The sequence below is a fragment of the Mizuhopecten yessoensis genome, unplaced genomic scaffold (genome assembly GCF_002113885.1).
Source record: "Mizuhopecten yessoensis strain PY_sf001 unplaced genomic scaffold, ASM211388v2 scaffold10591, whole genome shotgun sequence".
Lineage (NCBI taxonomy): Eukaryota > Metazoa > Mollusca > Bivalvia > Pectinida > Pectinidae > Mizuhopecten > Mizuhopecten yessoensis.
In genome coordinates, this window is record NW_018408623.1 from 1,577,882 (window position 1) to 1,638,829 (window position 60,948).

The following is a 60,948-nucleotide window of genomic DNA, read 5'->3' on the forward strand; positions in this document are numbered from 1 at the left end:
TACAAAGCTAGCACTAAAATACATTTTACACGTTGAGTAAATAATGACTTGTCATTTGTGTTTTTGTGAACGTTACAAATATCCTGGGCTGGCCTAGTTCAATATTGTTTAGTTCAGTCAAATTTGTATTATCCTTTGGTCTCTTTAGTCTGTTACAACACTACCGACTGTACCGGGTATACTGTACAGGATTTGAACCCCAATCTGTACATGTATTCAGAATATCTTAGATGAGTTTGACACTCGATATACGCAGTTTCTTTTTAAGCAAGTTAATGACCTTATTAAAGCTTCTTTCGTCTGTAGAGCATTTTATATCAAAACACATTTACCGCTGAAAAATCTAATACTCAATTTATTTTGTCCTGTTTTTTATAACTTAAGTAAGATACTGCCCTTTTAAAATGTTACTGTCTCTCCCAAGCATTTCAGATTTACATCCAATTTACTAAAATGTGCTTTATCCTTTTGAAATTAATGAATACATAATTAATTTATCAGATCATTTATTCTAGTATCAACAACATATTACATATACACTTTTGTATACACAACAATCAGTTACACAGCCTTTTCTGTTTAAACAAAAGTAACTTTGGAAATTCTATTCCTCCAAAAGTACCAGTAACCTTTAAATTATTGGAAATACCTCCTGTAGACCATGGAAATAAAATCATGGAAATGAAATGGTCAAAATTACAAATACTGTCCATGTAAAAAATTATGCATGACAAAGCACACCTCACAAGCAATGTGGGATAAGTTCTGGGATAAAGGACAGCACAATATCTCCTATGTTACCGGTAGTTACCTGGGTAATTGACAATTAATATACACAAATCCTTACCTCCCTGTGCATTTACTGTATCTTTGCTAGTAGCTACAGTAAATTTTTCAGGTTCATAAAAAGATGTACCTGCTGCAACAACACAAGGTAGATTCATACTTATAAACTACATAAAAATATTCAATAAAACACAAAAAAGTACTGTTTAATCAAAGACAAAAATCTTAACATTAGTAAATTAATTGGAGAGGTAAAGAGTTAACCCTTTCAACACTGTATACCATAATGGACTCATCCATATCAATGCATGGTGGAGTCTACTAAATTTACATAGGGGTGAAAGGGTTAAAGGCTGTACATGTTTATCCGATCTAATAAGTAAAGGTGGTTAACATATTTATGTAAAGGAATCCGATCCTACTCTATACTGTATCACAATTAAACACGGCCACATTCTGTCAACATTATCACAAGGGTCAACACACATCTATGTCACTTTGACAATGGAATGAGAACACGATAACCTAATAAAATGTAATATTATACAAAATTACAAATCTTTGCAAACTTCAACAGGACTTATACCAATTATCATTTTCAATTAAAATCATTCTTATTTATAGCATATTTATGTCAGCACAGGTAAAGTCTACAAATACCCGAAGTATATCACTATAAACTAAATCTAAGCCACTGACCATATTGTTCTTTTCTAAACTACTGTTAATTATTTATTTTTACAAAAGAGATTCATTTTCAGAATAATTTGTGAGGAGATGTATTCATGAATGTAAATCTACAGCAAATTTTAATTCCTTAGATGATTTTAAATACTATTAACAAATCATTCTCTCAAGCATGAATTAAATTATTTGCAAACTAAATCTAAAGGAATAGTTTGCCAAAAAAATGCTATTATTTTTTGCCAGGTCAAATATAACATATACATGTTATAAAAAAGTTAAAGATCTCACACAACTGACAATGACAATGCCCATATTCCAACCATATAATCTGCATTGAATTGCTTTCAGTTAGCAATCACAGTCACTGCATCACAACATTGACTTAATGAAGTACAAATGTAAGTCTAGATTTCAAAACAGAAACATATAATCAGATAACAAAATATGCATGCGTTTCATCAGTCAAACCCGCCTCCTTGTACATTGTTTACTGCTCTTAATTTACATATACTGGGTCTTGTTGCTGCATTAAATATCATATACGTTATTTATTGTATCAAAAGTCTCTACAACAGTATCGTATGAGAAATTATTTCGTTGATCTTAGGAAAATGACTAAATACTAGTCGCTCTTGAAATCAAGAGAATAGGGCTACATTCGCGTATCCCTGTTGAAACGGTACATGTGGCGCAAAAATTTCCCACGATAAACAAATGCACTTGGACCGTTCTATAAGCAGAGCTAAAAATGCACAGTTTCGGAGAATAAAAAAACAACGTATCAACAATAATATGCGCTTCTTTCATCCGCATTTTATTTTCGGTCAGGTACGTCTGGACCCCTCAATCTACACATACCAAATTTTCCTGAGGTCAGCCTCGGTCCAGATCTGTACCTGTCGTTTTCTTTACAGGTTCAACCTGTTCAACCATTTCAACCGGATACTTGAATGTACCCTAGCATTTTGATCAAGGGAGGTAATGTGGACCCCCCCCTCCCCCTCCCTAACTCCCATTCATTTTCGACATAAATTATAAAATATCACATTCAAAACAGTTTGGAGGCACAAACAGATCTATCTTCTAGCTACAAAATGTGGCCACATCTAATGAAGAAATGCGTGTAGGACTAATGCCTAATATAGGAAAATAATTTATGTATACACTTTATATTGGCAAGTCTCTGTATCAAATATTAGTACATGTAGCAATCCATCTTATTTCACGAAATTACTCTTAGACACTTTATATTCAACACAATAAGTTTGGCAGCAGTGTTACTAAAGCTTGTTTTAGCATATCATCCCCTTTTGTACCTCGATATGTGTGCGGAAATGAACAAAACTTCTACGAGAATCAGTTTTACTGGCAAGTTTTAGCAAATTTCAGGAGATAAAACCGACAAAATTATAAGGATTTGGTTTTTAGTTAATGCTATGCATATTTGGATAATCACAACAATTTAGTTGTAAGTTGATACCGTACAAATGTACACTAATCAGTATTTTACATTGGCTAGTTAAATGTAAATCAAGCTATTCGTTATTTGGAGTTACTAATTTGTTTTATCCATGACTATAAACAAGAGGATACAAAATTAGAAAAAAACATTAGAGACGTAATGTAGCTTTTGAGCAGTAACCACAGTATGTAAAAGTTATCTGAGGTAGAAAGACAAAGGTAGATAAAAGAGAATATTCTATGTCAAACACTCATGGAAAGATTGTTTCAATTGAAAATGATGACTATTTTGGTATAAAGTGAATAATATGTAAAAATTATTCTTATAGGGTATGAAAGGAATATATATAAGGTTTCAAATCACTATGAAATGCTACATATCATTCATAATTAATTATTATTAAATCTTTCTACCATAGTCAGCCGACATGTTGCTGGATATAGCTTAGTAAAACATTTAACAGGGTGGTACTTCACTGTTTCTAATGTTACAGGGTAAACTGTTAAATGACACGGAAATGTCACAGACCCATACATGTGGCTATCTCATCATCTCTAATAGTACTGCTGGCAGCATAATGTGATGAAGCCACTCTCACAGGATTTCGTGTGGTCAATATCACTGCTCTGACGGAGGAAGTGCTGTCACGGAAGAGATGGAGAGCTGACGCATCATGGGTGGCTTGGGTTTGACATTTCGAGACTTCATGTAGGACAGGAACTGGTCTGGAATTTCTTCCAGCACTTCCTTGGCTAGTCTGGCCTGTATTGCAGCAGGGTTGTCTCCGGAACGCCCCAGGAAATTACGCAAAGGTACAAACTGAAAATGAGGGAATTTCATTAAAACAGACAACACTCTAGAGTCACTCAACCTCCAGGAGGGTAAGCTACTTTTGTTTTGTAAAAATTATATAGATCCTAAGATGCTTATAATGCTACCACAACAATCACAATTAGGTTGAATTGAGAGGAGATGTTTTATTCAATGCAAAACTAGTCAATATCACTTTTGACTTGGCCCTTCATGGGCTAAGGATGTTACAGAAGGAATGGTGTTTAGAATTGTACCAAGAAAGATTAACAGAGCTGAGAAGATAGGTGTAAAACTGTATCCAATCAATAAAGTATAGACAAAGAATCAAGCACCATCAGAATAGTCAAACTGGACATCTATAGACAAAGAATCGAGCACCATCAGAATGGTCAAACTGGACATCTATAGACAAAGAATCGAGGACCATCAGAATGGTCAAACTGGACATCTATAGACAAAGAATCGAGGACCATCAGAATGGTCAAACTGGACATCTATAGACAAAGAATCCCGGACCATCAGAATGGTCAAACTGGACATCTATAGACAAAGAATCGAGCACCATCAGAATGGTCAAACTGGACATCTATAGGCAAAGAATCGAGCACCATCAGAGTGGTCAAACTGGACATCTATGTACAAAGAATAAAGTACCATCAGAATGGTCAAACTGGACATCTATAGACAAAGAATCGAGTACCATCAGAGTGGTCAAACTGGACATCTATAGACAAAGAATAAAGCACCATCAGAATGGTCAAACTGGACCTCTATAAACAAAGAATCGAGCACCATCAGAGTGGTCAAACTGGACATCTATAGACAAAGAATAAAGCACCATCAGAATGGTCAAACTTGACCTCAATAGACAAAGAATCGAGCACCATCAGAGTGGTCAAACTGGACAATTATAGACAAAGAATCGAGCACCATCATAGTGGTCAAACTGGACACCTACAGACAAAGAATCGAGCACCATCAGAATGGTCAAACTGGACATCTATAGACAAAGATTCGAGCACCATCAGAGTGGTCAAACTGGACAATTATAGATAAAGAATCGAGCACCATCATAGTGGTCAAACTGGACACCTACAGACAAAGAATCGAGCACCATCAGAATGGTCAAACTGGACATCTATAGACAAAGAATCGAGCGCCATCAGAATGGTCAAACTGGACATCTATAGACAAAAAATCGAGCACCATCTGAGTGGTCAAACTGGACATATATAGATAAAGAATCGAGCACCATCAGAGTGGTCAAACTGGACATCTATGGACAAAGAATCGAGCACCATCAGAGTGGTCAAACTGGACATCTATAGATAAAGAATCAATCACCATCAGAATGGCCAAACTGGACATCGGGATCTCACTGTTACTATTGGATTAATAACTTGTAGGTTATAATATCTGGAGGAATACAGATCATGTTAATTCTACACAGGGATATATCTGTGAGTGTTTTCAAACCACCTTCATTTACTCCTCATTTTACATGACTGCCTTCCTGATACTATTCCTCCCTGTGGTGTAATAGTTACCTGTACGATATCTCTCTCCGCTGCCTTTCCCCGCGACGTCAGCCTGACATCATCACCATCCAATACTTCCATAGCTACACAACAAACAATTAGGCATAACTAAGGATTAGTAACACACAACATTAGATGATGTTGTTTATAATCATGAAGAGGTTAGTATTTGCGACATTGACTCTGTGTTTCTATTTTTAGAAACTTCAGGCCAATATTCACATTGTGACTTTACTGTAATGTATCCTATTCCATAACTAACGAAGCAGTAGAATGGGGTTAAGTGTAAACCTGTGACAACATGTTTAGTCTTTTTGTTTATATTTGTTCCTGTAAAACTCTAGCACTGACATAAAGATCCATACAACTACCTTACAACAGCAGATTAGGAAAACACTTTTTACAGATATTAATGTTCCAAATGTTTTGCAGATTAATAGAATCTTATATGGGTCTGTTCCGTGGACAGGGATATCTCAACCTGAGTGTAAGAGTTTGGCTGGTCAGCCAAACTCTTACACGAGTTTTGGCTGTGATTATTTTTCTCACATACATACAACTAAACAAATTCCAGTTGAAATAAACATCAATCTTATTCTTCTGGCGAACCCCAAAGCCCTAGGGTTGAGACGGATGATTCCCCATTCACAACAATTGTATGACATCACGGAAACAATAAAATGACGTCACATCGACAATCCATTATTATGACGTCAAAGAGTGTGTCGGCTTTCTTTCCCAACCCTGTGTAAGATAGAGTTGTCTTTTCCCTAGCAAAAACGGGATCACCCTGTGAGGTAAGTGAGAAAAAGCTGTCTTTAATAGACTTACCTTCAAAATCTGCATCTCCCACCCCTATAATGATGATGGACATCGGAAGACTGGCTGCCTAAAAGATGTAAAACAGACAATAATTAAATACTGATACTTACTAAAACATGGCACAATTGAACTTAAAGAGTGAAATTAAATTTCTATCCTGACTTGAGTGTGCTATAGAGCTCCTACCTCAAATTGACAGTGTAATGGAAATTCTGCTGGTGAAATTAAACTGATTTGAGTTGATTTAGTCTGGCCTCATTGAGACTACCTGTAAAGTGATGGCCTCACTGAGACTACCTGTAAAGGGATGGCCACACTGAGACTACCTGTAAGTGATGGCTACACTGAGACTACCTGTAAAGTGATGGCCTCACTGAGATTACCTGTAAAGTGATGTTCTCACTGAGACTACCTGTAAAGTGATCGCCTCACTGAGACTACCTGTAAGTGATGGCCACACTGAGACTACCTGTAAGTGATGGCTACACTGAGACTACCTGTAAGTGATAGCCACACTGAGACTACCTGTAAGTGATGGCCACACTGAGACTACCTGTAAATGATGGCTACACTGAGACTACCTGTAAAGTGATGGCTACACTGAGACTACCTGTAAAGTGATGGCCTCACTGAGACTACCTGTAAAGGGATCGCCTCACTGAGACTACCTGTAAAGTGACGGCCTCACTGAGACTCCCTGTAAAGTGATGGCTACACTGAGACTACCTGTAAAGTGATGGCCACACTGAGACTACCTGTAAAGTGATGGCCTCACTGAGACTACATGTAAAGTGATGGCTACACTGAGACTACCTGTAAAGTGATGGTCTCACTGAGACTACCTGTAAAGTGATGGCCTCACTGAGACTGCTGGTAAAGTGATGGCCTCACTGAGACTACCTGTAAAGTGATGGCCTCTTGAGACTACCGGTAAAGTGATGGCCTCACTGAGACTACCTGTAAATGATGGCCTCACTGAGACTACCTGTAAAGTGAGTGTCTCTTGAGACTACCGGTAAAGTGATGGCCTCACTGAGACTCCCTGTAAAGTGATGGTCTCTTGAGACTACCGGCAAAGTGATGGCCTCACTGAGACTACCTGTAAATGATGGCCTCACTGAGACTACCTGTAAAGTGAGTGTCTCTTGAGACTACCGGTAAAGTGATGGCCTCACTGAGATTACCTGTAAAGTGATGTTCTCACTGAGACTACCTGTAAAGTGATCGCCTCACTGAGACTACCTGTAAGTGATGGCCACACTGAGACTACCTGTAAGTGATGGCCACACTGAGACTACCTGTAAGTGATGGCCACACTGAGACTACCTGTAAAGTGACGGCCTCACTGAGACTACCTGTAAAGTGATGGTCTCTTGAGACTACCGGTAAAGTGATGGCCTCACTGAGATTACCTGTAAAGAGATTGCCTCACTCAGACTACCTGTAAAGTGATGGCCTAACTGAGACTCCCTGTAAATGATGGCCTCACTGAGACTACCTGTAAAGTGATGGTCTCTTGAGACTACCGGTAAAGTGATGGCCTCACTGAGATTACCTGTAAAGTGATTGCCTCACTGAGACTACCTGTAAAGGGATGGCCTCACTGAGACTACCTGTAAAGTGATGGTCTCTTGAGACTACCGGTAAAGTGATGGCCTCACTGAGATTACCTGTAAAGTGATGGCCTCCTTGACAATATCTGTAAAAAGATGGCCTCACTGAGATTACCTGTTAAGTGAGTTACTTACACTGACAATGGCCTCACATGTCTGAGGCATGTCCGTGATGATCCCATCTGTGATGATGAGCAGGATAAAGTAGTCATTCCCGTCACGCTTGGCCATGGCAAACCTATGATATTAAATAACTTATGGTTAGGTTATCAGCAACTTTATACTCTGTTCAGCTCAGTGCACATCCTAGGACCATATTTAAAATTCATCGTTAAAAAAGAAAAGAGGACGCTGATCTATTGAGTTACTGTTCTCGTCATAGTATTAAAACTTCAGTTTATTGGGAGTTAAGAAAGAAAATTAGTTGAAAAGTATGTTCATTGTATACTACATTGGCAAAAATATGATCTTACCAAAGCAGTTAATTTATGACTACGAGTAGGGGTCATACTTTAGTATTTTTAATATTAGATTTTTTTTATCTACTTACTTTGACACATGGTTAACAACGGGAGCAAAATTTGTTGGACCATAGAGTTGAACAGAGTACAGAGCTTTGTTGTAGGAATCCAGTACACCATCTATACCCTGACAGTAGGGGTTCGTGGGGTTACCGTTCTGAAGTAATGACAATTTATAAACATAGAAATAAGTAACAGTGACCTTAACTTTGGCCTTAGAAACTTTTTAAGTCACTACTGCACATCTACATATCACATTGAATCAGTCAAATTCCAAAGAGACTAAACATTTGGATTCCGAGATAAGATATTATGTTCCAATTAGTATTTATTAAAACATAGATTAGTTTAGGTATTTCAATCAGTAAATAGATTAATCAAGGAAATATACCAATGAATAGTTTAGATGCCTCGTGACCGTCTGATGTCTTACCTGCCCTCCGATACCTAATAAGTCTACCTAGCACATTAACAGACATCATGACAGTGCTCTGTGGCTATGTGCCAAGTAGATAAAAGTTGGGGTGTTTTTTGTGTCTTCAATACACATAGGACTGTTACAGGGTTGGTCGTACAATCAGGTATTGTAGGAAAGCATTCTATTCTAATTAAATTTCGCAGGTGGAAAACGCTAAATACTTTATTCAATCAAGCATGGAAATTGAAATTGTGTTTTTAAAGAATACCAAATGTACTTACCAATGCAAATTCATGAGAAACAACGCCATCTGGAGGAAGTCGAGCACCAAATCCAAGGGCCGGGAACAGTTTGTCCCTGTAAATACATCCATACTCATGTCTTGTTAATTCTGTAAACACTTATGTAGTTGTCTCAACATTAGTGTGTTAGGAGACCAACCTTCCCTTTCTTATTTCAAGTATCCCCATAGTTCAGACTTTATTTGAGGATAAAGATTGATAAGGCTTGAGTGACATATAGAAACCACACACACCTATATAAAATTTCCCAGTCCAATTAATAATGAAATTTATTGAAGCAGAATATAAAAACTTTTTTGTGATATGATGAATTTAATGGAACATAATTATAGAGATTTAACGAGACTAACTATAATATGGTTTAACATAGTTAGACATTTACCATTTTCCTTACTTAGTCTGAAGGAAAAGTTTAAAAAATAATCAACCAGTCCTAGGTTGTTTTACTTGTCCTGCCCTCAGTAAATGCGGAGAGCTCCGTATTTATCACATTCATACTCATTATATATGTATAACTTTTACTTTAGTGCATCAGTGAAAAGAAAAGGAAGAAAGGCTCTAAATATCTGAATTCAGGGACCGTAAGTATTTGGTAGTACAGTAAAACCCCGTCAGTATCAAAAACAGAGATCTAGAGGGTGTGAAAAAACACACTAGTCCAAATGACTAACAGGTATCGCACAGTTACGAAGTCCTTTGGAGCCCACAGATCTCAGGAGAGTGGCACAGGGGTTAAGTTTGTAGAGTGATCAATACAATATTCAATTTATTTGTCGTGCTCCTGCATAAAAGTGTCCACAGATAAGTTTGTGTAGAGATTTGTACAACTTACGTGTCATAGTCCTGCATAATGGTGTCCACAGATCTCAGGGTTAAGTTTGTAAATAGATTTGTACAACTTACATGTCATAGTCCTGCATAATAGTGTCCACAGATCTCAGGGTTAAGTTTGTAGAGAGATTTGTACAACTTACATGTCATAGTCCTGTATGATAGTGTCCACAGATCTCAGGGTTAAGTTTGTAGAGAGATTTGTACAACTTACATGTCATAGTCCTGTATGATAGTGTCCACAGATCTCAGGGTTAAGTTTGTAGAGAGATTTGTACAACTTACGTGTCATAGTCCTGCATAATGGTGTCCACAGATCTAAGGGTTAAGTTTGTATATAGATTTGTACAACTTACATGTCATAGTCCTGCATAATGATGTCCACAGATCTCAGGGTTAAGTTTGTATATAGATTTGTACAACTTACATGTCATAGTCCTGTATGATGGTGTCCACAGATCTCAGGGTTAAGTTTGTATATAGATTTGTACAACTTCCATGTCATAGTCCTGCATAATGGTGTCCACAGATCTCAGGGTTAAGTTTGTATATAGATTTGTACAACTTACGTGTCATAGTCCTGTATGATGGTGTCCACAGATCTCAGGGTTAAGTTTGTAGAGAGATTTGTACAACTCCCATGTCATAGTCCTGCATAATGGTGTCCACAGATCTCAGGGTTAAGTTTGTATAGAGATTTGTACAACTCCCATGTCATAGTCCTGCATAATGGTGTCCACAGATCTCAGGGTTAAGTTTGTATATAGATTTGTACAACTTACATGTCATAGTCCTGTATGATGGTGTCCACAGATCTCAGGGACAGGTTTGTAGAGAGATTTGTACATCTTACGTGTCATAGTCCTGTATGATAGTGCCCACAGATCTCAGGGACAGGTTTGTAGAGAGATTAGACAACTTACGTGTCATAGTCCTGTATGATATTGCCCACAGATCTCAGGGACAGGTTTGTAGGGAGATTTGTACATTTTACGTGTCATAGTCCTGTATGATATTGCCCACAGATCTCAGGAACAGGTTTGTAGAGAGATTTGTACAACTTACGTGTCATAGTCCTGTATGATATTGCCCACAGACCGTAGGGCGGTGGCGTAGGGGTTTGGTTTATATGGGTTCATGTAGTGTAGGGAGGAGGGTGTTTTCGGATCTCCATTTGATGCTGTAAAGTCTACGGCAAAGGTACAGTGTAACTGGGTTCTGAAAAAAAGTACTGACCATTATTATAAGCTCTATTATATTACATAAATTTTCTTATGAATTTAATTATTATGAAACATTCATAAATGAGTTTTTGTAAACACAACGATTTTGAAGTCTGCAAGAAGAGTAATTTTCTAAAACTTATTATCTCACATTTTTTTTCATTCTGATGATTTAATCCTATTGCAATATGTTTCTATTTTTTTTCGATTTGAAAATATTAAAATACCGTACAACTAAAATATTTGGTACTCTCACTTCTGAGATGATATATCTTGAAACTAATGGTACCATTGGTATAGTGTTACAACTGAATAAATCAAAATCAATACTGAATATCATTTTTATCAAAATAAAATGATTATGATCAGGTGCAAACCCTGTAGGGCCGGAGCCGTATCCACACATCTACTGACAAAGACAAGTTACCAACTCAATGTCTACTTACCCTCCACGAACATAATCCAGAAATGTGTAGATTTTTTCTATTTTACAGCTCATCAGCTCAACCTGTACAAAAAAACATAAAGATGCGCATATCATGACATTATACTTTTTCTGGTTTCTTTCAGAACTTCAAAATTGTTAGTAATGTTCCAATTTTATTTGTGTACTCTATCATGATTTTTAATGTTCTAAATTTAGTAATAAAACTTATACCTAATATCTGTTAAAAATATTCAGAATGAGATTCATCCGTAAATGCTAAGTTTTTTTTAACTCAAACAGTACCTTGTAATTGAAAAAATATATATAATTGAAAAGCTTTCGAAAATGTCTGTTCATGTCAAGCAAAGACTGTTTATTTTGCTCTTTGCTTGACAAAGGAAACAGTCATTTTCGAAGGCTCGCAAAACAAGTTTTCAATTACCTTTTGTGTTCAAGACAAACTTAGCATTAATTAAATTGACTTATACATTATCAATTTAAATTGTAAAGAGAAATCCATTATTTGTTTTATTTGGATTGGTTCGATTTCATTGTTTTTAACGCCCTATGAACAGTTAAGGATATAAGGATGTGCCTCCATTTATTTTCTGTATGTGTGCTTGTGTGTAGGTGTGCTTGTGTGTATGTGTGCTTGTGTGTACGTGTGCTTGTGTGTATGTGTGCTTGTGTGTATGTGTGCTTGTGTGTAGGTGTGCTTGTGTGTATGTGTGCTTGAGGCAGGGTATGTCAATGTATTTGCCTCCTTGGGTTAGCGTGGATCTGATTATTGTGCACAGTCATTGAATGTGTTGCGGATATTAATATGAGTAAAACTTTCTGAGAGAAATCACAGACATGGAGGCTCTACCTAATTTACTAGAATCAAATTACAGTAAAACCTTGATATAATGCCCCTCATTTAAATTGCCATCGCACTTACTGCCAACCTATTTCAAGGTCGCTTTTTTCTCTTTTCTTGTTAAGAATTCTTTTATACATTTCCCTCAATTTATCGCCAAACCCCCTGATAATGCCAACATTTCTCCTGACAAATGGTGGCGGTATAACAGGGTTTTACTGTACTACCAAATACTTACTGTCCCTGAATTCTGATATTTGGAGCCTTTTTTCTTCCTTTTCTTTTCACTGATGCACTAAAATAAATAAGTTATAAACATATAATGAGTTTGAATGTGATAAATATAGAGACATTTAAGTACAATGAATTTTTTTTGTATATGACAGATTAGTATAAAATTTTGTTAATGATAAACTGATCATAATTGGAAAATACTTTTCCTGAACACTCAAAAAGTGAATCAATTATCTATGATGGCAGATACAACCAAACCCTGTTGTATTATACAGTTAACATCTTAACCCATTCACCACTGGAAACCATAATGGACTTATCCAGATCAATGCATGGTAGAGTTTATTAAAGCTGCATAGGGGTGAAGGGTTAAACAAAAGGCTTAAGTGCTTATGGACAAATGAAAAGAAACTGTATATTTACCTCAAACACATTCCTTTCATTTGGACCTCGACTCAATTCTCTAAGTGTTGTTGTGAATTCACCAATGAAGTCATGGCTGTAAACATAGACATTGTAAAGTATAAAAATCAATGAAGTCATTTCTATTTATCAAATAGATTCATTCCATACACCAATGAAGTCGTGGCTGTAAACATAGACATTGTAAAGTATAAAAATCAATGAAGTCATTTATATTTATCAAATAGATTCATTGCATATACCAATGAAATCATGGCTGGTAAGTTATACTTTACATTATGTCCAAGTACTATTAGGCCCATATATAGCCAGGTAAAACGCTGCACAGCATATTTCTCTTAATGTCATGAGTCATTGCCATAATTAAATGTGACATTAAGAGAAACATGATATTAACCAATGTGACATTAAATGGTATCCAGTGTACTGTACAATATGTAACATTTACAGTGAAACATATTCAAACACAGGGGCCATAATAATTCTCTAGTTATACAGACTGTATTTGAAGCATCTGGTACCTACCCTCCGTCTGCATCCCAATCATGACATTGTATCTTTATACTCCTGTAAAATCAAGCAGTGGAGTTTCAATGCAAACTACAAAGTACATATATATTGCTCAAGGCAGATAAACTTGCAGTGATACACATGTACAAGAACTTCCTTAGGTGCTAAAACATATCACAATATCTTATTGAAGTTTGACAGCTGTATCACCACTATGTCAGCTCACAATGAGAGAATTTGGAATTCAAAGACGACATGAAAAGACAACTAAAAGACCTTGAGACCAAAATGAGAGGTAAGACATCAAGAAACCATATATATCTACAAAACCAGGTGATCAGGTTACTGTTTTAACCAGGTGATCAAGTTACTGTTTTAGCCAGGTGATCAGGTTACTGTTATAACCAGGTGATCAGGTTATTGTTTTAACCATGTGATCATGTTACTGTTTTAACCAGTTGATCAGGTTACTGTTTTGACCAGGTGATCAGGTTATTGTTTTAACCATGTGATCATGTTACTGTTTTAACCAGTTGATCAGGTTACTGTTTAAACCAGGTGATCAGGTTAAAACAGTAACCTTATCTCCTGGTTAAAACAGTAACCTTATCACCTGGGTAAAACAGTAACCTGATCAGCTGGTTAAAACAGTAACATGATCACATGGTTAAAACAATAACCTGATCACCTGGTGATAAGGTTACTGTTTTAACCAGGTAATCAGGTTACTGTTTTAAACAGGAGATCAGGTTACTGTTTTAGCCAGGTGATCAGGTTACGGTTTTAACCAGGTGATCGGGTTACTGTTTTAACCAGCTGATCAGGTTACTGTTTAAACCAGGTGATCAGGTTACTGTTTAAACCAGGTGATCAGGTTACTGTTTTAACCAGGTGATCAGGTTACTGTTTTAACCAGGTGATAAGGTTACTGTTTTAACCAGGTGATCAGGTTACTGTTTTCTATATCACATACATGACACACATCATGACATCTCCAATCAAATCCTTAGCAATCAGACATCTCAGTTGGATATCAGTCATAACTGTGATTTTTTTTACTATTTCTGGTTATCATCGATACTGTTATCATATCATAGTACATGAATTTCCATGGAAACAAGCTCACCTGTCATAGTCTCCATTACACAGTAACCTTACAGATAATATAAATGGCCGCCAGGTGGGGTTGAGGGTTTTCTTTATTACCTCTGTTCTGTGTACAACTGTGTATCTGTAACAGAAATGAAGAGTATAATTACTGCTTTTTTTTTATCTACCTGACACATTGCAGAATAAAGGATTATTTGGGTAGTCGCTGGGTACAATCATTATTATACTATCTCCCTTTCCATGTCCCCCACAGACTCAAAACTAGTCATTTTCAGATTTCATAGCTTCAAAATATATTATGGACAGTGTTTTTGCCCCCAAAAGCTGATAATGTAGATGATATTATATATATATCAGGTCAATAGGTAATATTTCTGAAAAAATAAATTTGAGAAAGTTGATTAACATTGGAGTAAGTGTAACTTTTAGGGTATATGTGTACCAAAATATGCATATGGATATATCAACCTACTTCAGAAACCATATCAGATTATCAATTGGATAATTTATGTAAAAGAAATCATTCATGATAATAAATACTTTTGGAAAACTTTGTTAAGCACATAACTTTCAAATCTACATGGACTGTAAGCTTAAGTATAAAGACATCCCATGTATACAGTTGTGTTGTCTTTGTGTAAACTCTACTTACGTGGCATCCTCATTGGCTCTCATGAATGTGAGAAATGGGTCGGACTTTCCAAAAAAGTCCTTTTTGTCCAACTTGTGGGCACGGAATTGAAAATGTGCTTGTTCCTGAAACATGTCAAATCTATCAATGTAGATTTTATATAAGAGTAATCATTGAATCTATATACAGGGAATGTACCGATTGATGTGCTTGTTCCTGAAACATGTCAAATCTATTAATGCAGATTTTATATATAGGAGTAATAATTTAATCTATATACAGAAAATATACTGATAAAAATTCATAACTGGTACTACATACATGAATTTTGTTTGTATAATAGTCTAACCAATGCAGTATGAGGTGGACCTTATATAGGATAGCCAAGCACTGAAGTATTTATTATCAATGTATCATCTTCTCCCCCTCTGTTACTATTGCAACATGTCCATCCTTGTATGTACAAGTATCATTGTCTCTTTTTCTATTTCTGTAAAACTTAGGTATGTATATCATTGACATGACAGTTGACTAGCAATGCATGCCTTTTTTTCATCTTTGATACTCCAGGGGTTATGCTCACTTAGGCTCTCTGCACGACTGGAATATGTCATGACAAAATCAAAGGCTCAGTGTGCGCCTCCTTGTTGATGAGACAAGAAGACTAGTTAAGATAAGTTAATGTACATCAAAAGAATCTCGCAGTCGCGTAACAGTAAAATTTGGCTGGCTTTTAAGTCGGCTGTTGCTCTTCTAGATCTGTAATCTTCAAAGGACAGGTATCAGCCTAGCGATTGGTCAGGTTTTTTCACCCGAGACCAGTCAAACAGCTATCTTTGTGCCTTCCAGTTTGCTATGACATGTTCCAGGGGTGCAGAGAGCGTGTGTGAGCATAATCCCTGGAGTATCGAGGATGGCCTTTTGTGGACATTCTGGTTTAATTTACAGGTACACACATACACACAGGTATAATCTTACATACATCGATCTAAGGTGAAATACAGTGATTTTCCTGTGGACTTTTCATTCCCAACTGAAATGACTTCAATTTTATGCCTAATTTCAAAAATTTGCAGTTTACTCCTGAAACTACCAGTAGCACTGCTTCCTACCTACCTTACAACTACTCTGTTCTTCTGCACCAACTAGAAACAAAGCAGGTCAAAACAGTTATTACACCAACATTTTTATTCAATTCAAGAATAACTTTTGGGTCTTATGATAAAAATGTAACAGATCTCTTCATGAAGTCTTTATTTTAAAGTGTGAGAATGATGACTGCAGGGAACCCAGTGAACGCTTTAATTAGTCCATTAAAGTAGTCCGCAGTTGTTACACTTAAATACTCCATATTTCATCACATTTATAGTGCTCATTAATATTTTTTACACTTAATGGATTATGGAAAAGAGGAGTCCAAATCTGTTATATTTAGTAAAGAAGTTCACATTTGACACACTAACTATTATCAACAACTGTTAAACTTACCGATTATATTGCCGCTGTCTTTTTTCGGGCCTCTGTAATATAAAACACTGTCATTAGCTCAAAAACAGAATCAATCAACGTCAGTATATAACTTTGATCTGCATCCACATGTACAGCGGCCAGAACTTCCCTACTGGTCTTGATGAAAACCTTTCCAGGAAATAGATGATGATCCACTAATTATTATGACAAAAAATGTGACACAAACTGTAGGTAAATCACATACAGATGTAGCTTATTTCTTACCCTTTCATATGTATTTGTTAAAAGATAGTTTATATAAACCGAGTTAACCAACGGACATACAGAGTACACCTAGCATCAAATTCACACACAATGTATACCCAATGACAAACCAGAAATATATAAGCTGTAAGTATTTTACAACAATAATGAAATAAGTTTTTCCAATTTTTATTAATCATTCTTGTTGGCCCAGGTGGAAGCGCATAGAGGGTCTTAATGTGGGAGGAAACCAGAGTACCCGGAGGTAAACCCATGGAAGGAGGTACAGAAAATTGTATGTTTTGTTGTAACCAAAAGCATTCTAAATTTTTCTTTTATCTCCTATGTTATGTGAACTACCTTCCTAGTAAAACATGTATTTAATATTTAATAACAATCCAAAGTAATAGATCACAAGTGACCAATCCATGTAGTTACCACAACAAATATATATACACAGATTATAAACAATGCAAATGTTATTTAAAAGACTTCATCCTCATCTGGCAAATATGTTTCAAGCAGACAGGTGAGAAAATCAAACTTACTTGAGTCGTCTGCTCATCTTGGTGCCAGCTGACACAATCTCGCCGAGCGTGCACTCCATTGCACCAAGGAAGTCCTGAAGAACAAATTCATTTATTATTTATACAATGTTATGATGATGCATGTAGACTAAACTTACAGATTTTCAATCTACACATAGTAAGTTGTTAATACACAAGAGATCCCAGAGGGATCTTGGCGCCCACCTTTGTACCATCTTCATTAGTTCTTTGTCAGTTCGATCTTTTCCCTTCTTGCCTCTAATCTGTTTGATCGAGTCATGTTAACAGTAAATGCGCCTTGAGGTAACTTTTGATCTTAACTTAATACTGATGTGTATGAAATCCAACCTTCAAAGTGAGTTTGTCATTTCACATATTTACTAGTACAGTACTTAATGTGAAAGAAATAGAATCGATCATTGCAATAAGAGAAAGATCTGTTTAGTTCTTCTTTTATTCCATTTTGTTTTTATGATCAGTCTCAAAATATAACATGCACAACGAGGGATCAAGGGGAACCTACATTTAAAATTTGAGAAAGATCCCTCCCGTACTTCTCGAGAAATAGCGATAACAAACTTTCACTATCAAAATCCAAGATGGCTGCCTGTCGGCCATGTTGTTTATCCGATCAGTCTCAAGAGTTACCCTGCACAGCTAAGGACCAAGGGAAACCTACATGTAAAATTTGAGAAAGATCCCTCTGGTACTTCTTGAGAAATAGCGATAACAAACTTTCCCTATCAAAATTCAAGATGACTGCCTGTCGGCCATGTTGTTTATCCGATCTGTCTCAAAAGTTGCCCTAGGCCTACACAGCTTAGGACCAAGGGTAACCTACATATAAAATTTGAGAAAGATCCCTTTGATACTTCCAGAGAAATAGCGATAACAAACTTTCAATATCAAAATCAAAGATGGCTGCCTGTCGGCCATGTTGTTTATCCGATCAGTCTCAAAAGTTGCCCTAGGCCTACACAGCTTAGGACCAAGGGGAACCTACATATAAAATTTGAGAAAGATCCCTCTTGTACTTCTTGAGAAATAGCGATAACAAGAATTGTTTAAGGACGGACGACGGATGGTGGACGGACGACGGACCACGGACGCAGGGGGATTTGAATAGCCCACCATCAGATGATGGTGGGCTAAAAATAATTAAGAAATTCAAAGATGTCATTAATTATACATGTTTGTTACATGACACAAGGTCTAGACATGACATAACTAGGGATGAAGTTCAATCAAAATAATATCAATGTGCAGCTATTAATGGTATTGCATAAAAAAGCATTATATTACCTTAAAAGTTTGACCTTTTCTATTAAGTCTCATCAAGACGTGTTCAGCAGTTCAAAATAAATGCTTGGGAAATCATTAGCATGATTTGACTTTTGACCCTTACTGTAACCTTGACCTTCAGTGCATGAACCTGAAAGTGGTATGCGACACTCTCTAGTCATTTATAAAGTTTGAAAAATAAACAAAATTAACCCTTCAGCAGCTTGTTGTTCAGACAAGCATAAAAAGTAAATGACCTTTGACACATATAATGACACTAATTTCTGGAATACAGACTAGAGGTAATATGTATGTGAACAACATGGCGTCAAAATATATGTACCCAACCACAATTTAAGGTCTGAGCACAAATTACATGACAATAACAGTCAGATGAGCGTTGAATCCTCATTGTGATGTTGACATGAAGGTGGTAACACACTGTCTAGAGGTATGACATATGTTTGTATGACAATGTGTGTATGACATATGTTTGTATGACAATGTTTGAATGACAATGTTTGTATGACATATGTTTGTATGACAAATGTTTGTATGACAATATTTGTATGACATATGTTTGTATGACATGTTTGTATGACATGTTTGTATGACAATGTTTGTATGACATGTTTGTATGACAGTGTTTGTATGACATGTTTGTATGACAGTGTTTGTATGACAATGTTTGTATGACAATGTTTGTATGACATATGTTTGTATGACAATGTTTGTATGACATGTTTGTATGACAATGTTTGTATGACATATGTTTGTATGACATATGTTTGTATGACAATGTTTGTATGACATATGTTTGTATGATATATGTTTGTATGACATGTTTGTATGACAATATTTGTATGACATATGTTTGTATGACAATGTTTGTATGACATATGTTTGTATGACAATGTTTGACAATGTTTGTATGACAATGTTTGTATGACAATGTTTGCAAAGTACTGGTAACATTTGGCAATCTAAAGTAGGTATGTTTTGAACACAATGTCGATGGCCTGAGAGACAGAACAGACAAAGTGCTAAACTACTAGCCCCCAGTTTAATTATAACAGTACTAACAATGCTACTCAGTGCTGAGTCGTATAATAGACATGTTATGTACTTACATGTTTTGTCAAATCAGCACTTTTAGAGTCCACATCATATCTGAAATAAAATAAAAAATTTCTATAATCATAGAATTATTTTAAGATACAAAATTTTGAAAAAATAATTAAATATTAAATGCCACCATACAACGAAAGAAAAGTTGGACATTTTTAATAAGTAAATTTCTGACTTTTAGACTTAAAAAACAACATTACACTGCACTGTACATGCTGTTATATTTTTTAATGTACTTTGATTATCACATCAATATTTTTTGTTCTTTATCAGTAACAGTCCAAACTTTCAAGCAAATCTTGATTTATAAAGCCCATTGTAACATAATCTGATAACCAACCAAACCTAACGCTTTGATCAACAAACATTCTTCTAATAGTAGATCTTCACCATAAAAATACAACCATCCCATCAAATCACCATCATGTATTTATTTTTATTAAAATTTTATCACTTTGTATTTCAAATGTCTACTTTCGGTTTTGTTCAAAGGAAACAATTTTTAACTATTTGCACTTTTGATAACCTGACAATTATATACACCTATATATTATTAAATGTTTACTTTTGCAATGTTCAAAGTAAATCATTTTTCAGTTAGAAAAATGGTGTGTATGCATTTTCTGTATGGTGTACTTGTTGTATTTTCTATCAACTTACACTTCAAATTTCAGCTTTTGGCTTTGTTCAAAGTAATAATGCATTACAAACTTCTTCACAAAATCGGGGTTTAAGTTGTTCCATATGATTTCTGATCTTCCGAACTGAAATATAATTGAAAAATTCATGAATACATGCTTTTTAAACAGACTTGGTGTCTAAATAAACAGAATAAACAAAGTAGGAGCTGACAAAGGTATACTAGAGAGTAACATGATATGTGCCACACTTAGCCCCACAGACAGGTGTGTATGATACCATGAATCTTGACAGACACCTTACAAGCTTCACAAAGCAAAGGCTACAGCTGGAACAGATACTGCAGTGATTTGATCTTTTAACCCTTGCTGTGACCTTTACCTTTGGGGTACAGACTTCAGTGTGGTATCATATTTATCCACAAATAAGCCCCTAGTGAAAAAAGATTGACCAAAAGTAGGGAGCGGGCTTGATTGCAAGCATCCCCTGTTCATATAGATGGTCGCCATTTTGGATATATGGTATGCTGATTTGTCTTACTACTGATATTTAGTATGTTTCATCAAACAATATAATGTGGTTCAGTAGTTATTAGTTTACACACATGTTTTGACCTTGACCTTGAAAGGTTTTTTTGGTGGTACATTATACACTGTCTTTCTTTTATGAAGTTTCATCAAATAATATTATTTTTTTCAGTAGATACAGTCTAGACAATCGTTGCCGTTATTTAACCTTTCACCCCTGACTCTTGCTATGACCTTTACGTTCAGGATATGGAATTGTGGGTAATATGTGACACAATGTCTTACAGCAAACAAACTTAAACAAGGTTTCACCACTTATATAATGTTTGGGAGCTCAAAATTAATGGTCGGAAATGTACAAGGTATGAATGGACGGACAATTAGTATTGTATTTATTCTTCTTAAATGACGATGAGAATAAACACAAATATCATCAGTAACATAGCCATCATCATCAGTAACATAGCCATCATCATTAGTAACATAGCCATCATCAGTAACATAGCCATCATCATCAGTAACATAGTCATCATCATCAGTAACATAGCCATCACCATCAGTAACATAGCCATCATCAGTAACATAGCCATCACCTTCAGTAACATAGCCATCATCATCAGTAACATAGCCATCATAATCAGTAACATAGCCATCATCAGTAACATAGCCATCATCATCAGTAACCTAGCCATCATCAGTAACCTAGCAATCATCAGTAACATAGTCATCATCATCAGTAACATAGCCATCATCAGTTACATAGCCATCATCATCAGTAACATAGACATCATCAGTAACATAGCCATCATCAGTAACATAGCCATAATAATCAGTAACATAGCCATCATCAGTAACATAGTCATCATCATCAGTAACCAAGCCATCATCAGTAACATAGCCATCATGATCAGTAACATAGCCATCATCAGTAACATAGCCACCATCATCAGTAACATAGTCATCATCATCAGTAGCATAGCCATCATCATCAGTAACATAGCCATAATCAGTAACATAGCCATCATCAGTAACAGAGGCATCATAATCAGTAACATAGCCATCATCATCAGTAACCTAGCCATCATCAGTACCCTAACAATCATCAGTAACATAGTCATCATCATCAGGAACATAGCCATCATCATCAGTAACCTAGCCATCATCAGTACCCTAACAATCATCAGTAACATAGTCATCATCATCAGGAACATAGCCATCATCATCAGTAACCTAGCCATCATCAGTAACATAGCCATCATCATCAGTACCCTAGCCATCATCAGTAACCTAGCAATCATCAGCAACAAAGTCATCATCATCAGTAACATAGCCATCATCAGCAGTAACATAGTCATCATCAGTAACATAGCCATCATCAGTAACAGAGGCATCATAATCAGTAACATAGCCATCATCATCAGTAACATAGACATCATCAGTAACATAGCCATCATCAGTAGCATCGCCATCATCATCAGTAACATAGCCATCATAATCAGTAACATAGTCATCATCATCAGTAACCAAGCCATCATCAGTAACATAGCCATCATGATCAGTAACATAGCCATCATCAGTAACATAGCCACCATCATCAGTAACATAGTCATCATCATCAGTAACATAGCCATCATCAGTTACATATCCATCATCATCAGTAACATAGCCATCATCGGTAACATAGCCATCATCATTAGTAACATAGCCATCATCAGTAACATAGCCACCATCATCAGTAACATAGTCATCATCATCAGTAACACAGCCATCATCAGTAACATAGCCATCATCAGTCAGTAACATAGCCATCATCATCAGTAACATAGCCATAATCAGTAACATAGCCATCATCAGTAACAGAGCCATCATCATCAGTAACATAGCCATCATCGGTAACATAGCCATCATCATCAGTAACATAGTCATCATCAGTGACATAGCCATCACCTTCAGTAACATAGCCATCATCAGTAACATAGTCATCATAATCAGTAACATAGCCATCATCATCAGTAACATAGACATCATCAGTAACATAGCCATCATCAGTAACCTAGCAATCATCAGTAACATAGCCATCATCAGTAACATAGCCATCATCATTAGTAACATAGCCTTTATCATCAGTAACATAGCCATCATCATCAGTAACATAGCCATCATCAGTAACATAGCCATCATCAGTAACATAGCCATCATCATCAGTAACATAGCCATCATCATCAGTAACATAGCCATCATCATCAGTAACATAGCCATCATCATCAGTAACATAGCCATCATCATCAGTAACATAGCCATCATCATCAGTAACATAGCCATCATCATCAGTAACATAGCCATCATCATCAGTAACATAGCCATCATCATCAGTAACATAGCCATCATCATCAGTAACATAGCCATCATCATCAGTAACATAGCCATCATCATCAGTAACATAGCCATCATCATCAGTAACATAGCCATCATCATCAGTAACATAGCCATCATCATCAGTAACATAGCCATCATCATCAGTAACATAGCCATCATCATCAGTAACATAGCCATCATCATCAGTAACATAGCCATCATCATCAGTAACATAGCCATCATCATCAGTAACATAGCCATCATCATCAGTAACATAGCCATCATCATCAGTAACATAGCCATCATCATCAGTAACATAGCCATCATCATCAGTAACATAGCCATCATCATCAGTAACATAGCCATCATCATCAGTAACATAGCCATCATCATCAGTAACATAGCCATCATCATCAGTAACATAGCCATCATCATCAGTAACATAGCCATCATCATCAGTAACATAGCCATCATCATCAGTAACATAGCCATCATCATCAGTAACATAGCCATCATCATCAGTAACATAGCCATCATCATCAGTAACATAGCCATCATCATCAGTAACATAGCCATCATCATCAGTAACATAGCCATCATCATCAGTAACATAGCCATCATCATCAGTAACATAGCCATCATCATCAGTAACATAGCCATCATCATCAGTAACATAGCCATCATCATCAGTAACATAGCCATCATCATCAGTAACATAGCCATCATCATCAGTAACATAGCCATCATCATCAGTAACATAGCCATCATCATCAGTAACATAGCCATCATCATCAGTAACATAGCCATCATCATCAGTAACATAGCCATCATCATCAGTAACATAGCCATCATCATCAGTAACATAGCCATCATCATCAGTAACATAGCCATCATCATCAGTAACATAGCCATCATCATCAGTAACATAGCCATCATCATCAGTAACATAGCCATCATCATCAGTAACATAGCCATCATCATCAGTAACATAGCCATCATCATCAGTAACATAGCCATCATCATCAGTAACATAGCCATCATCATCAGTAACATAGCCATCATCATCAGTAACATAGCCATCATCATCAGTAACATAGCCATCATCATCAGTAACATAGCCATCATCATCAGTAACATAGCCATCATCATCAGTAACATAGCCATCATCATCAGTAACATAGCCATCATCATCAGTAACATAGCCATCATCATCAGTAACATAGCCATCATCATCAGTAACATAGCCATCATCATCAGTAACATAGCCATCATCATCAGTAACATAGCCATCATCATCAGTAACATAGCCATCATCATCAGTAACATAGCCATCATCATCAGTAACATAGCCATCATCATCAGTAACATAGCCATCATCATCAGTAACATAGCCATCATCATCAGTAACATAGCCATCATCATCAGTAACATAGCCATCATCATCAGTAACATAGCCATCATCATCAGTAACATAGCCATCATCATCAGTAACATAGCCATCATCATCAGTAACATAGCCATCATCATCAGTAACATAGCCATCATCATCAGTAACATAGCCATCATCATCAGTAACATAGCCATCATCATCAGTAACATAGCCATCATCATCAGTAACATAGCCATCATCATCAGTAACATAGCCATCATCATCAGTAACATAGCCATCATCATCAGTAACATAGCCATCATCATCAGTAACATAGCCATCATCATCAGTAACATAGCCATCATCATCAGTAACATAGCCATCATCATCAGTAACATAGCCATCATCATCAGTAACATAGCCATCATCATCAGTAACATAGCCATCATCATCAGTAACATAGCCATCATCATCAGTAACATAGCCATCATCATCAGTAACATAGCCATCATCATCAGTAACATAGCCATCATCATCAGTAACATAGCCATCATCATCAGTAACATAGCCATCATCATCAGTAACATAGCCATCATCATCAGTAACATAGCCATCATCATCAGTAACATAGCCATCATCATCAGTAACATAGCCATCATCATCAGTAACATAGCCATCATCATCAGTAACATAGCCATCATCATCAGTAACATAGCCATCATCATCAGTAACATAGCCATCATCATCAGTAACATAGCCATCATCATCAGTAACATAGCCATCATCATCAGTAACATAGCCATCATCATCAGTAACATAGCCATCATCATCAGTAACATAGCCATCATCATCAGTAACATAGCCATCATCATCAGTAACATAGCCATCATCATCAGTAACATAGCCATCATCATCAGTAACATAGCCATCATCATCAGTAACATAGCCATCATCATCAGTAACATAGCCATCATCATCAGTAACATAGCCATCATCAGTAACATAGCCATCATCATCAGTAATCATCATCAGTAACATAGCCATCATCATCAGTAACATAACCATCATCAGTAACATAGCCATCATCATCAGTAACCATCATCAGTAACATAGCCATCATCATCAGTAACATAGTCATCATCAGTAACATAGCCATCATCATCAGTAACATAGCCATCATCAGTAACATAGCCATCATCATCAGTAACCATCATCAGTAACATAGCCATCATCATCAGTAACATAGCCATCATCAGTAACATAGCCATCATCATCAGTAACATAGCCATCACCATCAGTAACATAGTCATCATCATCAGTAACCTAGCCATCATCAGTAACATAGCCATCATCATCAGTAACATAGCCATCATCAGTAACATAGCCATGAGCAGTAACATAGCTACAATGTTCTTTCAATTGGTACTATGTTAACCTTTTACTTCACAGTGATATTACCCTAGTCTAGATTTGTGTGATGTTATCTTTACATCCAAAGTAAACCACTTTAAGGTAAACAAACAGGTACAGATAATACAGGCTGGTGTCACGCGTGTAGCTAACATCCTAGTACTTAGAACAAGAGGCCTTATGGGTCTGCATTGGTCACCTGTTAGTGAATGGTGTTGTTAAAAACGTATCATATATGTGACCTTTAAACTGGATAAAGTTCAAATGATTTAAACCTGACAGCGAGCATACCACATGCCAAATATCATTATATTACATATTATAGATCTTTGTGAGGAGATTTAAATATATTTAACTAATGCGAGTCAATGCCATTTCTTTGTACAAACTTATTAACCTGTATATCATTCTAGCAAGCTTATGGTACAAGCAAAATATCACTACTCTTACTGCATGTCCTATGAAATTGTAATATTTGAAAGAGTTCTTAAATTTTATTTTTTACATATCCCATTGACAAATCCAAGCAATGCAGTAAATAAGCATTTCATTCCAATAGGCTACAAGGCAAATATTCCAGACCTTACAGTGCTTATATTAGAAGTGGAAACTTTTGCAGTAGAATTGAATCCTGTGACCTAGAAAGTTGGTTACAGAGTTTTTGTTACCTAAGTTTTACAGCCTGTTCCTTTACAAATTGGGAAAATCTAGCTTGATTTGTATTGAAATTGGGAATATATTCCTCAGTTTTTGGTCATTTTGGGAAAATAAAGCACTTTTTAGATAGCTAAGGGAAACTGTTTGATAGTAAAACTTAGCAAAACAAATTGCTGGGTCAAGGTAATTTATTCAAACAAATTTGATTGAACTTCATCTCAACAAGCTATAAGTTTAATATCATTATTCTTGCCATTATCATTACAGATATTTAGAAGACGCTGTTTGAATTTTTAACATGATTGATGTGTGACCTTAAATACTAAAGGCTAAATATCATAGTTCTTCATGAATCTTAAGAAGTCTAAAGAAAATCTTGATGCCAGATAAACGATGGACATCATCACAGTCACATATGCTCACAGACATTTCATACCAAGTGAACTAAAATGGAGGGAATGTAGAGTTACATAAGGGATTAAATGTAGCAACTGATAGCATGTACATGTACTTTTAGACCAGTTGACATTTTGTATAACACAGTAAGTATGTGTAATACCATGTTAGTTTTTTTCACAGCTGTCCTGGGTCTTTGGTTACATACCTTATTACAACATGTTCCTTTATATATAACATTTAGGTCAAATAAAGACATATACATTCAGGCAATTAAAAATCACAGTGACCGGGAAAATATATAGGAGTCGAGGCCTGATATGTAAATGTCGATTGATATTATATGTATCAGACTGGTATTTATCGTGCTAGACCTGTTGCACTTTAAACAAGTTGATGCAGCTGATTTCACTTAGCCTCCTATAGCTAACAAACAGGTGGTAATTGTGTGTATTTGTCGGTAACGACGGTGCCTTGGTCATGACGAGATCTCTAGGTAGATTACATACTTGAGTAATCTGTCGGTCTCTAGCTGCATTTATGCATGCATTGTAGTATTGATTTTTCCTTCAATGTTGCTGGGCATCCCGATTACACACCATAGATCGGACAACTGATTCTATATTTTCCACAGCATATATACATAAATACATTTGTTTAACAAACACCCTTTCTGTTTTATCAAACACCATTCTTTGTAGATATTAGTTTTATGCAAATAAACCAAGTTGAAAGTATGATTATATCTACTTATTAACAATATGTTCCAACTAGAGATAATAATTACATGACAAAATTACTGATTTAATTTTTTCCAGAATTTTTTTTTCTCACTTTTACATTGATTAATGAGGTCTTAATAGCTCATTAACACAAATAGCCCTGCAGGATAAAATAGCATTACATTGGTTAATTGGCTTGGTTTGAATGGATATAGAGAGAAATAAAAGGGGACAAAGAGATGAAAGGATAAGATAAGATCCTAAATTCCAATCTCCTTTCTGTCAGTGCATTTGGGTGCATATATACATGCCTGCAGTACAGAAGCATACATCCTGCATTTCATTCCAGAGTTGTTTATAAACATATAGATACAGTACTAGTGACTTTTTTTTAGTTCAATATATATTTCACTATCAGATTTTAGTCATTTTTTTCAAATGTAGCGGAACTAGACTGGGTCAATCATCGGTGACCAGACCTAGGTAGCTCAACTGGTAGAGCGTCCGTCTAAAGGTCGAGGCTCCTGGGTTAAAGTCCCTGTCTGCTGGTCGTGCATTTTTTTGCTCCTACTACATTTAGCAACCAACAAAATATACCCACAGAAGGTGGTATAGGGTCTCGTGTGCCTTCCGGGTCTAAGACTTTGTTAAATGAGGGAGGAATGTAGCGGAGCTAGACTTAGTCGATCGTCGACAACCAGGTAGACCAATTGGTAGAGCGTCTGTCTAGAGTTTTGAGGGTCCTGAGTTTGAACCCCATACATTTTCCCTCTCCTACTATACATACAATGTCCAAAATACACATGCAAATAATCCTTCTTTTATCATACAGTAACTTAAACATTCAGACAGAATACTGGTGTCTGTTTTATCTGTATAATATATAAATGTACCTCGTTAGATCAAATACAGACCATGACCACAAAACAGTTATGGACTTGCTTCATGCATTTGTACATAGTTATCTGTGAATCGTATTTTACACATAAATTATACCTATTAATTGATATTGTTTCCCTGAGGTGAACAAGATTTATACAATCTGTTGACTAGTTTGACCTTGCTGATAGGTCACATGCGAGCTGGTAGTCACAATAACACCTACAAACACAAGCTCCATACACGTGTAACCTTGACCTTTAACGCAGCGAGATGAAACAAACGTTCAAGATATTGCCATACCAAACACTTGTATCAAGTTTTATGTAATTCTCTTTAGTAATGAAGTCGCTAGAGTGATGACAAAGTTTTTTTCTCTATAAATAGTAACAGTGACCTTGACCTTGAATATAGAAACCTGAAACCCGAACTTGTTCAAGGTAAGGTCATACTCAACACTTGTATCAAGTTTCATGAAATTTTATTGAAGAATGAAGTCGGTAGAGCGATGACAAAGTTTTTCTAAAAATAGTAACAGTGACCTTGACCTTCAATGTATTGTAGAAACCCAAAACGCGAACTTGTTTAAAGTATTGTCATACTACACACTTGTCTGAAGTTTCATGAAATTCCATTGAGGATTGAAGTAGCTAGAGCGATGACAAAGAGTGTAAGATATATATAGGTATGTACGGGCGGAATCCTATATCCCCATTGATTTTTCGTTGCGAGGGGATAATATTTTGTGAACCGCTTTGAGACGCCCTACAAACTAGGTTTTGATAAAGCGGCATACAAGAACCTCAAATCTTTATTATTATTATTATTATTTATCATCTACCGATAAATGTACCAAGCTCAAACTTACCTCTCTCCATGACCCTCTATTACTTTCCTCCAACACAAACAGGACACACACTGAAAAACAAAACTAACGCTACACTACATCTGTAAGCTAAAGGCAAGCTTCACCATGAAATGGTCAAAATGGAAAATATATCGAAAATTAGCAACATTATATTAAAGTGATGTTAAAAAGAATTTCATTAAAGTCTGTAAAAAAAATAAGAGTTGTTGTCCACATACAATAAGTTCTCAACAAGGATTGTTACTAATATCCCCGAAACATTCCTAGAAATTACAAATGAAGCATCACAAAAAATGACATTTAAATCAACCCAACAGAACTCAACATACAGATATCAATCATAATGTATCATCCAATCATATAATGTTTCATCCAATCATATAATGTATCATCCAATCATATAACGTATCATCCAATCATATAATGTATCATATAATGTATCATCCAATCATATAATGTATCATCCAATCATATAACGTATCATCCAATCATATAATGTATCATCCAATCATATAATGTATCATCCAATCATATAATGTATCATCCAATCATATAATGTATCATCCAATCATATAATGTATCATCCAATCATATAATGTATCATCCAATCATATAATGTATCATCCAATCATATAATGTATCATCCAATCATATAATGTATCATCCAATCATATAATGTATCATCCAATCATATAATGTATCATCCAATCATATAATGTATCATCCAATCATATAATGTATCATCCAATCATATAATGTATCATCCAATCATATAATGTATCATCCAATCATATAATGTATCATCCAATCATATAATGTATCATCCAATCATATAATGTATCATCCAATCATATAATGTATCATCCAATCATATAATGTATCATCCAATCATATAATGTATCATCCAATCATATAATGTATCATCCAATCATATAATGTATCATCCAATCATATAATGTATCATCCAATCATATAATGTATCATCCAATCATATAATGTATCATCCAATCATATAATGTATCATCCAATCATATAATGTATCATCCAATCATATAATGTATCATCCAATCATATAATGTATCATCCAATCATATAATGTATCATCCAATCATATAATGTATCATCCAATCATATAATGTATCATCCAATCATATAATGTATCATCCAATCATATAATGTATCATCCAATCATATAATGTATCATCCAATCATATAATGTATCATCCAATCATATAATGTATCATCCAATCATATAATGTATCATCCAATCATATAATGTATCATCCAATCATATAATGTATCATCCAATCATATAATGTATCATCCAATCATATAATGTATCATCCAATCATATAATGTATCATCCAATCATATAATGTATCATCCAATCATATAATGTATCATCCAATCATATAATGTATCATCCAATCATATAATGTATCATCCAATCATATAATGTATCATCCAATCATATAATGTATCATCCAATCATATAATGTATCATCCAATCATATAATGTATCATCCAATCATATAATGTATCATCCAATCATATAATGTATCATCCAATCATATAATGTATCATCCAATCATATAATGTATCATCCAATCATATAATGTATCATCCAATCATATAATGTATCATCCAATCATATAATGTATCATCCAATCATATAATGTATCATCCAATCATATAATGTATCATCCAATCATATAATGTATCATCCAATCATATAATGTATCATCCAATCATATAATGTATCATCCAATCATATAATGTATCATCCAATCATATAATGTATCATCCAATCATATAATGTATCATCCAATCATATAATGTATCATCCAATCATATAATGTATCATCCAATCATATAATGTATCATCCAATCATATAATGTATCATCCAATCATATAATGTATCATCCAATCATATAATGTATCATCCAATCATATAATGTATCATCCAATCATATAATGTATCATCCAATCATATAATGTATCATCCAATCATATAATGTATCATCCAATCATATAATGTATCATCCAATCATATAATGTATCATCCAATCATATAATGTATCATCCAATCATATAATGTATCATCCAATCATATAATGTATCATCCAATCATATAATGTATCATCCAATCATATAATGTATCATCCAATCATATAATGTATCATCCAATCATATAATGTATCATCCAATCATATAATGTATCATCCAATCATATAATGTATCATCCAATCATATAATGTATCATCCAATCATATAATGTATCATCCAATCATATAATGTATCATCCAATCATATAATGTATCATCCAATCATATAATGTATCATCCAATCATATAATGTATCATCCAATCATATAATGTATCATCCAATCATATAATGTATCATCCAATCATATAATGTATCATCCAATCATATAATGTATCATCCAATCATATAATGTATCATCCAATCATATAATGTATCATCCAATCATATAATGTATCATCCAATCATATAATGTATCATCCAATCATATAATGTATCATCCAATCATATAATGTATCATCCAATCATATAATGTATCATCCAATCATATAATGTATCATCCAATCATATAATGTATCATCCAATCATATAATGTATCATCCAATCATATAATGTATCATCCAATCATATAATGTATCATCCAATCATATAATGTATCATCCAATCATATAATGTATCATCCAATCATATAATGTATCATCCAATCATATAATGTATCATCCAATCATATAATGTATCATCCAATCATATAATGTATCATCCAATCATATAATGTATCATCCAATCATATAATGTATCATCCAATCATATAATGTTTCATCCAATCATATAATGTATCATTAATGTATCATCCAATCATATAACGTATCATCCAATCATATAATGTATCATCCAATCATATAACGTATCATCCAATCATATAATGTATCATCCAATCATATAATGTATCATCCAATCATATAATATATCATCCAATCATAAGCACTAGCAGCTATCATGTACATAAATTGAACATTCATGAACAAAATAAAGTCACTTAGACACACTGCATAATTCTGAAATAAAATTCTTTAGGCTATCTTCAGTGAGTCGATAGTTATGGCCCTGAACAATGTATTTGACCTCAATGTGACCTTGACCTTGGAGGAGAACCTCAATATAGTGGTACTCAACTAACCTCCTTACCATCCTATATCTATCCCTTAAATTTCATTGCATTATCTACAGGGAGTCAGAAATTATGACCCAGACAATGAAGTTAACCTAATGTGACTTCGACCTGTAGTGCACAAACCCAATAGTGGTATGTGACATACCGCCTTGCCATCCTTCAGATACCCCTTATATTTCAATAAGATGTCTTTAGAGACTCAGAAGCTATGGCCCAAACAAACCTGTTGGAGGGATGGACAAAGCAGCGACTATATGCTCCCTGAAACTGCTCCATGTGTTCTGCTAGTGGCATTTTATATATTGAAGTCATGAGGGTCAATATCAGCTGATTTGACTTAGAAAAGTTCAAGTATTGAATATCTTAATACAGTGTTTTAGCCAAAAGAATCAGTTAAGTAGATATACTTACTGGGATCAGATTTTGAAAATACATCAGCATCAATTAGCTTTCTGAAATGAAAAAAAAAGTGAAATAAACTTCATTCATGCTTCATCGTTTTGAAAACAAAGAATCATGTTTCCCTACCACAATAGCAGTAAATGTATAATAAATAAAGATAGAGATGAATAAATAGACAGTTATTTTAGACTATTACGAAATACAGCATAGTGATTTCCCAAGGTGAATTGCATAAAAATACAGACATGCAAAATTTTGAGTTTTACATGAAGAACACATTATATATAAGAGATGTATATGTGAATTGTTATGGATTCGATTCTGATACAAGATGTACAAATTATCTCTATCAGACTCTTGCAAGTCTTGGGTATCAGAGACTCAAGTAAAGCTACTTACTAATACCAGGTTGCTGTCATTGTTCTAATAAATATGATTAAGTTGGTGACACTATGACGTATGCATTGAATACAGCCAAGTCCAAATATGTATTCGTATAAACCTTACTGCAGTGTTTCTTTGCATCAGAAGAAGCATATCTGTCAGCAATTTTGAAGTAAACAAATCTTTCTGCGGTTCTTTCATGATGTAAACATTGCATCTTTCTTGTTATTGTGAATTCTGCGCCATGACTTTCTGTACTAACATAATAGATACGCTACGAAAAGTGTAAAAGTGAAAACGAACAACAATCTTACCGACATGATATCGATAACTCCACTAAGGTAGCAGGAGCTACTCCAGTTCCTGGTTGAAATGTAGCCGCGTCCGCCATAGTTGTTTTGCTCTTGCGCAATGTGCCATGGGAAATCTGACATACGGGCTACCAACTCACGCATGACATCTGACGTCCGCAAGCCGCATTTGGGAGCACATGGCCGAACTGTAGGTCACATCTCTTCTTTTCTTCCACAGATGTGTTCTTCTTAAAAGCATTTTTCTTTCATCATTCGGTATATAATGATCTAAACAAGTCTTTCTAATATAAAACTGTCAAAATGGGTATCAAATATTTGCAAGAATACATAGAAACGCACTGTTCAAGTGCATGTGTCTCCGTGGATTTGCTGAAAATTGCAAAAGGTTTTGTTCCGAAAAGGCGTGGCCGATATGCCGGATCTGGTCGATTCTGCTTAGTTGTAGATGCAGAGAGTTGTCTTGATCGCCTTTACGGCGGCTTCTACTCTGACTGGGTCTGTGGGGGGCAATGGAACCGAGTGACAGCGTTCCTGAACAGCCTTGTACAGGCCTGTCAGTCGGCCAACATGGAACTGGTTGTGTTTTTCAATGGTGCATTGGAGAGTCAGAAAATTGCAGAGTGGTTCAGCGATCAAGTCAGCCAGAAGAACAAAGTTGAATCTGTTTTTAGACATGTTGACCGCCAAGGGAAACCTCCCCCAAAGGTGTGGTGGACCCCACCAGTGTTTTTGACAGGCACGCTTAGAATGGCCCTCCGGGAGCTGGGAGTGGGCGTTGCCTGTTCCATGGATGATCATGCACAGGAGGTCATTGGCTACTGCAGAGAACATGGACTTCAAGGCATCATTGCACAGAATGCTGTCTATACAATATTTGACCCACCCCGCTACTTTTCATCACACAATTTGAAGTTGACATACAAAGGTTCCCTAGAAACCAAAGAATACATAATGGATGAGATTGCCAAATGCCTTGACCTGAACCCTAACAGATTCTGCATCTTTGCAGCAATGCTAGGTGAGATATAGCTTTCGAGTATTGAAAATATTACAAAATATTATGTCTTCACTCTAATCTGTTGTGCTATAATTATGGCCTTTCATCAACCATCATACACAACACAGACAAGTTAATTAGCAATGAAAGCAATAACAATTAAAAGCTAACAAATTAAGATAGTTGTCCCATATCAAGAACTTACTGACATGTTGAAAGTTTGCATCAAGATATGCAACCATGAATGTCTATTAAGGTAAAGGGTACCATCTAATAAGTTAATCACGCAGAAGTTCTCATTTATAGGCCCCTTTTGTCGACCTATCTTAATAAAGAGAGTATTCCTTCAATATGGCTCATGATGAAGCAGTACAAAGTTTTCCTAGCTTTTGGTTATTTCCCTTGTTCATTTTGCAAAAGTGAATATTGCACAAAGAATCTAGTCGGCTAAGAACTCCACTGTAAAATAGGCAATGATTGAGCCACAGGTACTAGCCTCGTCTGTCAGTACACCTAGCTATAATATAATCTTATAGATTCTTTATAGGTGTATTGACAGACGAGACTAGTACCTGTGGTTGAGCTAATTACCTTTCTAATTGTTATGATGTTGGTTAACTTGTCCTCTGTATGATCTTGTCCGGTTGACCATAAAATATCAATGCTACCAAAATAAAAGTAACCATACCTTGTAGGTGTGGGAACTGTAGTTCAAATCAGACATTTGAGCTACAGTTGCCACGCTTTGAGACAGGTGTACAGTACACATAGCCATAATTGCAACAAAACTAAAACTCTTGATAAGTCTCGAATGGTTATCTTGTCTGCAAAATCAGTGCTACATACATAGGTGTGGGATCTGTAGTAGTTCAGCGGTCAAATTTGAGCTACACTTCATGCAGCTATGCTTCATACAGTGCAAGTTTCTAAATCTGATATGTCTCCAAAGTTAATTACTAAATGTTTTGAAATTTCAATGCATAGCAGTATCAGCAACTTTTCTATACAATGCAAGTTTCTAAATGCAATACATCTCTAATTCTTCTAGATCTGTTGAAAAACATTTTCTATTTCAATGCAAAGCAGTATTGGCCTGTTTTGATGTATATTGAATTACTTCCTGTATAGATGGTGATGATTTAACACTTTGATAATTATGAGTTTTGTGAATGTGCAGGAAATCACATACTCCCAGATGAAGACCTTTATGACTTCTACAGAGAACAAATTGCAAGACAGAACCAAGAATCTGGCAAGACTGTGAAGGTATGCTTCATCTATTGATATAGTAATGTATAGATACAATTCTAGTTATAAATGATTTAATCTGGGCATTTTTAAAAACTTACTTTCATTTGATGATTCATTTCTGTACTTTTTAATGCAGTTCCCTGTAAAGGTGGGTTCATATATATTTCCCAAGAATTGGTTCAAGTAGTTAATAAACACAATACTTCAAATCTCATGACAGCTTAATCCAGAATCGGCCATAAAATGTGCAGTGGATTTTGTAAGGAGCTTGCCAACTGTAGACAACCTGGATAGTATTGGGGAAATGATCTTCAGGTAAGTTACATAAAAAAATTAAGGAGGAATCAGTTTATTTTAGTGCTGCTAAAAATTGGGCTTTTTATGAATCCTGTTGGTGGTGTTTCTGTTATTAAAGGAAGCACTAGGTATTTACCATCTGAATGTTTTGAATATAGAAACTCTTTATCTTAGTAAAATATCATGTTTTGCCTTTTTTCAATTTCACCCTTTTAATTTCTACACAGTGACTAATTGATCCCCCCAAAAAATGCATTCCATATTGACCTAACCATAGAATTTATTTGCAAAATTGTCACACTAATATTTTATGGCCCACATCAAAGAAGGCACCCGTCCTTGTTCAGCCAATTGTGTGGCATCACTCTACCAACTTTACTTGTGAACATTTTTTTTTATCAAACTTCATACAAAGTTCAAGTATGAGAGTACTGTGTATGCAGTTCTTTATTCAGACTTGCAAGTTCAAGTTCACAATTAATATTTGTAGATATTTGTCTAACAGTGACGTTAGAAGTGGGGACATTTATGCAGACATTTTCTAGAACTTTGTAACTGCTATTTTTAGTGATTAAAGAAAAAGACATATTTCAATTTTGTTAAGTATTTCAATTTCCATTTTTTACAACAACAAAAATTCCCAATTTAGATTGCCCCTTGACCGTATTAAAAATAGTGATAAATCTTTTGTTGTAGAAACTACAAGTCAAACAAGCGTGAACTGATTGCCAAATTTAGACAGTGTGTGCAGTATTATCTAAATGGAACGCAAGATGGTTTCCTCAAGTACAGGCCTCACATGAGTAAGTCTAACTCCTTAATCTACAATGAATACTTTTACAGTACATTTCAACTCATCCTCATCAGGTTCGATCTTGAAGTGTTAACATGAATGTATCTGATATTTTGAACTGTTCGAAAATGTGAATTAACTCAAATACATCGACAAACTACTTTTAAAATGATAAAGTGAAAACAATCCTATTTGAACTAAAATTATATCCTATTTCCACAGTGCCAGGGGGTGGTCCCCAAGGAAATTACTCGATGCACTTTATGCAGAACAGACAACAGGTAAGGTATTAATTTTCAGGAGACATATATACTAGCGGGAAAAAGAAACTGCATGCGGAGAATTGTCAAGAACATGTATTACCAACTGTATATATGAAAATTCACACACATGACACATACACACTATCCGTGTGGTATTGACAGTTTTCCCGTGCAGTTTGCTCTCTATAGGCGTAGACCAGTTTGCACATTTTTCTCGTCCAGCCATCCAATTTACCAATGAAAGTTTATTTTTCAACTGTTGGGTCACCCTGTTGAGACCAGTGAACAGTAAAAACAGCATTATAACGTTTTAATTTGTGATTAATGCTATGCCGAGGCTCAATGAAAGTGACCGCCTCCGGATTATTGGTATGCTTCAAGCTGGTATGGGCCAAGCCGTTGCCTCTACACATTTTCATGTCCATAAAAACACAATCCGGGATGTGTGGAGACGACATCAACAGTTTGGCCACGTCGGTGATAGACCTCATGTTGGACGTCCATGTGTGACGTCACGTCAACAGGACAACCATATTCGGCTTGTCAATTTGAGAAATCGCTTCTAAACAGCAAGTTTGACTGCACGGTCAATCCCTGGGTTGCTACCAATAAGCCAGAGAAATGTACAGAAAAAATTGCGTGAACAAGCTATTCCTCCGCGACGTCCTGCAATCTGCCCAGTTCTTGTGCAACGTCATCGTGTAGCACGTTTGGACTGGTGCAGAAGGCATCTGCGATTTACTCGTTTGGATTTGGCAGGCATTTCGTTTACGAACGAGTCGTGAGTCCACCTGGATAGTAGTGACGGCCGTTCAATAGTGTATGGTCGTGTTGGGGAACGTTTCTGTGACGCGTGTGTGGTACAACGACATTCTTTTGGCGGAGGCAGTGTTATGATTTGGGGCGGCATCACAGCCAATAAGAGAACGCCTCTAGTGGTTATTAACGGGAATTTGAACGCACTACGTTACTGTGACAGGATCCTCCGGACCCACTTCGTTCCATTCGTGCAAGGGCAGCAACGTCACATTACGCTATAGCAGGACAACGCCAGGCCACACACAGCTCGTGTTGCTATGGACTTTCTGCCCCAGCAGAACATTGACGTGTTGCTCTGGCATGTTGTAATCCCCCGATCTGTCGCCCATTGAACACGCCTGGGATGAAATGAAGCGCAGATTACAGGCATTACCCAATCAACCGGTGACGTTGGCTGATTTGCCTGCAGCGTTGGTACAGATTTGGAATGCCATCCCACAAGCATTCTTGAACCGTCTGATAGGCTCCATGCGTTGACGTTGCCAGGCTTGCATTCAGGCAAACGTTGGACATACGAGGTATTACCTTTGGGAACTCAGTATTGACCCCTGCTGTGTTTACGTCACTCCTGAGCGGAACTTATTGATTCCATAACCTGGAAAATGGAATGCAACTGTCAATAAATAACAAATAAATTGTCCCTGAAAACCTTGTTGTTCTACGTCCTACCCATTTATTTTTATAACACATTTTAGGCATGCACAGTTTCTTTTTTCCGCTCGTATATATATAGTTTGAAGAATATGGTAATGGATTGGATTTTCTTAACCTCAAATGTTGTAGCTAGGACAATGTCCATAGTCTGTTTCATTTAAAACATATACATTTTTTCAATCTCTCCAAATAAACACTTTTGTACAAAGAGGGTCAGAAATGTGTTTATTCTTAATATATAAATGATATACTACTTGTGACAGATTATCTTGTATATAAGAGAACAAGTTTTTGTCCTGATTTCCATTTTTTAAGTAATATGAAAATAATCACAACAAAAAAAATTAATTACAGTCTTAACTATTTAAGATTCAGCTTCATGTAGTTAAGCAATATTGTTTATTTGACAGTCAAATGGATCTGGATTTGCTGGAGATGCAAGTGGACCAGCCCCCCAGATCGTTGTAGATCCACCAACACAGAACCCTGCCGTCGGCAACTTTGTTGCTCCAACAGGAGGTAGGGCTTCAGATATGTACATGTGCCACATAGAAATGTCAGCATTGGTCTTTTGATAATGTCACAATGATGATGAAATACCACAGATGGTTTGAAAATGTCATATTTTTTAAAATCTCAGTTTGTTTTCTTACAGCAAAAATTAGATAATCCCTAAGCCTTAGATTAAAAAAACATTTATAACATATTTACAAATCCTTAATCTTCCACCAATTTGGAAGATTTTTAGGTCACCTGAGACAAAGTCTCAAGTGACCTATTGCGTTCGCCCTTTGTCCGTCGTGCGTCCGTAAACAATTTACATTTTCGACTTCTTCTCCAAAACCCCTGAACCAATTGCAATGAAATTTTGCAGGGACCTTCCATGGACAATGGTCAACAAAAATGGTGGCCGGTTTAGTCCCAAGCCCCCAGGGCCCTGAGGGGCGGGGCCAAAAGGGGTCAAATTTCAAAAATCTTCTTCTCAAGACCCAGATATGGTAGAACCAAATACTCTTCATATATGGAAGGGTCTTAAGGTGCTTTACCAAAATTGTGAACTTCTTGACCCTGGGGTCTTACGTTTTCCCCCGGGGGAGGGGGTAAACTTTACTATAGTTTATATAGGGAAATCACATTTTGGACCAACATTTGTTTAATTCCATTGGAAGTAATTCAATTTGGGTTAGCATTATCAGTATTAGGTAGCAGTTTGACGGTATGCACATATGAGCCCTGACTGACCCCCAGGGGCTGATGGGTGGGGCCAAAAAGGGTTGAATTGACTGAAATTTCAAAAATCTTCTTCTCAAGACCCAGATATGGTAGAATCAAATACTCTTCATAGATGGAAGGTTCTTAACCCTTATCCCGCCAAGTGCAGCATATGTTGTTTTTATAAACCCGTTTCCCACTGCCAAGCGCGGCATATGTCGTTCCGCAAAACCTGTCTTCCACTGCTGATCGCGGCATATGTCGATTCTGGGATTGCCCGTTTAAGTACGGAACTGTGGTGAGAAAATCACTGCTAGCTTTACGTAGAAATGATTACGTATTAGTTTATACCTTAATTTCATTGGCTGACTACGTGATGCCCACAGTTTATTTATAAACTAAGCCACCGTGACCTCGAGAGCATAGATCCAAGGTTTTGTTGACAGCGCGAAAAAATGGCGGACGAAAAACTGAGACTGCAGATTATTGGCGATATATTTGACAGTAACAACAGCGACAATGAGTTTTAGGGATTCGGACCAGAAGATTTACTTCGTGATGCAGAATTCGTACCAGAAATTAACTTTAATCAATCATATAAAGACGTGGACATTCCTGAAGACGACGACAACACAGCGTACCTCCAATAAATGCCCCATTCACGGGGCGGCCCGGTTTGAACAAAGATATTCCAGGTGACGGCGTCCCTATTTATTTTTCTCTCTCCTCTTTTTGACAACAATATGTGGACGACTCTTTCGACAGAATACTAAGTACTTTTGATTATGAAACTTGGAATTGTTTTTCAGGTGATGGTAATAAATAAACTGTTTATTAGACGTAAATGATCTTTATAACATACAAAATACATACAAAACTCACCTTTTCTAACTGTAGTTTTGGAAAGGTAAGCGCTATATCCAAAATTACTTTTGATACGAAAAGAAGAAGTCTTCCTGAACAAAACACTTTATAAATATTTTCTTGGGTTCGATAAAGATAAAAAGTTATTGTTGGTTTAATCAGCTAATTAATTTTGATTAATAACGCTGTTGTTTATTTGGCAGTGGGGAGGTATACCACAAATTGTATACACAGCAGTGGTGTGTGTATATACACATGAGTGAATGGCGGGATAAGGTTAAGGTGCTTTACCAAAATTGTGAATTTCTTGACCCTGGGGTCTCACGTTTCCCACCGGGGAGGGGGTAAACTTTATTATATAGTTTATATAGGGAAATCACATTTTGTTTAAATTCCATTGGAAGTAATTCAATTTGGGTTAGCATTATCAGTATTAGGTAGCAGTTTGATAATTAGCACATATGAGCCCTGACTGACCCCCAGGGGCTGATGGGTGGGGCCAAAAAGGGTCGAATTTACTGAAATTTCAAAAAATCTTCTTCTCAAGTCCAAGATATGGTAGAATCAAATACTCTTCATAGATGGAAGGGTCTTAAGGTTTATGACCCTAGGGTCTCACGTTGACCCCCTGGGGAAGGGGGGGGGCAAAATTTATTATGGTTTATAATCGCAAATGATACTTTGAATATTACATGTTAATAACTTAATTGGAATTATAACCTTGAGTTGACAGTTTGATGCTTTGAAAATTTTGAGCCAGCCCTACCCCCAAGGGCTGTAGGGTGGGGCTCAAAGGAGTCAGTGTGCTAAAATTTCTTCATTTTCCTTGTTTAGAATCAGAGGTGCTAGTTTCAAATACTTTTTAGTCTGAAATCTGTATGCTAGATATTGAATAAGGTGGTTTTATTGTTTTTAGTCACTTTGAATAATATTTCTGTTCTTGTTAAAAACAAAATCAACTCTCTGTATAAATATATCAGGTGACCGTTAAGGCCCATAGGCCTCTTGTATTAAATTGAGATTACCAAAATATTGAAGTCGATTAAACATTGCTTTTTGTTGGAAGTATTTGCAAAAATGAACTGTTTCATGTGAAATTTTAGAAGCAATTCAATCATATCTTAATGATATACCTACATATAAGGTTTTATTTTATATTTAAACATTTTTTAAGTAGGCACATGAAACATAGGATTTTAGAATACATCAGTGTATCTGGTCGTGGGTTGTAAATAACCGCGTACACATTTTGTTGTAGACGGTAAACAAGAGATGTTGGTGGCCATCTCGTCATCGTCCTCGTCCAGCAGTGGATCCAGTCCCAACAGAAACAGTCCAGAGGCAAGCTGGGGCATGAAATTCTCCTCGCAGGTTGGCACTCTCTGCCTTCTGTTGTATATTGTAACATTGGCAGTGTGCTAGCAACCACTTTACCTTGGGATCAGCTACCATCTTACAATTATGCTGTACTAGTACAAGCAAAGATTGTTTTTAAATATTTTTGTTATGTTGCTGTTAGAGTTTGCAACTTTTCACTAAATGAAATCTTCCTTATACAAATTTTATGATTTCAAATTCAGCAGAAGTGTAAGATTTTTTCATGATCCCGAGGACTTCTATGTAATTTCTTTCATTCAAGTAGTCCTAAAACTGCTTTTTAGCTCACACGATTGATTATGTGAGCTTTTGCTATCTGTCTTCATTGTTGTCCACTGTCCATTTACACTTAAACATTTTCAACTCTTACCTAAGAGTCACTGATGAGATGGTTTCCCAACTGGGTAAAAGTTTTCCTTAAGAGGTCCTGACCAAGTGTTCTCAATTTTCATGCTAATCCAAAAATAAAAAATGGCCCCCCTGGCCTCTGTTTTTCTGTCGGTCATTTTCGAATCCTCAAGAACCACTGATGCAGTTGACTTAAACTTTGGTACAGATATTCCTTATAAAGCATTGCCAAAATATTGTTCAAAATTCTATAAACAAAGGATACTGTTTACAAAATTATTAGAGAGATGTTTCAAAGGCCCTGGCCATAAAATCGTTAAGACCACTAAAAAAAGGTGAAATATTTGGATTGAAAGCATATCTGATATTAGGGTATAGGTATGATTGCCAACTCTTGTTTGGTAAGTTACACAGCTGCGTGACAATTTGTTTGAAATTTCAATTGAAAGGATTAATGTACTTATTTTCATCATCAAAAACCACATCTTTTTCACCTCTGTGGTAAAAGTATTCAATCATTTAGTCAAAATGTTGTTATTTTGGTGTGATTTTCAACCAGAATGACTGCATGTCCTCTGGTTTGTCCGTCAGGTTGGCCGTGTTCTTGCTACATATGCTCCTCTCATTGTCCTGTCAAAATGTAGCTACCCAGTGGTGGATCCAGAGACCTATCGGGGAGGGGGGGGGGGGGGGGGATTCCAAATTTCCAGGGAGGGTTTCCATGTGGGGGAAAATTGAGGAAAATTGTGAAAATACATGATTTGTAAAGAAAATTCTCAGGCTGGAGGGGTTTCCTAAAGCCCATAAAACCCCTCTGGATCCGCCACTGCAAGTACCGGTATCATTATGGCGAAGATTTGGAAGTATTAAGAGATCATATTAAGGGATCATATTATACCAGTGGTGCAATATTGACAATTTCAATGTTTCCACTTGTAGCAGATGTCCTCCAACATTAAGCCACCAGCCAAAGGACAGGAGCCCGATTCTAAACTCCCTAAGATTTCACCTGAGATTATGCGAATTGCTAGTGAGCGTCACCAGAAGGGGCTGATGACACCATGGGTATACCAACTATTGTCACAGGTATGAGGACTTTCAAATATTCTACATTCGCCATTCTCTTACAATATTGAATTCTATGAACAGGAGATTTGGATATTAACTGTAACATAATAATTGATGTGAATAATTTGATAGTAAGTCTATTTTGGTTAAGGAACATGCAACAAAACCAATGAATCGGGTATTGTGATATTTAAAAAAAAAAAAAAATGGTCCTTCAATTTAATGAATAACATTACTGTGCTATTGTTGATCACTGTAAAAATAAGCAAATTGGGCAAACAAACAAATGTTAATTTTAGGTTAGCATTGACCCAATGACCTTATATGAAATCTGAAAGTGTTATTAGAAAGAAACTTCAATCTCACCAACATATGCTGGACACCAGTTGTGTGTCAATGGAATGTAGGCGGGGAGAATACCAAGACATAGAAACCCTTTAAAATTGAAAATAGGGAAAGATATTTTTAAGCCTTTATCAGAAACTCGATGTGCTCCAAAAGGGCAAATGCTTCTCCTGTGTGACTCCTACTCCAAAGTTAAAAGTGAATCAGTTGAAGGTGTGATAAGTTTGTGATAAGTTGTACAAGAAATGCTTAAACTAAACACTAGATGACCACTTTATGTTGCTTCCAAAAAACAGCTGAACAGAGGATTTGTAATAATGTGAAGCCTATTCTTTGGTCTATATATGCAGTGATAGTATTTAATGTCGCTGTAGACACCACGGAAGATGCTTCCTTGCCCATTTTGTCCGATGCTTTAACAACAAGATCAAATCCAAGGTTAGGTGTACATAAATATAAGGGTAGATCAGGATACAGTATCCCAACCCTGTCTTAAAAGGTCATGTGCAAATATCAGGGTAGATCAGGATACAGTATCCCAACCCTGTCTTTAAAGGTCAGGTGTAAATATCAGGGTAGATCAGGATACAGTGACCCAACCCTGTCTATAACCCTTTCACCACTGTAGACCATAATGGACTCGTCCAGATCAATGTATAGTAGAGACTACTAAAGATACCTAGGGGTGAAAGGGTTAAAGGTCAGGTGTAAATATCAGGGTAGATCAGGATAAAGTATCCCAACCCTGTCCTTAAAGGTCAGCTGTTAATATCAGGGTAGAGCAGGATACAGTATCCCAACCCTGTCTTTAACCCTTTCACCACTGTAGACCATAATGGACTCGTCCAGATCAATGTATAGTAGAGTCTACTAAAGATACCTAGGGGTGAAAGGGTTAAAGGTCAGGTGTAAATATCAGGGTAGATCAGGATACAGTATCCCAACCCTGTCCTTAAAGGTCAGCTTTAAATATCAGGGTAGATCAGGATACAGTATCCCAACCCTGTCTTTAACCCTTTCACCACTGTAGACCATAATGGACTCGTCCAGATCAATGTATAGTAGAGTCTACTAAAGTTACCTAGGGGTGAAAGGGTTAAAGGTCAGGTGTAAATATCAGGGTAGATTAGGATACAGTATCTCAAACCTGTCTTAAAAGGTCAGGTGTAAATATCAGGGTAGATCAGCATACAGTATCCCAACCCTTTCTTTAAAGGTCAGGTGTAAATATCAGGGTAGATTAGGATACAGTATCCCAACCCTGTCTTAAAAGGCCAGGTGTAAATATCAGGGTAGATCAGGATACAGTATCTCAACCCTGTCTTAAAAGGTCAGCTGTTAATATCAGGGTAGATCAGGATACAGTATCCCAACACTGTCTTAAAAGGCCAGGTGTAAATATCAGGGTAGATCAGCATACAGTATCCCAACCCTTTCTTTAAAGGTCAGGTGTAAATATCAGGGTAGATCAGGATACAGTATCTCAACCCTGTCTTAAAAGGTCAGCTGTTAATATCAGGGTAGATCAGGATACAGTATCCCAACCCTGTCTTTAAAGGTCAGGTGTAAATATCAGGGTAGATCAGGATAAAGTATCCCAACACTGTCTTAAAAGGTCAGGTGTAAATATCAGGGTAGATCAGGATACAGTATCCCAACCCTGTCTTTAAAGGTCAGGTGTAAAAATCAGGGTAGATCAGGATACAGTATCTCAACCCTGTCTTAAAAACATTTCCTTTATCATAACTTAAGTTTGATTTGGATTTCTGAATTTTCTTTAAAAGGGAGAGGTGAAATTCCCTGTAGCCCTTGAGGACGAACGAGACCGGGAACTCCCCACTGCCATTGAACTCTATCGACCAGTCCGTCAAACTGTCTACTCGGTGCTTTTCAACCTCAACAAACTAAAAATTGACAACGAGAAACAGAACAAAGGTAAATGTCATGTCCTCTTCATTCATTGTGTTGTTGTAAGCTAACATTTGGTAAAAAGCCTATCACTCCTTTATCATCAAAACACATTTCTCATTGTGTTTTGACAATAAAATTGCAGTGTACAGCTATATTAGTTTCCAGAGCAACATCATGCTACTGTAAGTATGAAATTAAGGATTACAATTTATGCACATAATAAGAAGGTGCTGTTTTGTATACTAGTATGGTAACACTGTGACCTCTATTTAACCTTTGACCAGTGTTTTTCACTACCTCGGATGCAGAAATATTGGGTCTGGAGTTATATTGTGGCCACACTTTCATTTAAGTTAATACTTTGTAGGGACATCATAATAGGACACAGTGTTGCGTAAAAGGGGTTATTACATAAGTTGTGGTGATCCCTTTTACTCAACACAGTGGTGCTAACCTGTGAGAGTATTCACAAGCCATTGCTTTGAGTTAAATCTCATCATGATAATACAATGTGCACGTTGAAAAAATTATCATTATTTTCCGATTTCCATTTAAATATTGCTGCCTGCTACTTCTTCGTCGTTTTGACGATTTTCTGTACTGCTCTTTCTTAAAATTCTAAACAATTTTTTATCTAGAATTAGTGTGTGGCTTACCGATTTAGTTCTAATTATAAACAGCACTTCTCTTAGTAAAACAGAATTACAATATTATGTAACATTGGAAAAAAATGATCTTTCTACAGGTAAATATATATTATGAGAAAAAACTATTTTGCAGGTGAACTAGGCCCCAAGGCCTTTGAAGTACCGGTGAAAGAGTGGATTGTGCGTCGTGGTGCCAATAGACCATCATTTGAATTGGTTGTCGCTGCCCCTGTAGACTGGAAAACGCCTAGCATTGAGCGAATGTGGCTGGGGACGAAAGTGGATGACAAGTCGCGACGTATCCGTGCTTTCCTAACCTGTATGCTCAGTGCCAACAAACTGATGATCAACACCCAGTATGTTCCTCAGCAGCTTCTGTTGCTCTGCTGTGTGCTCAGGTACATAGAGTTTACTTGGATATTGCAGCACTTATAACAATGTTAATACCGACACAATATGGAAAAGTTCTGTTTTCAAATACAGTTTGTAGTTTGTAGATGTAACTCTTGACAACAGGTCTATTTTTAAATAAGGACATTTCCAGATCAGGCTGTTAGCACATTTATTGTAATTTCAAAATGTATTTATGTAAAACATATGCAAGATGGTCCTGAACATGCCTCCTTTACCAGTTATTTATTCCTGTAACACGTTTGCTTACTTTCAGATACATTTTACAATATGGCAAGGTGCTAAGAAAACAGGAGTTAGATGCTTTTCTTGCTATGGCTGTATCCCCTCGCCTGCATGATGTTCAGACCATGCAGGACCTTATGGTAATAATTTCATTTTCATTTAAGCTTAAAATTTTAATTAGCTGAAATTTTTTCAAACTCTAGAAATGATATATGATCTTTGACTTGTAATCTCAGTTGATAAAGTGTTCCTGTAAAATTAGCATGTTTTGATTTCAAATTCCCCTTCAGCCTGTTGCATCTTTTCTGTACTATTTAAATGATTTAAACAGAGTGAAAAGGAATGAATCAGGGCTTCATTAATAAGATTACCCTCCTACTGTGAATAGTTTTAATAGCTGACTTTTTTTCATAAAACAATAAAAAAATAACGAGGTGTATAATATTAAATTCATACTGCCTATATGGTGTTTGATACTCTCGACTTCAAATTTTACTGAAACCCCTTACTACATGAAGTTATATGATAATAGTAATATTTTGACCCACATCTATTACATGTGTAAATAACTAACAGCCTCTCTAGAAAAATTGGCAGCAAATCAATTCTATCACATTGTGTTAACAGTTGCCAAGTGTTTCTCACCGCGGGGTTCAGCTGGCTGCCCTGTTCATGTCTGGTGTGGAAACTGCTGTTTTTGCCAATGATGTATGTGGATCACCTATACCCTGGAATGTTTGCGCACCCTGGCATTTCTTTGATGGCAAGCTCTTCCACTACAAGTTACTTAAGGCCAACGAAAACTTGCCTTTGATAGACATCTGTGATGGGCAGGTAATAATAACATGTTATTTATATTGCGCCCAATATCATGAACGAAATCACTCGAAGGCATTCTACAGTAGATGTATACACTTATTCTAGAGTTTAGCAAGCATCTATAAAAATATAATGTACTATAATGTCAAATTGAAGGGAAAGCTTTGTTGGCGTTAATTTTAATGCATGGAGTAATATACCAATGTATGTATCGTAACAGAATTATTTTCAAAAAGTGCATATCGTCGCTTCCTTTAGAGGAGACATCCACAATTTTCATATGTAGATATCCTTTGCCTGACTATTGTAAATATTCAAGAATAGTACACACATTTTAGGGGAAAATTATATAAAAACTAAATTTGATATCAAAAAAATGAAATTTCCCTAAAAAAAGTTCCTATATATTATATTTGAGTGTGCACAATTGCTTTGATGGCAAAATTCAATTTGGCCGTTTCTCTGGTAGATTGATCAGGTTAGGCAGGTTGAAAGGATGCGCCAGGCCATCATGGAGGACTTGAATGTAGAATTCCCCCGCCCACACCTATCCACCGCCGCGCTGTATTCACAGTACCCACAGGGCCCATACCAGCCGTTTGGCTACCAGTCAGGAGGGCATGGCCAAGGAATACTTCCCCATCCTTTCCAAAGGGGTATGCGACCACCAGCTCCGGGCATTCCTGCTGGCATGGGTGTGCCTCAGGCACCCCCAAAGCCACCAGGCAGAGGCCGTGGAATTCTAGGTAGGTCATGCAGTCTTCCTCAATTAATTAATTCTTTGCAGAGTGATACCTGTATATTTAACACATTTTAAGTCTTTCAATGATTTATTTTGGTCTTATTGATAATTTAAGAAGATACAAAACATGTCATCATGTGACCATTTCCTGCATTTCATCTGATATAAATTGTAGATTTTGGATTCATGTCATTTCTGTTGGAACTTTTTCATGGCCTCTTTAAGCATCATTTCCTTTAATACCATTATTAATCACTTATGATAATACCAACAGACAGAAAGAAATCTTTTCTGTCCACTGATTTGAGTTTTGTTTACATATACTACTATATATCCTTTTTGATTTGATGGCACTGCTTTATTACAAAATAAAAGCGATTGATAGTTAAATCAATTATAATAATGATTATTTCATTCTTTCACAATTGTTTCAGGACTCCAAAATAATGGTAAAATTGTTTTGTTGCAAATAAAGCGTGCCGTGTTAAATTCACTCTTTAGTGAAATATTATTTCTATAACATGACACGTCTTTTACTTCTGTTTGTTTCCTACTATTTTGTTGTACTCATTAATAGTTTCGTGTTTCCTGTTGAGTTTGATGTCTTTTAATAGCTGTATGCTATAACAATAACTCGATATGTACTTTCATCTTCATTAACCATTCTGTTCTTGCCAAAAAAAATGATTTTTTTATTTTTTTTTGACAAGTTTTTATAGAAATGTCATTATACATTTGTTAATTCTGAACTATATCTGTGCTTTGTTGCCATCATTTTACAATTTTCTTCTTTTTCTGTCTAATAATTTCCAACTTTGATCTATTACCTTCTTTTCTTATTTGTCACGCATGTTTCATGTATCTATTAAACTTCCTTGAAATATGAAATTAACATCATAAATGAAAGCAATATATTTTATCAATGGGTCACCTGTAGTTGTAATTTACCGATGTTATGTACAAATGTGGGGTGAGAATATTCTACTTTGAATTCGAGAGATATATTGAATTTCAGCTTGCTGATATGTAGTTCAGATGTCACTGCTGGAATTATCTTGTTTCAGGCCGTTCTCCTGTTGATACTCGTGGGGGACAGTTAGAGATAGCTGGAGTGGTTGTTGGAAGTTGGGGAGCAAACCTGTCCGGTGGCCGGGGTAACAGTGGCAGTGGTGGTGGCGGCAGCAATCGTGGAGGACGCGGCATGGGCCAGAGGGTCATGGCTGTTGGAAACCAGCGCAGAGGCTACCCCAAGTATGTCTCTACAATTGTTAGGGGAGGGGAGGGCACATTAGAGATGCAGGCGCCTTACAATAATTAGTGTCTGTCTGTCCATACTTAGGATCTTGGCATATTTTTCTGAAATTTTATATGTGCAGTATGAGTTTTAAATATAGGACAAAGTCACCGATAATAAAATTAGAAAGCAGGTATACTGTCAAAAATACATTGAATTGTTCTTTCTGACCCAGTGTTGTTTTTGGTGGTACATAATACTGGTCGGATATCCTCCATGTAATTGGAAGCCCAAAAAAAAAGATGGATACCAATCAAGATGCCCGATACAAAAAATATAAGATGAGTGTTCTGTCTATACTGTCAAAACCACATTTTGGTCCCTTTCTGACTTTATTCCGAAATCCAGGATGACCACCCTTCAATAATTGGATGAGATGCATATGGCTAGAGATTTTGTTCTGTTGATACCATTTTGTTTGAACTTAGTGGTAAATGATGCTCAGTGGATTATCTACATGACTATTAAGAACATATTAATTAATGAATCACATCAAACAAGATAGACTGTTTGGCGAGATCTTGCAGGTTATAACTTTTGTCTTGCTAGTTTGATTCTGTTCATATTTGGAGGTAACTCATATTTGTCAGATCATAGTACATACTGATCAATTATGGTCAGGCAGACGGCAGGGCATTTGCTTTTGAATGTTCCACTTATGTCTTACATATGATGCATTTGAAAATTAAGATTTAAAATGTGCTTCTTTATTGTAGTTTTCATCTTTATAAATGCTTTACTAAATATATATCTAAATCGAAATAAGGAAAACTAGAAATTTTACAGAATATGAATTTTCAATTTTAACACCTTTTTTTTTGCTTTTCAGTGGTGGGATGGGCATGCGCAATGACTTCAACATGAGAGGAGCTCCAATGGGAATGCGCGGCGGAATGGGCATGCGCGGAGGAATGGGAATGCGAGGTGGAATGGGGATGAGAGGTGGCATGGGGATGAGAGGTGGCATGGGGATGCGAGGTGGAATGGGCATGCGCCTTGGAATGGGCATGCGATCACCGATGGGCCTGGGAGGACGAGGTACTGGTATGATGTATCGTGGAGGAGCAGGAATGAGCAGGCCTTTCAGGGGACGAATGGGGCCAGCATTCTATGGAGTGAGTCGAGGGATGAGATTACCGGTATGTTGAAAGGGAGATAATCCTACTTAAGAAAAGACAATAGAATCAAATTTCATTTATTAGCTCACCTGCCCGAAGGGCAAGTGAGCTTATGCCATGGCGCAGCGTCCGTCGTCCATCGTCGGCATCCGGCACCAAAGAGGATTTCAAACAAATTTAGGGGAGAACAATCATTTCTTAAATAAATGAGGTTGGTTCGAACCCTGGGGTCAGGGGGGCAGGACCCTGAAGGGGAACTTAGCTAAATTGACTTTAAAACTCATCTCCTCTGAAACACCAGAGAGGATTTCAACCAAATTTAGTCTGAATCATCACTAGGGGAGGGCAATCACTCTTAAATAAATGAGGTTGGTTCGACCCCTGAGGCCATGGGGGCAGGGCCCTGAAGGGGAATTTAGCTAAATTGGCTTTAAAATGCATCTCCTCCTAAACACCAGAGAAGATTTCAACCAAATTTGCTCTGAAACTTTATTGGGGGAGGGAAATCATTTCCTAAATAAATGAGACTTGTTCGACACCTGGGGCTAGAAGGACTGGGCCCCAAACAGGAAAATGATCTTATATTTTGCTTTAAGACGCTAATACCCCATAATTGCCTGAGTGGATTGTACAAAATTTGGTCAAAAACATTATTGAGGAAGAACAAACATTTCTTAATTGAATGATGTTGATTGGACCCCTGCGGTCCTAAGAAATGGTACAGCTAGATTATCTTATTCTATGGTGTAGTTTTCAGAAATTGTTAAAAATTGGTTTCTAGGTTTATAAAAGCTTATATTATAGTTGATTGATAATTAAAGTATTGTCTACTTACACCCTGTAATATGACATATTACTTATTTCAAAATCTGTTAATATGGCAACTCAATGGAGGCCCTTGATTAGTCGAAAGTCAGATATTGTGGTCCCAGTTGGGTTAGAACATAGTTCTTGTCTGGTTTTGAGGAGATTTTATATAAAGATTTACCATTGTATTCAGTTGTAATGACTTAAATATAAAACCAGGTGAGCGATACAGGTCCAATGGACCTCTTGTCTTATATATTACACTCAAATTTTATTTATAATCTTTATTTTGTGGCTAGCTAGTGAACCGCTTGTTGAAGTAATAAAGCATTGATTCCTTTTCTTTTGTCACAATTCCTGTATTAGTCTCCTAAAATAATGGAATAACTTCTGCTGCTTCCAAAAGATATTCTGGTAGAGGTCAACTTAGTTTTAGTTGTGACTAATGTACGATCATGCCTGAACAAATTGTTGTAACATATAAACCTGTATGCCTGTAGGAGCGTGGGTATAGCAGAGGGCGAGGTGTTGTTAGAGGCGTAAGACGTCCACAAGTTCAAGTTCGCCCAAGGCCATCCAAACCAAAGTCAGGAAAGAGCTCTGGAGGCAAGGGTCGTGGAACCACAGTTGAAGCTATAAGGTGAGTTACAATCTTGGAGAATAACAGACAGCCATATTTGTCTTCTGACTCTTAGTATGCACAACAGTTACAGATTGTTTTTAAAACTTTTTAAAATTTATATCTTATTAATATGATTTCAGAGATTTACATGAGTTTTCCGAAGTCAATTTCATGTCGAATCTCAAACTTGATCTTCATGTAGTGTTTGGTTGTCTTGTTTCCAGATGAGATATTTAAGTGCAGATAAATATAAATAAAAATGGTTATTGAGATATCTGAATTCTTCATAGTATTGTTAGACTTATCTGAATTCTTCATTACATTGTTAGACCTTTGTATCAAATGTTTTATGGTCTCAATACATGCTTAATTTCCCAAGCTGTGTAGGAGTGAACAACTTTTTCATCTAACTTATTCAGGTATTCTGTCTTGTTTAAAAATCAGTATTTATTTTTCAGCGGGAAAAGTGATGCAATTGTGAATGGCGATGAGGAAGAGGAGGAGGAGGAAGAAGAAGATGATGATGACACTGAAGAACAATCTGGAGAAATGTTTGCAGATGCAGAAGAAGGCAATATTTCCCCAATCGGAAAGGGAATAATTCAAGACGGCATTCACAGCCCTGACAGCGGTATCCATGGAGATAAGTCTGTCACTGATGTCACTGCCTAGACCACCTACAGAATTAACCTGGCCTCCCTATACAAAACATGAGACTCTTCCTGTTTTATTCTTAATGGAGGTGGTGTTGCTATGATACTATTTAAATCCAGCAAAAGCTTTATAAGGAACACATTTGTTATTGTCTTTCCAAAAGACGACACAGCAATGCCACTTCCAGCAAGCATGGTGCCGGGTAGGTTGACTCCAATCTCTAATATATTTTTCAGTTTTTCTATTGTTTTTGTTACTATTTTTCTCTTTATACATTGTTTATACAGATTGGCCAACCTACCCCCAAATATTTTGGATGCAGTAGAGGACACCACAAGGATAAACTTCCCGTGGTGTCCTGCCTTGCTGCTTCTCTGTTCTCCCTCTTGAGAGCCCTCATCAGGCGTGTCTGCCGAGATGGACCAGTAGATTGCCTGATAGTTGCCTGGTGTACATACTGACTCAAGGGATGGCTTTTATCTCTGTTTGTTACTGCACATATGTATTGCCATGCCAGGGGCTCTGGTGGGGAGAACCACCTAATTTTGGAAAACCTAAAATCACGAAGAACAAACTAGAAAATTTACTCGATATCTAAATGATTTCAGCTTCTCCAATTTCAGGATTTATTGTTGAATTTCATGGTATTTCACCACTTTTGTGGTGCAAGTGCCTCGTTGCATTTATATTTTGTCTGGCTGTCTTTTGACGCCGGTCCATAAGTTTGTCGAAGTTGTCTGATAGCGATTGCCAGATGGTTGCAGACGAACAGACAGACCAATGGAAAGTCTGAACATGTAAGAAGGACACTGCAACAGGGAAACAAGCAGCTGAATGTGTGTCAAGTCATGGTTACAATGGAGAAGAAGTGGATTATTATTTTTGAATGCATTTTATACAGAGAAAAGTATTATTTTTGTACATTTCATATTTGTTTTTTGTACAACATGGACAGTGAGAGTTTTCTTGTGGAACAAATTGAGAGTAAAAGGAGTATAAGATCATGTCAACTTAAAATTGGGCTCATTCAAATTAAGAAGGATGTTTTCGGCCTATATGGCTCTGATCAGTCTCTGCTAGTCGTTATTTCTTGCTTTATTGTTGCAAGATTAAACAGACATGTTGTCGGCCTCGGTAAATAAAAACTTAAATTTGAGGGAAGGGGGGTGTAAACGGATGTATTTAGTAAAGATAGGGAATAAAAATGTTTAATCCAATGAAAGAATACTGATTCTGTCATTGCTATAGATACACAAGTGGTGACGCGGTAAGGCATGGTTGCTCCCAAAGCTACCTATATAATACCGCTGTGAGGTACTCACGGCCTACTTGTATACTGACATGGTTAAAAAAAAAATATTTTGGGGAAAATGTTTTATGAGGAATAACTGACAATTGTCTATTTAATCTTGCCGTAACATTTGTCTGTGCTATTGTCACAATGTGTTGTAAGTTGTGTATCCATTATCCAGCTTGATGTTCGATTTCCCAATCTTTGTAACCATGCTGCCCACCCTTAAACAAAAGTCGAAAAAAAAATACATTTATAAACACTTCAAATTTCAGTTTTCATATTCTGACTTCTAGGGTCACAATGTGACACTTCGGTATATCTTTAACAGATGCATGTATGCAATCTTGCAGTGCTTTTATGTTTTAAGTGCTTTGTAACATTAAGAGCTCCAAACCCATCCAATTTCCGGATGTAGCTGTTCAGCACTAGTTGATTGTTGACACTCATAATTTCCCTTAATGTATAATTAACTTAAATTATACATATAACCAAACTTTTCCTTCCTTTTTTCTCAGAATAAGAAATGCGAAAAATATCCGTTTGCTATGAATGTAGAGATCCTTTCCTTTACAACTGTGATATTTGGTGTAATTGAGTTATATATTTTTTGTACTTTTGTAAATGTGTGAAGTGATTGGTCATTGTCAAAAGGTTAGAAATGTAACAAGCTATGGTCGAAACCCCACGTAAAAACATCCTCACCTAGCTGTTAGTTATTATAGTATGTACTCCAGAACGTACTGGGATTGGGATATGGGGTGGATTTTAAGTTGCCAGGAACTCATAAAAAACATTCAGACTAGCTTGGTTTGCCTGTTACCAGTTGAACTACAAGACAGATTCGTGTAAGGAATGTATAAGGAAATATTGTTCACTTAAATATAATGAATAAAAAATGTTTTCAGAGACATATTATTGAACCCTCCCTCCCCTCAGGTAGGCTGTCGGGCAGACTATCCCCCTAGGTAGCTAGTCTGACGAACTAAACCTCCAGAAATCTATATAGATGTCAGGGGAAGTAGGCTGTTCATCATAGGAATGGCAATTGATACTTTAATGTAACCAAACTAAAGCCATTTTATAGAATTGACGATTAAAGAATATTGATACCATTTCTGCCAAGAACAAAAGACCAGCCTGAGAATATCTTGTAGGTAGGAATTAAAAAAAACTTGACATGAACATACATTTGAATGTCATGTGAAGGTCTTCTCGGTAAAGAAAAATAAATTCTTATGAACATTGATTTGAACGTTATGAAAGGTCAACTCGAGAAAAAGCTATAGGTCACTACTGGGTGTTAAACGAGATGATTTTCAGACACCCTTTCGACAAAAATCTTAATTATTGGACCGACTCATTGGGTCAGGACCAGCCTAGATGACACAGAGAAACAAACTAAATGATACCTCTTAAGTAAAATTGAAGTGTTTGACTTAATTGTTCAAAAAGTTTCCAACTTGAATGGTTAAAATGTATATGTTTATATGTTGCTATATTACATATACATGGACTTATAGAGGTAGGAGTCAGACTCTATTTATGACAATATGATGAAGAAAAGAAAGCCAAAACAGCAGGTTCCAGTAGGACAAAGAGACCAGTGTGAAGCAAGTTGGTTTGCTGTTTAATTCACAAACGACAACAAAGCCAGGCTGATCACATGGTCTTTTATTTTGGCTCATGAGTCGACAAAATGGAAGACTCCTCTAGATGGAGCTAATGACTTGGAAAACGAGTCTTGTAAAAAATTTATATAGGGACACTTTTTGAAACAAAAAGAAAATGGAAAATCATTTGTCCCATATGATTGATTGTAATGTTTTAATTTTTTCTTATTATTCTTATTAAATAGAATTAAATGAAATTATACACATATTATCAGACTGTATTAAAATGCTATTATTAACTGTGGTGAATTAGATCAATTTAGTAGTAATTGTGAAAAATGCTTGTACTGCATATACATTTTAATGTAAGAAGCTGGTAATTTGGAGCACAAATCCGATTGGGGGGGACTATAACCTAAAAATAAATATAACTGGTAGAAATGGGATCGTCATACATCTGGTAGATATTAAGGAATATTTTCCAATTAGAAGTAAATGTGTCTATTTTTATATTTGAATCAGGATCATGATAAAATTCTCTTTATGATTTTTTTACGAAAACAGGGGCTCTCAATTACTTGCTTCACTAAATATATAAATACAATTTCGTTTGTGTGTTGAAACTGAATAGCCTTTGAAGCTTGCTTTGTTTTTTAATCCAATTGAGATGTTAAGGAAACGTTACGACGTCATTGCACAGTTTAATCCCTATAACATATAGGTTGTAAACAGAATTTTCTGTCACTTAGTCAATATTTACTTTTTACTTTAACCTTTATATTCACCTCCACTTTTCATTAAATTATCCATGGTTGTTTCCTATTGCCCCAGATTTGAAAATATGAATGTTTCAAATTTCATCTCTTGAGAGTGGCTTTTGTGGTTCAACCTTGTGAGTTATAATCAACTTGAATGAAATTTTTCCGGCTTCGGAGGCCATTTTACGTTAGGTACTAAAAACTTGCATGGGAATTTGCTTGACATGGTGAAGTTTTCTAACATAGACAATTTATTTATAGAGAGAAAAAAATGAACAAAAAAACAAATGTTACAGTCTAAAACAATGTTGACATGTTTCCTTTATATATATATGGGTGCATTATTATAAATAGTTCAAAGGATGATTTTTAAGACATTGTTTTTTCTGCTTCTAGCACAATAAGTCCAGAAATTGCTTGCATCTTATCGTACTTATAGTTATCGACAATGTTTATAAATAGTGTAATTCTTGTTTTTTCCGAAGGCTCACTAAATGGCCTTTTTACTATGTATGAATACATTTTGACTAATTTTTTCAGCATGTTAGATAGAAAAGACAATTCTGGAGATGTAACCCTGTAATAGACATGTATTATAGATAAAAGTGTATCCCTGTTGATCAACAAGACTGTGGCAACATGTTCACCACAGGGCAAGCCTAACTTCATAAGCTGATAGGGTTATTGTAATGAAACAGGTTATCACTGGTTATATATAGAAGCCATACAATATGGGGAATATTTTGGGTATACTACAGAATGTTAAGTAAGATGGTTTCCACTTCTGCCCCTGGCGGTTTCCTGATTTGTGGAGGAACGTCGACAGTGAGGCTGTTGGTGAATAGCCCAGGCATTATTGACAATGGTATGGACTGTCATGTTTTTTTCAAGTAAATGTTGTTTTTGTGGATGTGTGTTTTTGTTTTCTTTTTAGCCCACCGTCATCTAATGGTGGGCTATTCAAATCACCCTGCGTCCGTGGTCCGTCAGTCCGCTGTCCGTTGTCCGTCCTTAAACAATTCATTCATTTTTCTCCATGCCCTAAATACATCAATCCAAAATAGATTTTTAGTTTTATTTTGACATTTTGAAATATAATCAGTTCCACAATTTGCCAGAATGTTTTTATCACAATATGATTTTAAAATCACTTGCCATTTACCAGAATTCATATATAACCTCCTAACCACGTTCAAATTAACGAGTCGATAAACGACTGTACACGTAACATTTTAAGACCCCCTTTTATATAATCTTTAACAATGACATCTCTTAGCTTTATCTACTTTACTATTCCATAGAAAATTAGAAAGCTCTATATTTAATTTGTTAAGAAAACAATCATCTGGATTAGGTAAAGAGATAAAAAGGTGATTGAATTGTGAAATTAATAATGATTTTATGATATGTATCCTACCAATAGGAGTCGATAATCTTTTCCAGGTTATAATCAAAGTTTTGAGTTTTACAACTTTCTTATCATAATTCAATTTTGTTATCTTATGTAAATCTACATTAAACTCAATACCTAAAAGTGTAAATTTCCTATCCCCCCACTGCAAATTCAATTCAGGATAAAGAATTTCATCACTGAATTTTTTACTACCTATCCAAATAACGTGTGTTTTTTCTATGTTTATTTTAAGTACAAATACTCCAAACATTTGCAAAACTTTTCAATTCTTTAATTGCCTCTTTTAATGAATTTTTGTGCCATCTAAAATCAATGTAATGTCATCAGCATACTGGGAAAGTAAAAGCGGGCAATTGTCAATATTAATACCATTTATATGTTTATTATTTCTCGGTCTTACAGCTAAAATTTCAGCGCATAATATGAATATATATGGAGCTATTGGATCCCCTTGAAAGTTTAATTCATTATGAATAATGAAATGTATATGTTATTGTAATGTGAAAAATTCTTTGAAAATAACAAATAAAATTAAAAAAATCTCAGGAACAACTTGAGGGATCTGTCTCAAATTTGATATGTAGGTTACCCTTGATCCCTCGTTGTGCATGTTATATTTTGAGACTGATCATAAAAACAAAATGGCTAAAGGAAGAACTAAACAAATCTTGGACTGATCAATTCTATTTCTTTCACATAAGTACTGTACTAGTAACTAGTACTATGTGAAATGACAAACTCACTTTGAAGGTTGTCTTTTATACACAGCAGTATTTAGTTGAGATCAAAAGTTACCTCAAGGTGCATTTACTGTTAACATGACTCGATCAAACAGATTAGAGAAAAGAAGAGAAAATATCGCACTGACAAAGAACTCATAAAGATGGTACAATGGTGGGCGCCAAGATCCCTCTGTGATCTCTTGTTTAAATGCTTATCAGTTTGATTGGAGGAAGATGAAAACCAGGCAGACATCTAAAATTTGACTTGAAATTATTTATATTTTTTGGAAAGTTTATTACGTGTCTTTCTCAATTTCATAAGTAGGTTCTTGTTCCCTAGTGTTGTTTATATTTCATTTCAAGCTTAAAGCTGCTTGATAAGAGAAAAAATATGACTGCCAAAATCCGAAATCTCTCTTGGTCTATTTTACTGCCAAAATCCGAAATCTCTCATGGACTGTCAAAATCCGAAATCTCTCTTGGTCTAATTTACTATAGCAGTAAATAGGTCAGAAATCTCCCTTGGTCTAATTTACTTTAGCAGTAAATAGGTCAGAAATCTCTCTTGGTCCATTTTACTGTAGCGCTAAATATAAATAGGTCAGAAATCTCGATTGATCTATTTTACTATAGCAGTAAATAGGTCATCTCTCGGTCTATTTTACTGTATCAGTAAATAGGTCAGAAATCTCTTGGTCTATTTTACTGTAGCAGTAAATACGTCAGAAATCCCTCTTGATCAATTTTACTGTAGCAGGAAATAGGTCAGAAATCTCTTGGTCTATTTTACTGTAGCAGTAAATACATCAGAAATCCCTCTTGGTCAATTTTACTGTAGCAGGAAATAGGTCAGAAATCTCTCGGTCCATTTTACTGTAGCGCTAAATAGGTCAGAAATCTCTCTTGGTCCATTTTATTATAGCAGGAAATAGGTCATCTCTCTTGGTCTATTTTACTGTATCAGTAAATAGGTAAGAAATCCCTCTTGGTCCATTTTACTGTAGCGCTAAATAGGTCAGAAATCTCTCTTGGTCCATTTTACTGTAGCAGGAAATAGGTCAGAAATCTCTCGGTCTATTTTACTGTATCAGTAAATAGGTCAGAAATCCCTCTTGGTCCATTTTACTGTTGCACTAAATAGGTCAGAAATCTCTTGGTCCATTTTACTGTATCAGTAAATAGGTCAGAAATCTCTTGGTCTATTTTACTGTATCAGTAAATAGGTAAGAAATCTCTTGGTCTATTTTACTGTATCAGTAAATAGGTCAGAAATCCCTCTTGGTCCATTTTACTGTATCAGTAAATAGGTCAGAAATCTCTCTTGGTCAATTTTACTGTATTAGTAAGTAGGTCAGAAATCTCTTGGTCAATTTTACTGTATCAGTAAATATGTCAGAAATCTCACTTGGAACATTTTACTGTAGCAGTAAAAAGGTCAGAAATTTCTCTTGGTCTATTTTACTGTATAAGTAAATAGGTCAGAAATCCCTCTTTGTCCATTTTACTGTAGCGCTAAATAGGTCTGAAATCTCTCTTGGTCCATTTTGCTATAGCACTAAATAGGTCAGAAATTTCTCTTGGTCTATTTTACTGTA

The 60,948-nt window shown here is 36.0% G+C and overlaps 2 protein-coding genes across 5 annotated transcripts; one reads left to right on the forward strand and one right to left on the reverse strand.

Moving 5' to 3' along the window:
* Window positions 1–2,369: 2,369 nt before the first annotated feature.
* On the reverse strand, window positions 2,370–34,126 carry LOC110461219 (copine-8-like). The gene is made up of 21 exons (XM_021514596.1): window positions 34,018–34,126; window positions 33,329–33,369; window positions 29,703–29,752; window positions 20,541–20,644; window positions 19,883–19,922; window positions 17,472–17,545; window positions 16,699–16,730; window positions 16,327–16,355; window positions 15,232–15,335; window positions 14,596–14,700; window positions 13,485–13,526; window positions 12,960–13,035; window positions 12,541–12,597; window positions 11,463–11,524; window positions 10,859–11,011; window positions 8,942–9,017; window positions 8,272–8,399; window positions 7,857–7,959; window positions 6,118–6,175; window positions 5,296–5,369; window positions 2,370–3,754 (listed from the first exon to the last, which is right to left on the reverse strand). Exons 1-21 carry the CDS (start codon window positions 34,092–34,094, stop codon window positions 3,554–3,556), a joined length of 1,686 nt encoding a protein of 561 aa, XP_021370271.1. The 5' UTR covers window positions 34,095–34,126; the 3' UTR covers window positions 2,370–3,553.
* Window positions 34,127–34,151: 25 nt separating this feature from the next.
* LOC110461218 (constitutive coactivator of PPAR-gamma-like protein 1) lies at window positions 34,152–58,125 on the forward strand. Of its 4 annotated transcripts, none has more exons than XM_021514591.1 (18): window positions 34,152–35,035; window positions 36,192–36,280; window positions 36,486–36,580; window positions 37,259–37,365; window positions 37,578–37,636; window positions 39,502–39,610; window positions 42,426–42,538; window positions 43,832–43,978; window positions 46,090–46,240; window positions 46,997–47,261; window positions 47,531–47,639; window positions 48,127–48,333; window positions 48,788–49,064; window positions 49,495–49,509; window positions 50,125–50,311; window positions 51,184–51,493; window positions 52,780–52,919; window positions 53,360–58,125. In XM_021514591.1, exons 1-18 carry the CDS (start codon window positions 34,318–34,320, stop codon window positions 53,571–53,573), a joined length of 3,312 nt encoding a protein of 1,103 aa, XP_021370266.1. In that variant the 5' UTR covers window positions 34,152–34,317; the 3' UTR covers window positions 53,574–58,125. The 4 variants fall into 4 exon arrangements, with proteins under 4 accessions (XP_021370266.1, XP_021370268.1, XP_021370269.1 ...); XM_021514593.1 differs by having other exon boundaries at window positions 42,426–42,508; XM_021514594.1 differs by having other exon boundaries at window positions 42,426–42,508; window positions 43,835–43,978.
* The last annotated feature ends 2,823 nt before the right edge of the window (window positions 58,126–60,948 follow it).

What these genes read in the sequence shown, in the direction of transcription:
- LOC110461219 (XM_021514596.1), bottom strand. Translation starts at nt 34,094, where the DNA reads ATGGCGGACGCGGCTACATTTCAACCAGGAACTGGAGTAGCTCCTGCT. An exon ending in AATATCAGAATTCAGGGACA is followed by an intron (nt 11,525 to 12,540) that starts GTAAGTATTTGG and finishes TTTTTTGTACAG; the next exon opens with GTTGAGCTGATGAGCTGTAA. An exon ending in CGGAGAGAGATATCGTACAG is followed by an intron (nt 3,755 to 5,295) that starts GTAACTATTACA and finishes CCTCATTTTCAG; the next exon opens with TTTGTACCTTTGCGTAATTT.
- LOC110461218 (XM_021514591.1), top strand. Translation starts at nt 34,318, where the DNA reads ATGGGTATCAAATATTTGCAAGAATACATAGAAACGCACTGTTCAAGT. An exon ending in CAACGAGAAACAGAACAAAG is followed by an intron (nt 46,241 to 46,996) that starts GTAAATGTCATG and finishes ACTATTTTGCAG; the next exon opens with GTGAACTAGGCCCCAAGGCC. An exon ending in AGACCATGCAGGACCTTATG is followed by an intron (nt 47,640 to 48,126) that starts GTAATAATTTCA and finishes TTGTGTTAACAG; the next exon opens with TTGCCAAGTGTTTCTCACCG.